At 38.5% G+C, this 72089-nt stretch overlaps 1 long non-coding RNA gene across 1 annotated transcript; it reads left to right on the top strand.

Moving 5' to 3' along the window:
* The first annotated feature begins 40905 nt into the window (after positions 1–40905).
* Positions 40906–48708, top strand: LOC120501405. Its single transcript, XR_005627273.1, has 4 exons — positions 40906–40959; positions 41289–41330; positions 44247–44321; positions 48115–48708. It is a non-coding gene; the product is annotated as an uncharacterized LOC120501405 (long non-coding RNA).
* The last annotated feature ends 23381 nt before the right edge of the window (positions 48709–72089 follow it).

Genomic DNA, 72089 nt, shown 5'->3' with positions numbered 1-72089 from the left:
AGAGGATGACTGCACACACATACACACATTCCCAAACTCTGAAGGCCAGATTTACTGTCTGGGTCTCACTGGAATTGCTCAGGGTTCAAAGGCTTGGAGCACTTGTTTTGGATTTACTGCTTGAATGAAGTCATTACTTGCTCTTTCCATTCCTGAATGATAAGTGAAGGCATGATTCATCTGACATATGAAGATCCCTGGAGTATTGGTAGCCTTGTAGTTTGGATGTTAGAATCTAATCTAAGCATAAATGATTACTGACTTCATGCATACTGGATTACAGCCTTCTGGGGGAATTTGTTCCCCTTCCGCAGTTCTTTGTATAAAGCTAATTCCTAAAGGCGGAAAATGGCATTATGACCATGTACCTGATAGATACCTTTCACTGCTAATGTTATTATAATATATGGACTTAATGGGGGAAAATCCAAGTGTTTGTAAATCAGTAATTTCTGGTGGGATATCTGGCCCAACACAAACAAATCAGGTTAGTGTTGTATCCCTGGGAGGGGTGTGGGGGGTGGGGGAAGCACATTGGTGGTGGGTCTAGCACCAATTCCTCCGGTTTTATCTTCCTGTTCTCCCCAAGGAAGTCACATGAAGGAAAGTCTCCTGAAAGGCTCATGGGATACACACTTCATCTCTGCATGTTATTTATGCTTTTCTCTTGAGCAGTAAGATGGTAAACCCTGCTGGCAAATGGAACTTTCTTATTTCTGTGTAGGTGTAACTGAAATTTACACCCATGCATGTTAACAACTGGCTGACAGATGAGAGAGTTTAAAAAATCCTGATGAATTTGTAACACTCACATAATCTTAATTCTCAATATGTCTGACATCCTGTTGCACAGCTCAAATCAAAATACCAGCCTTTTGCAACATGCAGAAGCATCTTCTCCCTCAAAATAACAATCAAAAACTCCTCTCCTTCTGCATGGTACAATGGGTCATGCAAAATTGCATTTTGAAGATAGTCTTACTTGACCATGAAGGCACATGAGTCTTTTAAACAGGCGTTTAGAAACATTTAAAAGAGTTGATTTATACAACTGTAATTTCAGGAAGCTCTATTACTTAGTTAAGTGGTTTGCCAAAAAAACATATAAGCATTGTAACTTACTCTAGTTAAACTCAGCTGTATCTATAGATTTATATTTAAAGTTGCACTTCTTCAGTGTGGAAAGGAACAGGAGTACACAGCTGTTCTGACTGCCCACTGCCTACTTCTATTAACTCTTGGTCACAGCTCACCTTCTCGTTGAGGGGTCTGTTTGTCTAAGAAACTGTCTTGACAAATGCACAAAGAAAGACTCTGCAAATACAGAGTCTTTCTCTCTTTCTCTTCTCATACACACAAACAGGAGGGCATAGATAATTTCAAAGACCAAATCATGTCCTGTTTGCTGGCTGTAGGGAGGATCACAGAAATTACCTTCTGGAACCCACTCCTGGTGCGATGAGGAAGAAAAGTGTAAAAGTGAGAAAACTCATGGATTGAGATAAAGACAGTTTAACAGGTAAAAGTAGAAGCTGTGCACCCAAGCAAAGCAAAACAAGGCATTCATTTAAAATGTCCCATGGGCAGGCAAGTGTTCAGCCATCTCCAGGAGAGAAGGGCTGCATCACACAGAACAGTGACTTGGGAAGAGAAGCATCGTCACTGTCAACATCCTGTGCTTTCATTCTTATTTACCCAATTTATATGTTGAGCATGTTGCCATATGGTCTGGAATATCCCTCTGGTCAATCTGGGTCAGCTGTCCCAGCTCTGTCCCCTCTCAACTTCTTGTGCATCCCAAGACTCCTTGCTGGTTGGGTAGTATAAGAAGTGGAAAAGGCCATGAAGCTGTGCAAGTGCTGCTTGGCATTAACAAAAACATTTCTACACTATCAACATCATTTTCAGAAATACAAAATATAGGACCATATGAACTACTATGAAAAAATAAACTCTACCTCAACCAAAACTAGCATTGGAAGGCATGATGTGTAACAAAGCCAGAATCATGCAACTCTAACTTTCCCCTGGTCATGTCTTTTTTTGTCTATAGGCTCTTCTCTCCCCTTGTGCAGAGGGGAAAATATGTTGTACCAGTGATTTTATGACTTAATGGTCATATGTAGTGCCAGTGCTGAGATAGAATTGCTGCAAAGGTACCTTTCTTCTTCCTCTCTGCCCTTGCACAAAAGAGTCACGCAATTTTCTTTCCACTCTGGCTGTGACTACTACCCTGACTTACTCTGCAACACAGGCTACATCATCTTGAAAACTGGGGTTTTTTTCCTTTTGGTTTACCATTCCAGTCTAATGAATTATATGGATCTTGAAAGAGAAAATCTGAGCTGAGAAATGTGGAATGCAATGTTGAAAAGAGCCTTTCTTACTTTTTTGTTTAGCTGTGGTTCGGAAAGGGACAGCAGCAAATGCTTGAGAGCCAGCCAAATGGAAATTACTTCAAGTACTATCTCAAGTGTAATGGAACTGAGGTACTTTTAGCATACCGTACTCATTAGGTACTTGTAACATCCAGCACTTCTAAGCCCTGTAGTCAGACAACACTTCTGCACAGTGCTCTGAAAAAATCTGCAGTGCATTCTGAGTCAATGAAGTTTTAGCAGTAATTAACTTGTGTTTTTTTAGACATTCATGATATTAGAATGGGAATGAAAGACTACTAAGTCACTAACTTAGATTGTAGAATAGAGGAATGCTTTTTTATAGCCACATTTTACCTCTGTAAGAATGTGTCTTGCACAGGTTTGCTTTCTCACAGTTAAATTAAATAAATAGAAAGGCATTTGTTTTGTATTGCAAACCAAGCCATATAATCCGCAAGGCTTTTGTGGCTTGTGGGACATACTAAACACCACACCTGTTGACAAGAGGCAGAAGTTGTCTACGTTTCAACATGAATATAAACAAGCTTTCTATATTTTGCCTGTGACTTGTACAGGTTATAAATGTGAATGACTATGTGCTGGAGCCCTTTAAAAAATATGGTGCATATCTGTGAGATAAGGAATTTTCATTCTGTGTATTCTTAGCTCAAAGTACCTGAAAACATCCACTTCACTGGGATGAGCTGGTCCCTGAACATCTATTCCCAAACAAAAAAATATATATATTAAACCTGTAATATCACATACAATTTATAGAAAATGCAGGGGAAAACTAGAAAATTGGAAGGAATTACAAGGAGACCAGTAAAAAAAAATTAAGTAAGGAAAAATTTAATTTGAGGGATCTAAATTTATAAATCACTATTTTGGAACCAATTTATTAAATCCAAGATAAAGTTAGGAAAGCAAAGGATATAGATCTCATTTAAGACCAGCACATAACTGGGAGAAAATACATACAACACAGAAACTAGCTGTAAGGCTCTTGAGAGGTAAGCAGCACAAAGATATGATTTGAGCATAAGTAAAATTAACAACACAAGCTACAAGAAAATACAATGATAGCACAAAACATTTGCTGATTCTATCTATGGAGAATTTTCTGGCTCTGGAAATAACCTACTGAGAAAACAATGAGTCCCCTATTGTCTAATTCCTTTAAACAAAACTGAGAAAAAGCACTGGAAAAACATCGCTCAGAGAACAATCGTTTACCAGGAGAGGAATGGAAAAATGAGTGTATTGTCTTAGATCATTTAATCAATCCATGAGTTTTATGATTTTGTGAAGCCTTACAGCTGCCTCAAAAAATGTTATTGGAGACCTAATTCATTGCATAATATACACTTATTAAGAAACATGCTGAAAAATACTTAGAGAGTCTTTTTCTCAGGAAAGAGCAACGCCCTCCCCTTTCCTAGATATCACTTTACCTCATAGTTCGTATAGAGGACACTTTTGGAAGGAAAGAGTTGATGGGGTTTTCCACACTATACAAATCTGCACTGATTGAGGAAATAAACATGGCTTTTAGAAAATATTATGTTTCACACTTCAGGAAAATATCTCTTGGGTATTTGTCAGATGAAAATTCAAGGGAAGGGACATTTCAAAATTTATCTTTTTGTAAGATACAAGACTAGGAAAGGAAGGCACAGTTCCTGTGGTGGCAGGGAAAAAGACTCATTATTTGAGCTCACATGCTAATCAGCCACTTGCTTTCAGGAGGCAGCTTGAAAGACAGCAAGTGGAAGACACTTATTACTTAGCTGGTACATCAGGCCAAAAGCCAGGAAGGAATTGCCTTTGCTGCCATCATAACATGGGCATAACCTTTTGCTGGCTGAAAACATCACATCTCCATTGGTGATAAAAAATAATATGTAAAAAAAGGTAAGACTGCATGATGCCCTAGGGTCATGAGTGAGACCGAAGTCCCAGAGAAACCAGAGGGTTCCAAGGCCTTGCAGGAAGATTCTGCAAAGCAGACTAGAGGGACGGGAAGGTGATGCACTGACCCCCAGGGCCCTGAGTTGGGTGAGCAACCTGTCCCTTGAAATACCAGGGCTAGACTGTAGACTCCCAGCCCCTGGCATTGTGAGTCTTCATTGTAACATGAGGGGAAGGTGCCAGCATGCCCACGAGCCTTCTTCCCTCTTCTGCTTCACCACTGCACATCTTTCACCCACCCTCCGGGACTGCTCGTGGCCCTTGGCCTGCACTGGCAAGCCAGGAGTTAGCTGGTGGTTAACCTCTCACTGCTACAGGGAGATCTAAGGTTGGACAGACTCTAAAATATGTCACACCTTGGCCTGGAGCCATGGGTAATAATCCAGAACAGTAAGAGACTATCACTTGTGTCCTGGTTTTCAGCCAGGACAGAGTTAATTTTATGGCAGCAGCTGTGAGGGGGAGGAGACTGGAGCCATATGGACATGTCTAGGTTGTTATTCTATACACCATTCCATTCACTGCTGTAAAGACTGTAAATACTTCCACAGCCTGGGTATTCGTGTGTATGTGTGTGTACACAGGTGTATGTATAGATATACATATAGTTGTATCCACAAAACCGTGTCTGGATATATAAATTCATTTATAATCTCTATAATAATATACCAATGCATATCATTAATACAGCAATAGTCACATTAACAGAGGAGTATTAGGATATTAATGTGTTGCTTATAATTAATAACAATATGCAACATACACATAGGGCTTTAGATGTAGGATATAATGCAATACTTTAGACTAGATTGTTGTAGTATAGTACAAAAGGAATACAGTATGATTGATATACATCAGATACCTATAATCTGGTACTGAGTAGTACAGCAGACTTTGAGTAAGGAAAGGTCTCTTTTTTGCAAAGCTGTTTTGGACAATCTCAGCAAGTCTTTGTGATGGAAAAATCTTTGTGTGACACTTTATAACCTGATGCTAGAAAATTATTTCAGGTGATCATGATGCTGTTCTAACATCATGACAGATGTAAGATACAATTCGAGGAGCAATTTTTAAACATAATAAGAAATTGACAGCTGTTCAGGCTCGTCCTCTCAAACTAGTCAAGGTGCCTACACATCCAGATATGAGAGGAAAATAGCAACTCAAAACTGGCATTCAGCAAAAGACAAGAATAGGCCGTGTAAGGAGCTGAAATAACATTTATCCCATGCTTCTCAGTATTTCTGATGGACATGACAGAGAACAATGCTGATGATTTATTGGTCCTATGGTTTTCAGTTTGTCTCATTAAAAAAAGTAAGCTGATTTACATAAAAAATAAAGGAGCTGATAGGAACTGATGGTCAGAGTTAAACCTACTTCAACAGAAGCAGAACCAGGCACTGAAAGAATAACAAATGCTGTGCAGTTTGCAAGCAATTTACTCTGAAGTTAAAGTACTTGCATCAGTGAAACAAAGTGAAGTAGGGAGTTAAGGAGTGTCATGATTTGGCAGCTGGTAAGGGAATGACCAGAAAATTAGCATGGACAAATCTCCACATTGATGCCTTAAGTTTTAGCTCTCATATTTTTCAGATTCTGTACTGCATTGGTATATAACTCTGAACTTCATAGAGAGTGTTAGCAAGTTCTGTTCACAGTCTGGTTAAACAAAACAATCCTTTTGTAGCCTGAGAACCAAGGTCACCATTGCATCTTCAAGCCCAAAAAAGTATAAACAGCAAATTGAGGAGAGCAAACTGGGAGGACGGGACTTCATTACCTGAAGCTGTAATTGGACAATTAACACCAATATGCAAATGGACCAAAACTTTAAAAAGTGTGAAAACTTGTGACCCAGTGTCCATCTTGGTTGTAGCTTTGTCCAGGCTCCTGTAGTGCCCAAGGTATATCCTTTGAAGGCCTTTTAATAAATACCCACTTTATTCATTTGACTCTGTCTAGCCTCTGTTCTAGGTAGCTTCTCAAGGCATCAACAGTGCTTTCACAAAACCTTTCTTTCTACATGTATGATGTCAAGGTAAAGGTTATTATTGGCAGTAAAATAATAAGCAAATGAATTATTATGATTGTTTCCATTTTTGGGTGACGCAGTACCTATGTGGATTCCACATATTTTCTGTTGAACCATCCTGCCTGAAAACTCCATGAAATATATGAATGTGGGCATGAATTATTCAGTGTTTCCAGCTATATAGCTGAAGCCATCAATTCTTGTGATGCGTGCTTAAAATGTCACATGTAATGGTGAGGTTTACAAAAAACAGGCCTGGGCAAAAAGTCAGCATTAATAGTGAATATTTCCACAAAACAGCAGGTTGCTATATATTTGCTAAACACAGAGAAGAATCCTCTCTGATTCTCATGGCCTACACAAATAGCTAATACCTATGAAGCAAAGCACATCTCATTCACCTTCATGCAATCACCATCATGATTTGCAATGATACAGAAATTGATATGGAGTGATATTTTATTAAATAATATTTTTACTCCCTTTTATGTACCACTGCTAAAAAAATGGTCAGATGAACCACACTGCAGTAGATTCTTGGTCTCTAAATTAATATTATACCTATTATAGATGATTCAGACAGTACATTTGATTTTGTAGCCTTAAAATATTGTCACATATTTATGTTCAAAAAAATTTCTTATCTGTACAAGTCAAAAACAGGTAAAATATTATGCTTCTTGGTTTTGGAAAATCCATTGCTCCAGAAGCAAAATGCAGCCTACAAATACATAGGCAGGGACCTGTTCCCTTTTTGGTCTACCTGTTAGAGTGCTCCCAAGGTAATACAGCCCATGCCCATTCATATAAGATGAAACAGCGCAGCACCTGATGGTAGTATGTTGCAGAAGATACATATATAAATTAAAAGATAAAAATACATGCTCAAAAGCCTGTAAACAGTAAGACTCAGACCTTGTGCCTTCATTTCAGAGTACTGGAATTTAACATGACTCTGTACAGCAAGATACTGTGTTAGGTCTCCAGCATCTGAAGTTGTGTCTAATCCCCTTCCTGTCGGACTTCTACCTGCCTTGTGAGAAGAGGCGAGCTCTGCCTGGAAAACTTGTTCTGTTTTTCCAGTTTTTGGTGCTGAATGTATTTGTTTCTCTGATGCTTAGGAAACACACACTCTGACTGAACTTCCTTTCTTATAAAAGACCTTAGTGTACAAGTTATCCTTTCCTTCCTGTTGAAAAATATTTTGACTTGTGACGATTAGGGTTGCTCAGAGAAAGCAACAAAATACTCGCCAATATTATATCTTTCTTCCTTCACCTCCCTTTTCTACCCTTTAACAAAAGGAGTTCACCTTTCATTTACTGTTGATGTTGAAAACGTGGAAATCTGGCAATATTTCCAAGGTATGCTGAAAACTCAAGATACTGTCAATCTCTTTTTAATCTTTGGAAAAGATCTCGTACACTAAATACTACCTTGAAGTGTATATATTATTTTCATGATTCACTACCTGTCCTGGTCTTCTTCTCAATTTAAGATGAAGCTTGACCTACGAAAGGCATAAATCCTCCCTTCTGAAAAGGATATGAATCCTCCCTTCTTCTGCTATTTACACAGCTGTGATCAGCAGAGTCTTTTGAACAGTAGATCCCTGTCTCTAAGGGAATGGTGCTGGCTACAGCAGCCTGCTGGAGTTCACTGACTTCCTGGGTGCCCCTGCTGATCTTCCAGGAGTAGCCCTCCTTAGTGCATTTGGAGACACTTTGTGACCTTCTGAAGTACAGAAATGTAGTCACACCTTAGGGACTTAATTTTCATCATTTCACTGTATTCCAGAAAGGTCAGACATCCTTGTTTATTTTGTTTACCTAGTTTGACTTTTCAGTGCCCACATGGGTGACAGGCAGTTTGGGACCCACTCAAGTGCCTGCTCAAGTCACTTGTGACATTTTATGTGCTCTGTGGTACCTGATATATGTCACAGCTCATATTTTTAGTAGGCCCATGTTATTCTGAAACAAGAGGTGGATACCAGATAGGACACCTTGGTACCAACCTGCATTTTAGATATTGAGGTTCCTCTCAGTCACAAAGACTTCTTTTCTTTTTCAGAATACAGTAGTTTTGATTAATCTTCTTTCTTTGGTGAGCTGATAATTTTTTACCTCTGCACCATGCTTCTGAGATCTCATGCCGCTTGGTCACCCTTGAGTTTAGTTCCAAGTTTTGCTGTTCAGCCCTCTCTACATGAACACCACAGACACTTTGGGACCTCTGCAATGTAGGTCCAGACTTCAGATATTTTCCTCTAACAGTTTTATTTTACATCTTTGCCTGTAAAACAATAGCTGCATCCCAGCACCCTCATCTATTTCATCCAGCATAGCTTCCCAGACTTATCCATGAGGAGATTGTCAAAATATCCCACAATGCCTGTCACTTTTCCATCTTAACTGAACACCCTAATCCATGCCATGGTGTGCCCCAACTGCATATATGAGTTACTGAATGGACATCTCAAGCTTCTGAACCCTAAAAGAAGACCTCTAAATAGCATCCTGTGCCAAACTTCCTACACCTCTGTAAAAGCAAGAGCTCACAGATGTTCCTAATGAGAGCTGTCAGACCAGCACAGCCCACTTGGAGACCACAGGGTGTTTAAAAGTGCAAGAAAGCTGGTTGCTACTTGGATCATATTTATCTTCTTTCACCTTGATCTTTTTCCCTTGAGGGGTTGGGCAACTGAGCAACTTCATCAATTCTTCTTCAGTCTCTGAAGTGATTTAAGGTTTTATATCTGAATGTATTGCATGGCTCTGCACACCCAGCTCTGGCCATGAGATCTAGTCTTGTATTCAGCACTCTGCAGAATATTACTTAGCTCTACAGCTCAGGTCTTCAGGGCACATTTGTTTTTGCTGGGAATTTAACTCTGTGACTGGCTGTTGTGTTTTTGTCTTTGTCAGGAGTGGTAAACTTGTTTATTTATCTAATACTGAATTCTTGGGCTCCAGCACTGTTCTTGACTTAGCTCTTTGTGAGCCAAAACACACATTACCACTGGCGGGCGAGGGTTATTCAGTGATTGTGTCGGCCTAGTGAGAGAAGGTCAAAATCTGTGTTATTTAGGGTGACTTCCTCTCCACTCCTCTGCTTCTCCCACCAGTGGGTCCACATGGGAATGGGTGTACATGCAGAAGCACACTGGCACATGGGACAATATCAGAGTGGGACTACCTGAGGGCAGCTGGATTTTCCATCTTTCATTCTGATTCATAGCAGTCTGGGCCAGGGAAATATGAAGTTGCTTGTAATGAAATATGTGCAACAGTATGCACCTCCTCAGATCTCCTCTGCTGCCCTCATGGCGAGCCCCAGGCAATGCCATCTAGTTGAGAAGAATAAACAAACCATTCAAGACCTTTGTTTGCCCGTGAGTCATGAGGGGGCTACTCACTAGAGTATTAAGAAAGATAAACATATGGCAAAACTCTAAAAACTATTTCTGGAAAACTTTACTGGAGGGAACAGCTAATCCATTGTTCAGAGCCTGCAGAGAATTACAAGGCTTGGGAGAGGAATGGGAGCAGGAAAGTAGCAAAAAAACAAAAAGAAAACAAAACAAAAAAAAAAAAGCCAAGAGATCAAAAATTCAGAATGGTTGTAATTACCACTGTAGGCACAAGGGTTTTGTGGGAAGAGGGGGGTGGCTGACACAGGGGACTCACAGGAGGGGTTGGATCTGTATGCAGTCATAACAGGAGGGAGTTGTTATTCGTCTCCTCAGGAAGTAAACAGGGAGTATCATGCATTATTTGATTGTTACTCCAAAGGGAAAGAATATTGGTTAGACATTATGAAGAGTTATTTGATGATTAAAGTTAGCACAAAACCAACAAGTCATTTCTCCCATATGCTTTAGCTGAAAGTCCAAAGGGAATATTAAACCTGAAAGTCCAAGTGTCTCTCTCCTCTTTTTGCCCCTCTGTGTGTTTTTTTTTAAATTTTTTTGATGAAAAGGCATCTATCTTTCCATTCCCAGTTTTATTTTCTGCTATTTTAGTAGTTTTATTTATTACTGTTAATGAAACCATCACAGATGTATGCAGAAACTTTCATGAGGTGTTGCTCAGGAGAAACCATGCAGCAACCTCAGTGTTTCCTGAGCTGCAGACATGCTCTCTCTCCTCAGGACAGTCCCTGAGAGTCTCTGTGAGGCACCTCTGGTGCAACTGAGTTTCTGTGCTTTTCTCTGTTACACTGCAGAATAATGTGCAGCTACAGGAATTTGATAAAGTAACTGCAGGTGTTCAGTGGAGAAATATAACTTCTACCTTTGTTTTAATGATATTGGCTAATCTATCTGGCATGAAACTTACCCATGGCACTGTTTGGCATGAAGACCTTAACAACATATTGCTTCAGACTTAGCTTCAGATAGCAGCTCATGCACACTGGACAATAGCTTTTCAGAGCTCTTGATATAGGCAGGCTCCTGTGAATTAGATTAGGATTAAAGCCAAAAGATAACACTGAATAAAATTCTGATTACTTCCTCTGAACAAATTTGAAAGAGTTGTAGTACAGGAAGATAAATAGCTTAAGGTATTGGTATAAATGTGGCTTGAGTTTGCATTGAGGATTGCATTGAGGATTGGTAAATAACAACACAAAAGATAAAGCTGAGTGTTTTGAGGGGTGCAGTTCACAGACTGATTTACTGGATTTAGTCTTAAGCCTAGCTCCAAACTGCCTAAGCACTACTGCTGACACTGTAGTTTTATGAACCCATGGGGTACAGGAAAATTAGTTACCTTTAATGTACACTAATGACAGAATGAGCTACATTTCACTCTTAACCGATTCAGTTCTATGTCAGAAAGAAAAGCAAGCTCTCAGGGCATCTAAGAAAGGTCCAAAATTTCAGGGTCAGTTGAGACAGAACCCTAACTAAGAGCAGACTGACTCCTAATGTGTCCCTTGCTCACACACACCTACTACCTCTATCACCACTTTAGAAAAAAAACCCAAACCCAAAACATGCCAATATAGTTGTAATCCACCCAGTGTCTGTAGTTAAAAGAAAACCACCCCCTGGGCCTAAGCCTCCTATTATTAGTTGTGGCCTTCCCCTACAGCCTTATACTTCGTGCAAAGTGCCTGCCATGCCAGGTCCCAGTCAGGCTCCAGGATTTCCACCCTTTGGAGCTTCCCTTGGCCTGCAGAAGTCACCTTTGATGGTGGCTCTGGCACTAAGCTCTTTGCTGACCTGCAGCCCTGCCATCCCTGAGCTGCCTTCTGACAGCACTGCCTGCCAGCTGTGGCCATTGTCCTGCCTGGAATCCTCCACATGAGCTGTACCTGTGGCAATGCAACCTCACCTAACTTTTGCTAGCCTGTGGTCACCACTTGGCCTGAAAACTAATGTTGGGCTGAGTACAGTCACAAGCTGCACTTTCAACCCTGCAAGACAGATTTGAGAAAAATCGGGTACAGTCTGTTGTCTCCAAGCTTTTTATTAGTGCAACACTTCCTAATGGCCTCTCCTCTTGTGCCAAAGAGAAATTGTTTCCCTGTTCCATGCACAGCACTGATTTGACTCAACCACAACAGTAACACAGAGCTCCTTAATTTACCAAACCTGTACGGTACACTGTGCATTGGATTCATCCTCTCTCCCATCCCAAAGTAATCCAGTAGCCAAAATCCTGAACCCAATCTGGCATGGTTTAGGATCTAGCCCAGCTTTAAACTGACTCTCACCTCTTTGCTTCCTTCTAGTTCTTATTTAACCTGAGAGTCATGGGCAGCAGGCATTTACTAAAACAAACCAAAACTATCATGTGATAACTCCCTACAGTTTAAAAACTGTCTTACATCTAATCTTAGGTTTCATACAAGTCATAACCTAAGATCTAATGGCTTACCAGTAGGTCACCTGTGGTTTGTCTCTTTGCTAGTCTGCCATCACCAAATGAGACACATCATAAACCTCAGCCACATACTGCTACTGCCAGAAAATTTACACAGAGACTGCCTACTGCCTTCAAAACCCAGGCCAAGGTTATTGTTTGACATAACTATATTCTAAATTCTTTGCTCTTTATTGGTCCCAATCCTATCTGCAGCTTCATCTGTTAACTACAAAATAAAGTTGCCATCTGCAGATTCCATACTCTGTCTTGACTCAACTTTTTGGCTTGTCAAAGTGTAATGTCACTCCAGCTCTCTGTGGAGCACAAGATTTTACAAGTGTCACTTGAATTATATTTTGATACAATTGCACAAGAAGGCAGTACACAAAGCTGAACAAAAATTTCTGTTCAAAATGGAATTTGAAGTAGGAATGCTTAGGGAAACCTTGCTACTATAATAATTTGGTTTTTTGTTCCTAGTCTGAAATAGAGTAGCCAGAGATTGAATATCTTCTCCCTATCTGCAAGAATGGTCTAGAAATATTTTTGTTTGTTTTCTTAAGGAAAATGGCATTTCATAATTTTGACATAGCCTATATATTTGACCAATTCTGGCATCTTTTGAATGCATTCACTAATTTCAACCTGACTTGGCACAAAGTTTAAATATTTAACGTTCTGTGAAAGCTCGTTAGATGCAAGGAAGCAGAACGAGGTGTTTCCAGGAGAAGGAAGAGGCAGAGATAAGCCTTAGGAGATTTTGCCTGGCAACAGTTGCCCGCTCACTCAGAAAAGGGACCAGACAAGAAACCATCCTTTATGTGTGTCTGGATGACCTGTTGTCTATGTGGTCTGAAGTCTGGTATGATTATCATAGATTACAGAAAAAAGTGATTGAAGAGTAACAGGGAAGAATGGTGGAGACATAGCAATGATTACTTAAGAAGCTTGATTTTGCTTGTGTTAAAGCTCACAATAACATCTTGGGAAAAAGGGAGAGCCGTTTCACTACATATAAATCGGGCCTTTTGAGTAATTGTGACTGCAGAGGCTAGGACTTTTTGGGGGAAAAGTAATTGAGATAATAATAGGAAAGACATCAATGAACAGGACAGCAAAACATCTGGGGTGAGAACTGGTTTTGGTTTATACAATTCTAGCACAGTGGCTAGTGTCCTTAGGGCTTTTATATCCAGGTGTTATTGTTAACCCTGCATCAGAAATGCAATAGCAGTAGGAAGGAACAAGCAGATCTCATTCACTCTCATTCTGTGATTACTAAAGTCTTTGGAAACACAGAGAAGTGAGCAGGGTATGTAGCTGCTTTTGCAGCTGAGGTTCTGGCAGGAAGCATTTCGTGGCGCAGGGTTCAGTATCCTGCCTGTGTGAGTGGTGTTCCTGACAAAAATAGACAGACCCTGCTGTCTGCACTTTGAAAAGAGCAGCTGAGGAAAGCAAAACAATCATCTAAGGTGGTCAGCCAGGAGTGGCCAAGGGCGGCTGGAGGTGGTGGAAGCGCTGAGTAAAATCTTTACAGACCTGGCAGAAAATTCAAGCTGTCAGCGTCCCCTTTACTGATGTTTAAGACGTTTACTTTCAGCTGCTTCCTCTCTGAGCAGGGCTGCAGGCAGGACTTGCCTTCCTCCCCCAGTGACGGTGGATGTTCCTGTGTTTCCATTGGGCTGCCTGTGCCTGCGTCCTTTTCCTGTGGAAACAGAAGATATGGGCAGGAGAAAAGACATATTTGGTAATGTTTCTCCTCAAAGCGTCTTTTTCACAAGGCTGCCTCAGCTGCAAAATGTTAAGGGGAAAAAAAAAAAGATCTTGGAACTAACTCCAGACAGACCCTAATGCCTACAAATTTGTCTGAGCAAGCCAAGTCCAGAAAGGCAAAACATGAAGAAGGCTCATTATTTGACTGCTAGGGACACTCAAATAACCAGACATGCCAGTACTTATGATCTTCATATTTCAGACAGCTCGTCTTTCATATCCTCCCTCACCCTGCACTCCCACCCTGCTCACTTCTTATATTTCCCTTCATCCCCACTAACTCCACTGCATTTGAAATTGTTTATAGAACATATAAAATATGAAAATATTATTTATAATACCTATGGGGAAAGACTCTGTTCCTCTAGCCATCTGTTTGATGGAGTCATTCACAGCTCCTCTAATTGCTTCAGCTTGCATGATCATTTTTCTTTCTCCCCAGAAAGTTCAAAGTACCTTGGCAGACTTCTTTTTATTTTATTTTAATAAGAAATCACTGAGGAGGTGCTGTGGTGCTTAGGGCATTGGGTGTCTGATTCGTGGTTCTGCTGGAGCTGGGGCTCAAGACAGGAGATGGAATGAGTGCATTCTGTTTTGAAGCCTCCTGGAAGGTTACTGCTCCTCGAGATGTTTTAGAGCATCACAAGAATGCTAAATTGTCAGTCACCATCCCTGGCCAGAAGGAGGGGCAATTTACATTCCCTACATTCAGTGCCTATCCAATATATCCCTGGAAATCTGTGCAGGGCAAAAGTATTCACGTTATAAATGAATTAATAAAATCAAGGTTGCCAAAAACCCTCACAGATTCAAGCAAAATCCCTGTTACTTCAGGCAGGTCAAGGATTGTATTTCAGCTACTCACAAATGTACAGGTATAAAAGTAAAGGGAATATTGATCTAACAATTTTTTTTTTTTTTGTCTGTGAGATGCAAACTGAGTATAGTAGTAAACAGAAACTAGTATTTGCTTTTGAATTTAAATCCAGAATTATAAAGATTTTTTCCACAGTTCCATCAAATCTAGTTTTGATGCTTATGGATTCTTATTAGAATGTGTTGATTATCATCCACAATCTTTTCCAGCCTCTAGGAAGCCTGAATTTGTCCCCAAACTATCAAGTATATTCAGTATGATGACTCTTTCCAATAAAATGCAAAAACTTAAAGGGTGCTTACAGACACTTTGAATTTATATTTAATAACATTACTTATGATACTGAAATAATAGTTTTTTTATAGCTTTTAGTGCCAAAACTTGCTATTTGAACATCTCGTCTGACATCTGTATAATCCCATCCCACAGACTTGGATTATTTGATTAACAAAAGGTAGACTTGTACAGCACAACCAAGTAGCTGTCTGCAGCTGCTAAATTACATAAAACATAGGGGTTTTTTTCCTTTCTTGTCCAGTGGACTGATGAAGAAACTGTAGTCCTGAAATTATTTTGTAAGAATACTGTTTATAGTATGAGTAGGACAGACAGAAATACAAGAAAAGCTCTGGGGCTGCCAAAAATCTCATTTTTTGGAAGAGCAGCCCTTAGGCCTTGAGAAAGTAATGTAGGAAAAATGTTATTTAAATGAGACAATTTCTGTCTCAGTACAAAATAATTATTCCCTGACATAAAAGTTATTTTGTGGAGCCCCTCCAGCACTCCTTGCTATGGGCAGGCAGTATGGCATTGCCTCTTCTTTCAGGCTCTGCAAATTCCTTTCTCCAAGAAAGATTCCAGAGTTGGGAGAGCAGCTGAAACTCGTAGGTTGTTCCAAAAAACTGGCAGGTTTTTTTGGGCTTAAAGCCTACCTTATTTCCTACCTGTATGCATTTTGCTCCCCAGGACAAGCAGAGTATATAGTAGTCCCCTCCAACACCCCTTATGTCCTGAAGTTGCAAAATGACTTTTTAATACATGCAGAGGATGGTCTGTGACCACTACACTAAGGGGTGTTAATGGCAGCTGTGCATTACACAGCAGTGGCTGTGACAAATTTTACTCCCTACTCATTGTATGGTTTGGCAAAAGATCTGTGGATTTACTACTGTTGAAGTCAGAGACAAAATTCTCCTCTCTTTCTGAGGTGAGAAGTCTGGACCAGCCCCTATTCCTCTTTGCAGCTAAATGTTCCCAAAACAGTGATACTTTATGAAAGGGAATTAGTCTAGTGGGAATAAATGTTGATACTTCTTACTTTGTTTCTTCATGAATCATCGTGTTACACATCAGTACTCTTCTGGTACTCTTCTTTGCATCTCTGTGTTTTTCAGAGAAGAGGATCCCCTGAACAAAAAGGGACCAGTCAGCACTTATAGGGGTGAAAACCACTTGATGTCTATTAATGATGTGTACAGAAAATAAACCAAAGTGTATAGGATGTGATCTGGTTCACATGTACCCACGTACTAACACCAGCACAGGAAGAAGTCATGAAAAGAAGGGGTGAGGGATCAGCAGAACCTGCTTTGGTAGCTGTTTAAGGTCAGAGCAGCAAGTTAATAGAATTATTTGCTTCTCCGTGGCACTTGTGTGACTGCACCTGGAGTCATTTTGGTCTCCACAGTACAAGACATGAATGTGCTGGAGAGTCTAGCACAGGTTCTTCAAACTGATCAGTGGCCTGGACCACTTAATGCACAAAGAGAGGCTGAAGGAGGTGCATTTGCTCAGCCTAAAAGATGAAGGGTTCAGAATTGCCTGACTGATGCCTACAGTTACTTAAAGGGTGGCTGGAGAGAAGATGGACCAAAACTGGACATGCACAGTGACAGAGTAAGAGTCAGCAGGCACAGGTAAAACAAAATAATCAGATTTACAACACTCATGGGATATTGTGAGTATTGACTGCCCATGTTCTGTTGAGCACTGCATTAATTTAGTGAACGTCAGAAGACTCATCCACTCAGATATCTCTTAAAAAGCATAAATGGTTAATTTACTTCTGCAAACAGCATCCATTAAATTTCAGTATGGAAATTTTTTGCTCAAAAACATATGTAATTTTAGGCATACCATTATACTTCTACAGTGTATGAATGGAGTGAGATGTAGTTCAGGGATTTCCCCAAGGAGAAGAGGGAAATCCATCTTTGAAGGAAGTGCAGAAGAGATACAAGCTGGAAGAAAAAAGAGTTCAGTGATTTTTTTTCCCTCAAGATCTAAGGATAAACAACAATGCAGGACAATCTTTCTTAAAAGAGTAGTGAATGGCAGATATGGGTGTTCTTTCAGTGCAATCAGTGGATACCACAGTGGAGCAGTTGACAGGACTGCATCTATGAAACTGATTAATATTTACAAGCATTATTAAAACACAGCTTTTCAGAGTCCTTATGACACACATTTCCTGAGACTGCATCAGAAACTGTGGTTCCTGAAAACAAGACCAGTATCTAGTGACTACTCCGTTAATGTTTTCATGCCAGTATGAGGATGGGATTGTTTCCTATTGTAAGTCCTACACTCCCTGTAGGGAGGAAATTGAGACTTGCACTCCAGACAAGAGTCACTGTCCAGGCTCCAAATTCAGCTGAGGGAGAAGCAGGATGGTGGGGAGCTGTGGAGTAAACCTTCCCATTAATCCAGTTATACATACAGCTTACCCAATTTTATCTCAGTGCATGTAGACATAATTAAAGCTTGCCATCAAATGATAAATCCTAATGTGGACTTTCCAAGTCACTGGAAAGTAATTTGAATCATTGAATTATGACTTCTCTGTGTTTAAAAAATATCTGTAGTGGTGAATATTTTTAAAAGTAATCAACTTGGGTCAAGCCACCTGTCTGATTAAAGCAGTGGGAGACAATAGCACATGAGGCTGGGGGTTTCCTTGAGGAATGTCTCAAGTTTCTGGGTATCATCCAGCATCATAAGATAATGTAGGGACACCAGGCAGCAGCTGTCAACCAAACAGAAAATACTCTCCCATCTGGTATTTGTTTAGTTGAATGAAGAAGTTTTGAAGGCTTTATACATTTATTCCACAGTTCGGCAACAGTGGGCATAACAAATGGAATAAGCTGACCTTCACAACTTTTATGAGACAAAGACAACCTCTGTGCCTTCCCTGCTCTCTCCTTGCCTCTGGCCCTTACTCCCTAGACCAAGATTTTTCCTTCCATTTTTTCCCTTCCTTCAGTTTGTTGCCCTTACTGTTCTGCACCTGCTTTTAAAATTCAAGTTACGAGTGAAGTTATTTCTTGCTGCCGGGAGAGACAGATGGACTCTGGGAACCAGAGTCATGGTACCCTCTTTGTGTAGGGTGACAGAAATAGCTCCCATGAAATAAGCTGTGTCACTAATAGTGTCTTCATAATAGGACATGAAAGATAAAAAAAGATGGGCAACACATATAAAGCAAGTAAACTGGAGAATAATAATTCTCCCGTTGGCCGTAACTACATGGAAGACAGCTTCCCTGCGAAAGCAAGCTGTGCAGGCAGCAGTCTCAGCAATGCAGTATAAGTGTGAATCATGTTTTTTTGCAAATTTCCATTAGGTAAATTTATAAGAAGCCACCTAACTTGTTGCAGACTTTGATCTGATGCTTTGACTTCCTTCAGGTGCTTTTTAAACTCTTTCTAGAACTTTCTATGTGTGAAATTGAAGCTGGGGTTATAATCTAGCATCATAAATGTCAATAATACCATGAAGAAATCTCTGTTGTGTTGTCTGCTAAAGTATGTAGTGCTTTAACAGTAGTATGCATAGCCCATCTACTGTCATACTTCTGCAAACATGGATTAAGAATTCAAATATACAAATATGTGGAGAGACATTGAAAGCTCCCTGATTAAAGGATACCTGGAAGTAGTTGGACATTATTTTAATTCCCTATCATCCAGTAGTCACTAAGACAGTAGCAATTTTCTCAGCTGCCAGATGAACTACTCTCACAAAAACATACGACTGGCTTTCATGAAATTTTTACCAAACCAATTGAAGCCTCCTTTTGTGTTTGCAGAATTTAAGCATATAACATTATTTGGAGTTTTTAGCTCTCACTCAGTTTCCTGACAGGAAAAGTTTAAGTTGCTGGGAAGGTTGTTCAGATCTTATCAGATGTTACCAAAAAGACAAATAGTGCAGCATCAGTTCATGGTTAATTAACTACTAGCCTTAAAAAGGATATTGGGCAACATAAAACACAATAGGCTGAAAATACTTTTTAATTGTTTTTCTGGGGTTTTTTTGATTATTATCTGCAAAAAACACATGGGGGGAGAGCAGGAACATCATTATATTTACAGGAGTAGTTTATGAACATCAGAGGCAGCCTGAAGAATTTGAGTTCCCAGTCCCACTATATTACATTGGCTCCAGTGTTACACTCCTCATTAAGCATTTTTGAACCAGCAGAAAATCTATTTATGCATGTAGTTTTTGATTCTGAGACTAGAAACCTATCACAAAGTTTTGGTTTAAATATTGTCAACACAATGATGCTTCCACATGCTCCTGAGAGTTATTAGAAATTCAATTGTCTTCATAGTTTTAAGATACTGCAAGAGCACATGATCACAGTGATAAAACGTATATTTTTTTCCTCTCCTTTTAGATATAATCTAAATTCAATCAGTCTGTTTTCCCATGTTGCTTGTGATCATTCAATAAGGAAAATAATACCTAAATTTTGTTTGTAGATAAATAAGACCACAGATAAATAAGGACCGCAGTTTGGATTTTTTTCAGAGGGAATATTCTCACATTCAGATTGCAAAAGATATATATCCGTCACTAGGCTGGTTCATCTGTCTATCTATCTATCTATCTATCTATCTATCACCTCTCATTTAAATATGTGAATTAAAAAGGCTTCAGATACTCACAAACACGCTACGAAAGGTAATGCAAGTTTAGAAAGTGTGTTGGGATCTACAAGTGAAAGGCATTAGAAAATCACAAAGTATTCTTTCATAGTACAATTCATTAATGTGGTTTCTTTTCCACCTGCCAGATTCAAATGCTATGGTATGCAACAATTCTGGTTCAAAAGAATAAAATTACTTCTACTTTATTATATTATAAAATGTATTTATTGTATTACTACAAAAATATGAAATATGGTGCAGCTCTCTCAAGTACAATCTAACAAGCACAGCTAACTGGAAAAGCTATTTGTTTTGTTGTCTCCAGAAAAGCCCTTTTTTATCAAATGGAGACAAATCTGATGATGTTTTCAGTGCAAATGTTATCTGACAGAGGGCACACACATCCTGAGGTAAAGGTCATTCTGTGGTGTAGCACATGAGTCTTTAATAAACACCTCTTGAACTTGAGGATAAATGCTTCTTTCATAATAAGGTAATCCTATTAAGCCATCCTGAGCATAGAAAAACAGTCTAAGTATCCTAAGAAGATATCAACAAAATGATTGTGAAACGATACATCCTTGTTGTTTGTATAAATAGAATAAGGTGTTAGTTCAGTCAGAGCATGGAATTATGGTCTTTAAGTAGCAATTAGAATATTAATAACCCTGGCTGTGTTTATCACACAAAGAAAACTGATGGAAATAAAGGTGTCAACACATTTGTTTGCACTCCTTGTACAGTTTTTCTGCAATACACTATAATTTGTCAGTGTTTAAACTTTTGACCTTTGGTCATCTTGAAAAGATAGCAATGGGCTTTGGAATATGCCAAAGCAATGGGGCAGAAGGAGACAGGTATGGAGGGAAAATCCTAGAGCAGATGGTGGCATGGCCTTGGAGCATTCCAGCTGTCAGAACTCTTGAGAACTCACTTGAGACTCAACAAGTGATGAAGAAATGGCAGGAGCAGCAGTTTCTGAAAGTAAAAATCAAATCCTCAAATTATTCTAAAGAGGAACTCACTAGAATCTTAGACCTAATTTGAATGAAGCCCTTAACTGGAGGGACTCATCTATGTTGAATACGCTGTCCCTGTGGAATGGGCAGTTGGTGCAGATGTGCTATTTACCACAATATTTCTTACAAAATCTACAGCATGACTTGTGAGGAAGAAGAGAGGAGAATTCATTGCTGGCTAGGCATGTGACTTCATTTCATTGCATGTAACAAGGTCCTGACCAGCCACTCCAGCTCACTGAAAAAATCAGGTCATGAGCAATATTTTCAGTACTCCTGTGATTAATCTTTTTTACAGTTTGCAAAAATTCTTTTATAACAATGGGACTGTAATAGAAAAGGAGTCTTGCTACTTGGTGTTCAATGCATATTTTATTCTTGCTATGAGGAAATCAAAGAGGACCAATGGAAAAAGTCTATAAGGCTTTCCACAAAATGTAATATGAGTCCCCACAAGACGGGCTTTAGTGTGTATTAAATTTTATTAATTAAGGTAAGGCACTGAAAGGCATTTCCACTATTTGGGAGTGACATCCCTGACTAGCCAAACTTACCCCTGCATTCATGTAGTGCTGGTAAACCTAACATGTACTTTAGAAAAATGAAAATATTAAAGGTTCTTAATTACTGAATTCAACACACATAATGGCCCCCTCACTTCAGACTAAACTACAGAGATCAGTGTTTGTATTCCTTGTCAGAATTACTGAATGCATCATTCCAGCCCTTGACTGTGCACCATGTATTGTTACTCACACATGTTATCTCCAGGAAACAGCTGACATCTTTAAATTCCTTCTACAAGGTGCCAAATTAGCTGGTGTGAGAACTCAAATCCACAACTCACCCACAGAAAAGACACAGTCTTTGTCTTGGCAGTCAGTACTTCCCATATTGCCTTCAGATGTATGCCATTCCTGGAAGGAGCAATTCCATAAAATACTCTAGCACATGTTTAAATCCCTAGCACATATTCACAGGCATCTCTTTTGAGGAAAGCACATGCTTAAAATTAAGCATGTGGCCTAAGTACTTCAATGAACACCAATGCTTTCCTAAACTGGTGACAGTAGGAAGGAGAGTCTGAGTTCTTTGTGCCCAAGCAGCAGCTGAGATGCTTTCAGTGATGTGGGTACCACTTGGCCCTGTACCAGTGCTAACAGGCTGTCTCCTGTAAATCACTAGGCAGCTGCCAATTAGTGTGCCAGTTGTTTAAAATACATTTACTTTCCTCACTGAAATTTTGCTTTTGGACTAGGTTCTTTTTTCTTGTGTTTTTTTCTTTATAGTACAGGGTTGGTCAAAAGCATGTGGAATGAAAGAAAGTCCTTGGCTTTTTGCAGGAGACTCAATAAGGTTATAGAACTTGCAGGGGAAGTTTTAGTTTGCTTTTTGTTTAATGTTGTTTTCCTAAATGTTTCTTAGACTCAGGAAAATGAACCTCAATCCTTTAATGAGTCTGGGCTTCCTGAGGTTTCCCCCTTCCTTGCATCTGAAATACCTTTGCCTACCTCTAGCCAAAAGGGGAACTGTTTTGCTTTTTGTGGTTTCACCATCATTTTAGGATTTTATTCATTGACTGATGTTTATAATGTTCCACCAAGGGCCCAAGGAATCTTTTCTGTCTGTCTTTTTTATTTTTTATTTTAGAAACACAACATAGGGAACTATCTTAACAGAAAAATGACTTCTTATGTTAATCAAACTATTATGATTAACCCTGATTGTTTGTTCATTAAAAAATGAAGCAGAACAATCAGTTTCTGCCAAATAAAACACTCTCAGCTATTTCAATTACTGTTTTAATTGGCTGGGCCTGCTTGTCAGATTATCCTCTAATCTGTACAAGAATGTTGTTTGGAAGACATGAGGCATGCCTGACTTGGAGACCTCAGTCATCATTGCAGCACATTCCGGTCCAAATATTGTTCTGTTAGCACAGTGGAGCTACATGACCAGTAAGTTCTGGGTCTGTTTCCTTCTAGAGATCCAATATAAGGCATTTTGGCTGCACCATTGGAAATGCCTGAAGACACTGATGCGAAGGGAAAAAAGTGAAAGTGAAAGCTCTAAAGCTACAAATGGGCACATTTGGTGTGTTTATATATTATCAGAACTGCTGTTAGGGTGGCTTTAATAACAGTTAAAAGAAAAAACTGTGGAAAAGCAGTCTTTGGACCTGTGAGCCCTTGCAGAGAAGCCTATCCATAATCTTGACTCAGGATTTACCATTTCAATGAATCTATGTTGTTTGTGGACATTAATATTTGTTAATAATCACCACATACCTGTCCCGCTCCTTGCATCCTTCCCCTAAGTTACTACCTTCTACTGAAGAGGACAGTGGTCTAGGCAGGTAATTTTTCTGAGACAAACCTATATCCATTTTAGAGCTCCACTGAACCAGGACTGTACTTTGGAGGTCAATATGACAGTCCTACTCACTTCCTGTGCTTTGGTTTGCATAATGGAACTGGTTTAGGATTAATTAACTTGGTTTTTCCCACCATACTATAAAGTCATCTGCATGGATAATAGAAAGGAGAAAAATAGAAAAATGCAGCTCATAGAGTACCAAGTGGAGTGAACCAAGAGTTTAGGAAGATTCTTTCTCCCTCTGCCTTTAAGAACAAAAAAATTCAAGAGGCAGTGAACATGCTATAATGTACTGGCCACATGTAAAGTAAATGCAGTCACTATTTTTGCAATAAGCAATTAGTGCAAGCTCACAGATAGGACAATGATGATGTTCAAGCACAGCTACTAACAGACCAGTAAATCAAGCCATCAAAAGTCCAAAGCTTCATGTTTAACTTTGACCTTGATAGTTTATATATTTAATTGCTAATATCAAACATGAAATTATATTTGCAACCCAGTAAACTATGGAAAGGCAGCTTTTTATTTTCTACAGTTTATATAACCTGGACAAACCAAATCTGAAATTTCTTTGAAGAGATATGCCTTTAAACCAAGCTTTCACCTGTATGGTTAAATTTTATGACTGCATTTCAAGACTTTCATTTTTTAAATTAAGTATTTGTATAATGGAGGAAACAGGAGAACCTTTCAGAAGCAAACAAACAATGTCCTACAGACTTAGGACAATCATGATCTATAGATTTATTTGTGATTGTCTTAAGTAATTTGTTGAAGACCATATTTTATCTGCCTAGGGTTATTCTACACTGTGTACTGATAACCATTATAGCTGGACAGAAGGGCCATTAACATCAAATCATGAGCATATGAGCCAGAACCCATATTGGGCATCCGAGACTTACCAGAGCTTTTTTGTCAGAAGAAAAACTTCTTGCAGAAGATTGTTCAGTTTATGCCTCAATTTTTAGGGCAGGGTGGAGGTGGATATTTTGTTTCATAATCTTTTATTTCTGTGTCTTTCCTGAAACACTAGTGACTTGGAGATCTTGTTGTTTGTATCTCTGTCTGTCAGATATTTCAGTAAATGTACATTTGAACCCATCAACAAATTTTAATCAAACTCAGTAACCTTGAAAAGAGAGGTGATATCCATGTAGAAGACAGATGAATGCTCACTATAGGGTGACTGTGGTGAGCTAAACATCAGGCAAAAAAATCACCAGAGGGAGACCTAATGAAAGCCCTGCTTCTGGCAGAACCATCAGTAACATTACCAAGTAACCTAGGTTTGTACCTGTGCCTAGTTTTGTATCGCAGACCTCACTTCTTAATTAAGGTTTCTCTTTTGTCTGGGGCTAGGACTGCAGAAGAGTGAATGCTGAAGCTCTAGTAATGTGAATTTCATACTCATTTCAGAGCAACTTCCATTATAAGAGAATGTAGCAATATTTCCCCCTGACTTTGTTTTGATATCCTTAGATAGAAAAAGTGTACTCAAAAAGTAACATGAAACTTAGTTTGCTTTAATTTCAAGAAAGGTTAGGTCCAAACTGAATTGTGGATTTTTCCTCTCAGGAAATGGGGACTTAGGAAAAAACCAAAAAACCCCAGATGAACTATGAAAAATAAAATTTCAGTGAGCTACATCCATGCCCTGACTCCCCTTGTTGTAACACAAGCCGCCGAGAGCAGGTTTGATCATACAACACGTTCTCAGCTGAACAGCCCTGGGGAGTCCCACAGGCAGATATTCTACAGCAAAGTCTATCAATCAGAGCCTACCATAGCTGCAGTTTCACCTTTTGACCTGTTCAATCTGACAATAAAAAAATCTATTTCTTTCATTTGTCCCTGCAACACATGTTTTAAAGCTGGTTCAAAAGGTGTTTATTTTCCCTCCAAAACAAAGAAGCATTATGAAGACAACAAAACTGTTCCCACAACAAGCACAGATCCTCTTGGCATGGAGACAGCTCCAAAGATGCTAACCACTGAAACCTGGCTGCCAAAGAGATTCATATATTTTTTGTATTTTCACGTGTGCACATATTGCCAAAACTTTGCTGAAAAACAAGAAAGGCAGTGTGCATGACTTGAAATTTCAGCAATTTTTATTTCTAAATACTTACTATGTGAAAAATGGTAATGAGGAAGAGAATGAAGATGGTAATAATAATAACATTGATAATAAAGTGAAATGTGTGAGGAGGATAATTAATTATGAAGAAGGGTTTGGAAATGCGATATAATTATGGCATAATAATAAATGCGATAATATTGATGGCTAAATAATTCTATATAATGATGACATTATTACAGTTGCTGTTATGGTAAAATTTTTTTAAGAGGACTTTTAATATAGAACTTTATGAATAATTTTACTTAAAGATAAGCTATTAAATTAACACAAGAGTAATGAGACACATTCAAAATATAAGCAGAACAGAGCCATGCACAATTTTGAATTTCAATAAATGATACTTGTACCCTTTGCAAATATAGATAAAATAATTTATGTGTGCCTATTTACTTATAGTCAGACTCTGAGGAGAGATATCAAAAGAAGAATCTGAGATTGTTTGGATTACTAGGAAAATATAATTTTGGCAGCCACAGAAAGTGTGAGCGGAAAGGGTTTTGGAAGTAAGATAAAAAGGATTGGTTTTAGTTAGACTACACTTAAGCTGACCTTAAGCCATTCAGGATGCAAAGTTGTGGAAAAAAATAAAATAAGAGGCTAAGCAGAAAGAAGCTGGAGAAGGAAAAAAAAAGAGCCATTTTTTGAAGCAGGGTTGTTGACTCAGAGTTAATAGCTAAATGTGTACCAATGGTGACATACAAGTGCTGAGGGATGGGTGAAGAAGAGATGAGCTACAAAGGCCATCTTCCACTGGGGCACAGAAATACTGTACAAATGCAGCAAACCATTTAATTTAGGAAGCAGTTGGATTTCAGACCTAGACTATCAAGTGGTGTGATGAAGCAAGTTCATGCAGTAAGAGCAAAGGTAGACTGCTTCTGAGACTATTTTGAGAAAATGTAGATTCAATCACTACAAATCTTCAAAGAAATGGGTAATTTGTACATCCTGTTAAGAATATTGAGAATTCAGGGTAAGTAGCTATTAATTTTAGAAGAATATTTAATGGCTTTGTGCACATACCCTTAAAACATATTTTTAGATCATCAACTGAAAGATGCTAAAGTAATGAGAAAGCTTTGTTAGCTGTATGTGTAATAATTTTAATAGAATGGTGACTTTTTCTTAGGGAAGAAAAATAAGAACATTATTAGCTTTAAGCATACCTTAAAATTCTATTTGATTGAAGTACCTCTTAAAATGGATCATTTTTGGTTATTATCAAGCCAGCTGAATTGTACTTGAGCTTTCCATGCCTAAGAGAACTAAGCATGTTTTCAAGAGCCATTCAAAGATCTTACATGTTATGCAAAACAGCAGTTAAAATTAGCTAATAAGAAAAACCAGATACGGATACTTAGCTAAAATACAACACTGTATTTATACCCTGTCTTGAAGACAAACCTGTTTATATGTTCATCGAAGTGCTTTCCTAAATCTAGGAAATCATACTAATTTCTAGGTATGAAATTGGTGATGAATTACCACATTGCATCAACCACACTCTCCCAAATACTGCTTTAATTAGCAAATGGTTGTATGACCTAACTGAGACCATTCTGGTCATATTTTTAAAGCAGTAGATGAGAAAGATATTTGGGGAATGGCTGGTTTATTAGTGCATTGTTTATAGTCTATACTACCTGTGCCTTGAGGGGAGTAAATGAATGTTTTTTCTTTTTTCTTTTTCTTTTTTTTTAACTAGAGTTGGATATTCTAACACTATTTATAAAGCCACATATTTTAGCATGCAGAGCAGTCAGAAACATTCCATAGGCATCTGCTGGGACACGGACTACTACTCTGCCAACTTTCTGTGGGCAATATTTTTTTACTGCAATGAAGAGAATTCCTTTGAAAGAGCAGGCAAATATATGTGTAGTTTACATACTTTTGTAGTTCACATATTTTGTGGCTAAAAATATCCAAAGTCCATACCCCACCTTCAGACTGAGACTTGGAAGCAGATCCAGCTGCAGAGTGCAGCTCTTGTGTGAGGCTGATTTTCTTGTGTGTGAAAATAATTTATTAAAAAAATAAAACAAAATGAAAAAAACTCCCACAGAAACTTTAAACCTTGGAATCTGTCATGGAATGAATATTTCTTTCATAATTTTATTTCAGAAGATGATTGGTCCAACTGTCTCTGTAAAAGGATAAACTTGCATTCTTGAACAGCAGCAGAAAAAATAAAATATGAAGACTTCCTAAAATCTGCTGTTTGGACTGACCAATCTGAGGGAAAATATATCACTTGGCTTTAAAGACTTGCAATATCACAGCAACAGACTGTCCTAGATTTCTGTCAGGTTCACTCACTTTTTTTGCAGTCACACAATGACTTTTTCATACAAAGCAAACAAAACTACTTTTACTACTGAATTTAAGTAGCATGTTTGTGCTCCTGCACTATTTCTACAAATGAAGATGAGCTGCACATGAAGGTCAAGACCCCAGTTGTATTTCTGCATCTGGACAAGTTGTGGAGAATGGGAACTTCTCCTACAAATTAAGAAAGTAAAGGTGGTCTTTTTGATCTTACTATGCTATATTATTCCATGCCAATTTAGCATCTAGATTTGCAAAAGCATAGCTGCAAAAATACTTAAGGTGAGAACATTTATTCTGAGCAGTTTTCTTTAAAAATAGTTAATTTATATCTAAAATAATAATGCAAAGGAAACTTAAGAATATGTGTTGTGGCAAGTTGACCTTGGCTAGATAGCAGGCGCCCACCAAGATGCTCTGTCACACCCCCTTTTCAGCTGGACAAGGGAGCGAAAATAAAATGGAAAACAGTTTGTAGTTTGAGATAAGGCAGTGTACTAAAGCAAAAGTGAAAGGTTGTGCATGCATAAGCAAAGGAAAAAACTGAAGGTTTTATTCCCTAGTTCCCATCCACAAGCATTGTCTGGCCACTTTCTGGGAAGCAGAGCTTTAGCACCTGTAGCAGTTGCTCCAGAAGGCCAATGTTGTAAAGAACAAATGGCCACCCTTCCTTCTTCTTTTCATATTTTTCTTTTCCTGCAGTGGGAAAAATGAACTCCATTTCAGCTAGACCCATTACATCTGGACGTTTGAGCAATGATGTGAACAGGGGGTTTTTGTGTGTTTTTTTCTGTGTTTACGGAAACTACTTATCTTTCTTCCTGTGTCATGTTCCCTCTTTCTAACCCCGCCCAAAATGTAATTCAGTTGGTAAATAGGGATGTGGTGGTTTTCCCAGAGGGTGGAAGGGGCGTCCTGCTGCCAGAGCAGACAGCAGCAGCAGCTATCAATGGTTGCTGCGTGTCCAGACATCTTGGACCAGCGCCCGGAGCACTGGTGCAAACTGACTCTCCAGACACACAGGGCTCACAGGACGTACTCACAGGAGTTAACCTTTGCATGTAGTCTGATGCACCTGAAAACATTCCTGATCACGTATGTTAGCCATCTGTGCAGTGCATGCATGCATCTGCTCCAGTCCAGGATTTCCCAGATGGAAACACGGGAGCACTTACTGTACACACACTGGGGTAGCCATCGTTAGGCGTGGCCCTGAGTCCATGGTTGCACTTCTTAGCACACAGACAGCACACCAAATGAGGTTTCATTCACATGAATGCAAGTTCTCATCCAAACACAGAGCAAAACTTTTAATTATTTCAATATTGCAGTAGCTTCCTGTCTTCCTCACAGGAACTTACTGTCAGCAAAGAAATTTATTGGTTATGAGAAAAGGGTAAAAAAAATCTCAACTTTTTTAAATCAGAAATGTCATTTAAGTTGTTCTTAATTTAATTTTTGTATTATTCTCTCTAAAGAAGTACTTGTTTGACCTGAGGTTCAATTTCCAGGGTACAACTCACATCTGTTGTTTTCATCATGGGAAATAACTTTCCTTTCCTTTGACAGATAAGTAACATCAGGAAACTGCTGTTTAACTGGCCACAGTTGCCACCAACAAATTCCAAAAAGCTGTAAAAAAGGGAAAAAATATGTTTCTTGTTCTCAATAAGGTACAAGATATCTCATTTATGAGATATCTTGTACCTTATTGTGGTATCCTTTGCCATTATTCATCTCTAGTTGGGAAAAATATGTTTGTATTTCACTGTGGGCTTTCCTCACTCACTTATTAAAGAGCAGCTCAGACTTCCTAAGCAAGTTAACACCCCAGGTTCATTGATCATATGCAAACAGCAAAATGTACTGCCTCTGGTCTTGCCAATTCCCTTGCTTTCACTAATTCAGAAAGGTGTTATTGTTCCTTCTGCTCTACATTAGTTAGATTAGAGGATATTTCTTCATGGGAATCTGGGCAGCATCAAGTCACAGAGCCTTTCACATGAATTTACAAGGGAATAGTCTTTTTTTGGGAACATCTGCATGCTTCAGCAGCACTTTCAGTGTGAGGACATCTCTTTCTGCTTCCCAGCTAGATTCTCCCTCTTTGTTCAGAGAAGTAGGTCAGCTTATCACGGAAATAGAAAATAAAGAGAAGAAAGCACAAGGATGTACTTGTGATCACAGATTTGTTTCTGGATGGCATTTGCTTGCAAAAGGATTATTTTCTCTTTTTTCTGTGTACTGGACCATGGAAAACTTGAAGGAGCCACTTAAGTAGATTCTGAGAGTCCTTGACTGTGAACTTCAATGCTGAACTTCAGTGCTGACCTTCAATGCTGAACTTCATTCTGGGCATCAGATCATTGATATGTATACCATCTAATGTCTTTCCTAAGGCTTGTTTTATCTTAAAGATACTCAAAAAAAGAGATCAGTTATGTTGACAGGAGAGCCTTTGGAAAGAGATAGACTTAGAGCTAGCAAATCATAGGGGTAGTCAAAGACTGGCTAGACAAATCTGCCTGGAGTATCACTTGCTGCCTTTCAAAAAATATGGAGCCCAATGAGCATCAAACAAAATTAAGCATATCCGAAATAGAACTAAGAATGATACACAGGGTTTACACCAAGGTAACAAGGGATAGAAAGGGACTTCCACACAAATTAATGAGCAGACTTACCTTCTGAAAGAACATTTGAACCCTACATGTATTGGAAGTGGAGGTAATTGAAATACAGCCACTGCACTGCTTAGATAATTCAGAGCTCATAGGCATCTGTGGCTCAGTATCAGCCTGATTTTGTATTGCTGAATTGTGTGCCTTAAGGCTGAGGCTGATGCAAGTCTGTCCATATCAAACCTATAGCAGAGAGTGCAAAACCAGCATAGACATGCCTGGCACCACAAATGCAGTGAGCTCTTTCAGTGTCCATTCATCATGGTTCCTTCTGTTTCAGCTCTCCTTCTCCAGAGTATCCCATTTATACTGAAGCCATTTATTTTGCTGATTCTAACATCTATTGCCAATAGCACTGTTGTAAACTAAAGTCTTCAAGCTACTTCTAAGGGTTGATTACTGCTGTTCTCAGTAAATGTGTGCATGTGTGTGTTTGGCTTGCTGGAGGCCTGAGCTCACCACTCCTCCAAGCAGCTCAATATGCACCAAGACCAGCAGAGCAGCACCTGCACTGACACAGTGAAATGCTGCTCAGTGAAGAATTGCAAATCACAAGCAGTGCCATTTGTGCATACCCATAAACTCTGCTGCCAGAGTAGGCATCAACTCAGTAGCACTGTGGCCACATTGATGAAAGGGTATGATCCAAGCTATGAGATTTTAATTTCATCCACAGAATCCCCCATTCGAGAACAGAAAAATTTCCAAAACCTTGGCAAATGTTTCAAAATCTGCCTCTATTCTTCATTTCTCAGAATAATAAGAATTAATGTGGTTAATACATAAATCAAATAAGCTTTGTATGTAAATAGGTTCCATCACACAAAGAGAACTAAATAAAAAATATCTGACAAAGGATCTTCACCATTTATAGCCTGCCAGACTTAAAGTTATGACAGTGAAGTTTCTTATTTTCTCTAGAATGGTCCTGTAGATTATTATCCAGCTAGAACTGCACCCCATTGAGGAATGCTTGCCTGGAAATCTCGCACAATAAAATGTCATATTTCTTGCCTGATCTATAACAAAAATGAGCACTTCAGCAGAGGGTCAAGGGAATGGCATGCCATTACTACAGAAATTTTCTCCTATGGCTACTCTTTATTCTCCCAGTGGGATTCTTCTCAGGATAATGACGGAAAGCTGTTTGCACATGAACTGCTTCCCTTTTAGATCCAGCAGGCTGACAGGAATCATTCCTGCTCTAAAGACCCTGAAGTCAAGTGAGCTGAACTCTTTTTGAGTGGGGCTCCAGTGCTTACAGATTTTCTATTGAAAAATGGCTCTCTATAGGGTGAAAGAACGGAATCTTCATAAAATCTGTTCATCTTAGATAAAGAAAAACTGAACTAGAAAGCAATTCACAAACATGGGAAAGAAAATGTAGGCACAAGGTGCTCTGTTTTTAAGGGACTATGAATAAGCAGCTTAATGATACTGGTATAATAGCAGACAGAAATAGATGCATGCACTATGCAGATCAGAAATGGAGGTACCATTCCTAGAAAGCAGCATGTGGACAGCCAAGCAACAATCATGTGCATTTCATGTAGCAGCTCTAATGCAAGTGTGGCCCAGATAAGATTGAAATGCAAGTTTGGGAAAACAACAAATTGGTGTAATGAATTTGTTGAAAAAATAAAAATCAGGAAGCTCCTGTTCTGTCACAGAGGTATGCTGAAGAGAGGAGTAGTTTTCTGAGTTCCCAGTGGCTTCACTCACCCAGAGGCACATGGGAGGAAAGACTGAGAATTGCAGAGTATGACACTCCCTAGCCGTGTTTTTCTTGTAGAAAGTTTTTGCTACTGAGCTCTGGAAGAGAAGGGTGGAAGGAGGAAGGCTTCCTAAATCTCTTGCTGAGCACCAAACTCTTGTCAGAGGGATCTGTGTGAAAGAAGAAAATTACACCCCATCAGTAAAATGTGCAGGCACTGCAGTTCAAGACAGCCTCTGCTTCAGGAGCCTTGTACTCCACCTACAACCCCTGCAGGACCAAACAGCCATTAAACATACCAGCTGCAAGAGGGGCTGCTGCTCTGCCAGTTCCTACTCACCCTGCTCTGTGCTGTACAAATACCTCCCCAAGGCCTCAAGACCATACCTATCTTCTTCACCTCACAGTCACAGCAGTTCTTCTTTCACCCATCCTGCCTACATCACTTCACCTAGCAAACACACTGCACCCACCTTGCATCAGTGTTAACAGCCACACTCCCTCTGTTGATGTGTCCCTGATCTCACAGCCTGAGCAAGAACTGTCAGGATTGAGGCATCCTTGCTGCAATCTCCAGCAGCAGAGGAGCTGGGCAGTTGGTTGGCTACAGGTGATCAGCAGAAGATTTCAAAGTGGAAAAATAAAGAAAAAGTTCCCATTATCTCAAATACAAGAAAACATTGATAGTTTTCTTCAATGACAAAATCTGTATGGCCACAAGAGAACTGCTTATCATATTATTTCTAATCTTTTATATCTCATTATATCACTATTATCTAATGAATCTCTGATTATTATACATGTGAAGAGGAATGAATCCGCCCTCTTCTTTAAAATATTCCTCACAATGTGGAAGACACAGAAGTTGTCAATGCTCTCTATTACCTACCCTGAGCTCTAATCCCCACCAAACTGAGCTCTGAGAACAGCTGCACAGTGACTCTGGCCCTGAGGGAAGAGGAGAGCTCAGGGAAGGGAGGGCTTTGGGCAGGGGGCTGCACTGGACCCAGCGAGCAGTGTTTGGCACAATGGACAATTGTCTTCCAGGTGTATTCATTTGTCTCCACCAAACAACATTCCCCAGAACACAAAAGCCTTCAGTGTGGGGACAGCTAAGCATAACAAATGACATACCAGACTTTTCTGAGGTCTTTGATGATTATAAGAGGTCTCTGTTCCACCGTTATTGACTTTGCTGTCTTTGTGTTATTCCTTTAGAATGGATTTAGTGTGTTGCATCATTACAAGTTCTGGTGCAGGGTTTGCACTGGAAGGTAGGGAAACCAGAGAAGGAAGAGGGATTGTGAAATAATTCTTAGACTGGCACTTTCTAAAGTAGTCTGTTAGTTTGTTGTCTTGCTGGCTACAGGTTTTGTTGTCTCCACTCTTTTTTTTTTTACAAGGCACACATTTTTACAGAGTGAACGATCTTCATGCAACTCCAAACAACCACTTATTTTGGTAAAATTTATAGCACCAGATTCTACTTTTAGCCAGGAAATGCAAACAAAGCTTGGAGACAGCTTGTTCCCTGACCCCAAATTCATTCCATGTTGCTATAGCATCACCCCCTGAGAAAATGGGACCAGCTCTTTTCCTCTCCTTAGACCTGCTCAATGGGCTTTTGTCAGCTGTTGAATTATAGCATTAAAATTCAAATACTAGGGATTTAATGGAGGATTATTATGACACCCTGGTGCATTCTTTGTGTTGCTCTTGGCAACAAACCCAAGGAATGAGTGAAAGAAATGAAAACGAAGAGCTGTCTTGTTAAAATCATGCTGGCGCTATGACATATTTAGGAGAGAGAAAAATGGTTCCCTAACCTTGACTATTATTGTTGTACCAAATTGACTGAAAACTCTTTTCAGCCAGTAAGCACTGCTTGCAGCTGAACTCTATTTCAAAGCTGTTATCATTTTCTGAAAGCAGGTTTCCTTCTACCTTGTGCACAAAATAAATGGGATCAACAGTTAGGAGAAGGGCATTGCATCTGCTTACTACTTTCTCTTGCTCACCAGAAAATAGCAATACTTTGTAATATTCTGGCATCTTAAGAGTTCCTGAGGGATTACTTTAAAGGAGAAAGTGTAATCTGTCTTTCGCAGAATATATGCAGTAGTGTTTTGTGCATACATACTGCATATGCATGACTGTCACATAAATGCCTAAATTGGTCACGTTTTTCACTTTTTCTTGGTTTTATTTGTATTAAATATACATAATCCCCAAATTTATCTGGAAAGATGGATATTATATTGATTTGAACAATCTATTACCACAGTAGCTTGAAACCTTGGAGAGCAGCTTAACGTGTCCCTGGTGAAGACTGTGAGTACAATATATTTAACATGGTGAAATTAAGATCGTGAGCTGAAGCAGAAAAACGTAGGCAGCTCTTGTTGGGTTGACTAAGGGGGTCAGTCATCCTGAGCTTCTTTTTCTGGGTAATGAGAACAGAGCAGGGCAAGCTTATTACACATGACCCTGCACACCTCTGATTGTGTTTGGCTGAGAAGACTCTGCTAACAGCGAGCATCTCACTGGTGAGCACAGCTGAGACAGAAGCAAATCGGACAGGAGTTACAAACAACATGAGGTCATAGTCCACTAATGACAACAGCAACAAAAACAATAAAATAATCTGATCTCACACATGTTCACCTTGGCAATTCAATCCAAAAAAACCTTTGAGTGAGGAAAGGCTGCTCCACTATTTTGTTTTTATTAATAGGAAAAAACCCCAAACTTGAAAGCGTTCTATCAAATTTTCTAGACTACATTCTGTGCCCCCCTTAAAAAAAAATAAATCTCATATAGGTAGCTGGATTGTGAGACCTGCCTAGCCAAAAACACAGAAGAAAATGGAGAAAAGTGTTTCTTGTACACTAGAGAAATCAGTGGTTGTGGTGATATGTTCCCAGGGTTTTGTGTGAGCTTGCCTTGCAAGAAAACTTGTTCTGTTTCAGAAGGGCTCAACAAACAGGGTATATCTGGTCCTAGGCTGAGGATCAGAGCAATTGACATCCTGAGGTAATTAATTAATGTGCTCTGTCCTCTTGAGGACTTCAAATAGGAAACTGATTAAGCCCCAGGTGCATCAGGAGCCACCGCAAGCTTAAATTCACTTGAGGCATGCCCACTATGTCTGCAACCAGAGTGCAGCTGTCGAGTGAAATCAGTGGCAGGAACTGTGCCAAAAAAAAAAAAAAAATCAGCTGCTGAGAACTTCTGGAGAAAAGTTACCTTGCTTACCAGAAGGACAAAGTGAGAAGAGGGGCCTCCAAGGAGGCTCAGGGAATGGTAAAAACATCTGAGAAGGAAGTGTAGGAAGTGCAAGGCAAATTTTTGAATGTGCTTTTCCAGCACATGGGTTATCTTTTGTTTTCACTGTGAAAACATGCCTTCCAAAGTACTGATCTTTACCAATGTCTTCCAATGTCTAACTGAAAGTCTGTCAAACATGTTAGTCTAAAATTCAGGATAATATGTCCCAAATAACACCTTGCCTGACCACCCTGGAAAAACAGTGTTGAAACAGTAATGAAAATTTTGACCGTGTAGAATGAAAGTAATGACCAGCATATTGTGTGGAAGAAAACATATGACCACCACATGCAGCAACCTAAAGAGTGGCTCTGTTTTTACAATTGATCTGTTGCTCTGGTGGAGGTGCCACCTCTGCTAGAGAAATATGCAAATGTTTTTAATTTCCATTATGCCCATTTTAGCACCTGGTGTTTTTTCTTTTTTGTTTCTGTGGAGTAAAGAGTCTCTACTCTCTGCTGCTCACTTTGCACAGTGCAAACTGGACATGTACAGTAAAGAGAACTAAAAAAACCCAAACAAACCACAAAACCCAGCAGCTATCCCATTATCTCATAAATACCTTCCTGCTTGTGTTTCCAGACTGTCAGAAATTATCTTCTCAGAGTATTGTGTGGCTGGAACACCTGAGAAACTTTCTTGACTTGTTCCCACTAAAAGGCTTTAAGATGTGACTGCAGCTTTTCTTATAAATGTTGCTGGTTACATAAACATCAAGGACAGACAGTAGTTGGCTGGCTCTGGATTATCATTGTTTTTCTACTCTAGAAATTATTAAGTCTTGATATATCCATTGGTAGAATTTTGTTCATTTTATTTGAACAGGATTCCTTACTGATATTTGTAGTATGTGTATTTTAAATATGCTTTTAGTTTATAGAGCCTATCATCAAAAACTAAACTAAGACTCTGTGCAAGGTTTTAAAAGTAGTATTTACTGTTAAAAAAGTACTGTAGGCTCTATACTATTACTGCAAATGTCATAACCACTGCACCCAATTAAAGAATTAGGTAAGAATTCCAAATTGTAGTAAATATGCTTTTCTCTGTAATTTTTTTCAGCCTTTTATTTCTGGGGTATTCCAAACTTTTGCTAATTTGAAAAAAAAATAAGACTTAGGACACTAGTTATATTACAACTTCCAAAGCAAATTATATTCCTACCACAAAAGTTAACATTTCCTATCAACAGGAAACAAATCACAATACTGTGGGAAAAACAAAAAGTCCCACATACCTGGCTGACCTCAGAGAAAATCACCTACTGAGAGGGAAAAAATATTATTTTCTTTCAGTAGAAGTCCTTTTTTTTTCTTTTTTTTTTTTCTGATGATGAGCCATGACCACACAGAGTCATACCTTTGGAACAAAGAAGGAATTCTATAAATAAGAAAGATTTTATTGATGAGAGAACTTTGCTCTTTTTTGATCTTTCATGTTCAAGAATCACAGATAGAAGTGCTGCTACATGTGGGCCTGTCTTTTCTGGACTGGCTTCAGAAAAACTTGGCAGAGAAGCCAAATGACAAAGTAAATGGAATTATTCTTCAGACAAGCATTAGACTACAAAAAATTCTCAAGGTTTCCTGTGTATTAACATTAAGTATTTCCAATAGCTTTTGGTTATTTTCTATTCTGTCACTGTCAATGAACACAGGAGTAGCCAACTTCTTGCCTCTTGCTGTCCAGAAGCTCATACTACTCTAAAAGCTACTTCTTCCCACGGTCTTGATAAATCCTGAAGAACTTCCTCTTCATGGCTAGGTGTGTGGTGTTATTATTCTAAAATGCCAGTTGTGAGAAACACATCTGTTTTTCACAAATGAATGAGTGTTTACACTGAGTTCCTTACTGGCTGTATTCTACATGTTCCACAGGGATTTCAGAAATTTGTTATGAGGACAACTGCAGTTGAAGATGCCAGCAAAAGGAAATATATTATTTCAATGTTTCTCATTGAACACCTGATATTTAGCTTATCTAAATATATTAAAATGTGTCTTTATCCCTCTTTATTGATCTGCTGCTTTTAGACTGCACTTGATTTTGGAGATTTTTTGTGACATGTCATATAAATTCATAAGGATCAAATCCTGTCTCAGACCATATAATCTCTCTTCAGAACAAAGAAAAAAGGTGAGAGAAGAAGTAACCACAGAATGATGATGTGACTTATTGAACTTTGGGAGCAAAGTAGTATTTTGGGAGCAGAATGCATCTCTTGTTTGTCTGCCCAGCAGTTTTAAAGTTGTCTCCAATTTCCTACTGCTTAAATGATCCCTTTTACTTTCCTGTAACTTTTGATGAAATATTTGTTTACATAGCTCCCAAAATCAGCTCCAAAATTCTTTTGCAATTTTCTTCCAGGCAAAAAATGATGAAAAAAAGAAAACTACCTTTCCAGTTACTAGTTTAATGTTCTAAAAATTATTAAAATTTTTAAAGGAAAAATGCAAATTATGTTTAAAGTGACATTAATTTTATGAAAAAAAGAAATAAAAAATTGATATGAAAAGTAGTTTTCTTGAAAATAGCCCACTGTTGGTCTCTTTTCATTCAAAACTGTGTAACCCATAGCCTATCATATTTATCAGTGTATCTTAGAAACTTCTCAATATCTTTGGTGTGTCCCATCTTTCTCAAAGACAATAATACAATGTTTGAAGTTCTTCAATTGTATTTTTGGGATATTTTTCTGTAAAAAATATCCCAAAAATCAAGTTGTAAATTTCCCTTTAATGTATTCAGATAATCATGTGTTTTTATTTCATCATGGCTTCTTTCTCTAAAATAGCATCTTTTTCTTTAAAATGTTGAAATATATTTGTCAAATGCAACCTTCTCATTCTCAGGCTTTGTGAATCATTTTGTGGTGCTCTTTAGTTTTTTCAATGTCTCTAAAAAGCTGCAAATTTTCATCTCTTTTCCTTTCAATAATGATGTTTCCTTTTTATTTACTTATTTTCAGTTTTCCAGCTCTTGCTCCAAGGTCGTCTCCAAATTTGGTAGCAAAGTCAATGGGATGCTTCCTGGCAAATACATTGCTTGCATTTTTGCTGTGTGATTGCGTTCACTGAGTCCCTGCTAATATCCCGAGACCTTGTGGGGGCAATAAAATCCTGTTTTCTGTTGCAATAATGTTTTTGTGCAATCCATTTCCTTCTGCTGAATTAGGAATGACTTTATCTGAAAAAGGTTCTCTATTATTTTTATAACTGGGGGCTGATGTAATGGTAGCAATTTAGAAATAGTTCTGGGCAATGTTTTCCTTCGTGTGAACATATGGTCTAATCTACAAACAACATGTAATGGTGATTTATCAAAAGAGCTTCTTTTTGCAGCATTTTATGTTGTACCAGGCATTCATTTAGACTGGAATAAAATTAATTCTTTAGCTCATATGTGGCTGTGCTTTCAGAAGGACAGCTGACTGTTCCACTGGCTGTGCGACAACTTCATACCACTGTTTCTTTGACTTGATGAAAGTCACAATATTTCTATATTTCAAAGCAATTTGCTGTATAGGGTTTTCTTCCCTTACAGTGTGTGTAATTTATTCAATTCCTCATTTGTCCTTGCTTTACAAACTATAATAACATTCTTCTATTTTCACAGGTTGGCAAATCTATTCCTGTACTCTTTGTTGGCTTTGTCATTTGACCTACAATGTGTCAAATGATTTTTCACAAACATGTTTTTGATCATTATTAATGAAAGGTTCATTACACTGCTCCTTTGGCTACAAGAGCATGCCATTAAAAAGAATACTTTCCCCCTAATCTTTTCTTGATTTTCTGTTTAAGGTACATTTATGTTTGCTTACATCATCACAATTTATTGGGAGATTTCATATCACCCTCTAATTTCTACTGAATAATATAAAGATTTTAATTTATTGAAGGGTATTTAATTGCACTTTCATGTACTGTGTACATCAAAAATTTGTTCTTTATCATATTAATGTGACTTTCTTGAATCAATCTGTTCCTCAATCTTAGCTAAGCGATGTATTCGACAGAAGTATCTGCACCAACTATCAGGATATTCAAAAAGGAAAATGGTGGGCAAAATATTTTCCTTATTTATATCCAGTTCAAACCATTTTCTGGAAGGGATGGCATGGGTACAACTGGTTTTAAAAAGTAGTTCCCAGAGAAAACAACAGCAGGGAAATTGGATTTTTGCTGGAATCATACTAAAGCTTTACTGGAATCAGATTCAGTACTCAAAGTAAATCCAGATTTTAAATTCTGTTCTTGCCCAGCTGGTTTTCAGCCAGACTTCATTATTTTTGGTGAGCTCATTTAAATTTTTACTTTTTTCCTCAACATGCAGACAGCTGGAACATTATACATAGATTTCAGTTCTTGTTTTTTCTTAAAATTTTAGCAAGTATCTGTGCAGTTAGCAAGTTTGTTAATCTAGCCTAATGTAAGACACAACAGAAGCATTGGTCCTCTACCTGAAATACAACAGCATTAAAATAAGGGCTACCCCTAGGAGATCAGAATAAAATTTATTATAGCTATTTCCAATGAATCTTTGATAGCAAAGTGCTGAAAATAGTCGTTGCAGAGAGTTTTTCAATTTTTATAACAATTTTTAAAGCAAGTTTTTAATCTTAATTGAAGATTCCATTCTGCAAACATTACCTTGTTTTACTTATATTGAGAGAAACTTCTTAATCAGTTTCCTCTCAAGTACCAAGTGAAATAGATGCACTCTGCAGAGCGGGGAATCCCTACAGCTAGACATGAGAGTAGCTGCCAAGGTTTTCACTTTTTTTCTTTACTTGCCTAGGTCTAAACTGTTGACCTCAGTGATGTCTAGTGTCATTGAGTTCCTAAAGTTAATCAGGATCTCTGAGAACATTTCCATTTGTTTCACATCTGCTACCTTTCAATTTCACTGGCACACCATATTTCTTGTATTATGAAAAAGGCCAAATATAAGAGTCCACATGCTTTCTCTATAACTTCACATATTTTTGGAAGCAACCATCACATCTGCTCATTATTCTTGCTCTTTTCACTGTTTCATGCAAAAGATGCTGGCTCTAACAAGTCTTGTCACGAGTTGTGGACTCCTTTCCATGTTTTTGTCTTTCCCAGAACTGCTGAGGTGCTTTGTGTGAGAAGGTGTTGACATGTCTCAAAAGGAACAACTTGCAATTTATAGAAGGAACAATTTGCAATTTACAGGTCTGTTCTACATGCTCTTGGCTCTCTCTTGGGCTGTTGATACAGATGGAGATTTCTGTGGCTGACCTCAGAGGAATTCTTCTGATGGGCAGGAAGGCTGGAATGTTTGCCTGGTGACTCATCCTTGTACCCTTTTTTCCTGCCCTTGCCTCTTATATTTGACTGATATCAGATAACATCTATTAAAAACAAGGCCAAAAAAAGGGCTCTCAAGGCTTACTGCTCTTCATAACTATGTCTTTTATTCTCAGTGTGACTTGTCACAGGGAGTTGGACCAAGGCAACTCTATATAGGCTTTACATCTTCTGCTTCTCTGGTGGGTCCATCTCCTAAAAGTCCTTGCTGTTCTGTACTGCAAAATCAAAGACAGCTCCCACTTAAGGTGGCTGAACCAAAACTATTTTAAGTCTAAACACAGTAAAATCAATTCTGGAAAAAATAGGTGACTGTCTCACCAGGAGAAAAAACCCAGTAATTCATATTTAGATCTTGATGTTGGGTTCTGAGAATTTTAAATGTCAAAACATTAATGCCAAAGAAAATAGAAAGAGCCGTATTGACAGTTCCAACAAGTGACAATATAAAGTTACATACTTGTGAGTTAATGAGTGATTAACAAGTCGTTCTTTTTAATTGCTTTTCCAGAAGGACTTCAAAGACTTCAGATGGAATTTCAGCTGAGTTTGGGTAAGTATTGGCAAGAGGTGGTCTGCAAAACTGGTTGGGCAATGGGCAGACACTTTGGTGAGATTTCTAGTTCTTCCATCTGGTCACTTGGAAATCTCAGAACTAGGTTCTAGCTTGGCCTTTTTCTGGCATTTTAAATGCAGCTTGAATCCAGGAAATGGAACAGCTAATGAAAACCAAAAGGAAGGCAGTTCAAGATGCTTATGAATTTAGATTCTTGATCCTTCTAAAAAATATTTTTGCTACCTCTAGAAAAAATAGATAATTTCAAAATTTTCCTAGATATCAAAGAAAATGCTGTTTCTATTTCTGTGGCTGAGCAAAGACTTGAGAGTGTGCCTGATTAAGGCCATGAAGCAGATGGAATAGGCTTAGATCACTTTTGTCAACAAAGTAGGTTTAAAAACACATGAAAATTCTTAATTTCTAAGACTGAAAGTCACAAAAACCACCAATACCACCACCAAATTTTAATTTGGTCAGGGCTATGTCAATAACTGCAACCAATGACATTTAATAGTAAGTTAACAAGACTCTAGTTCTGGCTTGCTTTTGACAGTCAGCAGTTTGAACCCATGCACACAGCTACAGATAAAGGTGGACTGAACAGAGCACTGACTATGTTCTCAGTTTTGGATCACGGATTAGGCTCTTTGGAAAACAAAAATATTAAATGTAGTGTGCCTGATAAATATTGACTTTCTGGAAGGTTTGAAACCTACAATTCTAAATAAAATGTGCAGTTTCTTAGTGACACTTGACTTTCTTAGTGACACTTGATCTATGAAGTCATCTCCAATTATATTATAATAATTGAAACAGGAACAAAAAACAACTTAGATGTCTCCTGGGGCCAAATGATTACAACAGCTTTTGACTAATTTTCTTAATTTTACTTCCCCATGCTGTTTGCCACCTAGAACTCAAAACTTGTTTCTTATATTATGAATGCCTGTTTTGTAAATTCAGAAAACATTAGGTGTAAACATGCACGTCAGTTAAATAGTTACAATAAGAATGAACTGATTAATAAAACATTTTGCAAAGGCATGGATAATACAAGACTATAACAGAATTATATTTACATAATGTAATCCTTCATAATGTTTTTTTGTTAAGATAATGGTTATAAATTTTTTCAACTCATATAAACCTGAAGCATCCATAATCTGATTTTGGATAACCTTCCAGCATCACATAATCTGCCCCCTTCAATGCTCAGTAGTCATGTTTACAAAGCTTATTTTGTTTTTAATAATTCTCAAGGACAAGAGCTAAAACTAGCCAATTAGCCATGTTAGCTCAGCTGAAACATTGTATGTGTGATTCTAAACTCTATTCTACAAAATCATCCTGGAAGAAGTACAACTAAACCTAATGAGGCTGTCTGAGAAAGGGCAAAAAAGTCCAACTTCTTTGTGTTAGGCTGATGAATTTTTGCATTTCCATGTGTTACAAGTGTTTTCCATGCAATTCCATAGATTAGCAAAAAAACAGGATTAATGAGTTATGTCTTTGGTTTCAGCTTTTTTTTGTCCAGGCTCATAGCTATTTTAAGAGTAGCACAAAGCACACTTCAACCTTTACCTAGACTACATCTGATCTTCTGAAATGGTGCAATGGGGGTAGGGATGAAAATTCAGCTTCTATATTTCCCACTGTGTTACACTGTCATAGACCTGTTACCACGAAATATGCGTTGTGTGCCCACAAGGCATGGCAGCCTTCACTTGGGGATGACCTGTGGAGCCCCACCCCAGTGATTCGCCCTGCAATCATGCAGCTTTGCCCAGGACCACAGGCCAGGCATAATCTGCCTGAATTTAGTGTTGTCTAATATATTCAGCTACGTGATCTTAATCAAACAAAGCTTCTCTTACATGCTACTTTACACAAGATTGCCATGTTCATGTTTTTACTCTTGAGTAAATGCCAATTATGTAAGCGATAAAATAAAAAGTAATTTATAAGAAGTATGTTTTTAATTGAGTTTGTCCTCAAATTAAGCCTTTCCATGTATTTTAGAATTTTTACAACAGGATGGCACTATAGCAAAAATCTCTAGGTAGATGACAATTACAAGTGGAAAATCTTATTGTGAAGTAATTGTTAACACTGCTAAGCAAATAACCTGAGTGGAAAATATACTGAAAAAGAAGAAAAAAAAGTAATTTGTCTTATGAAGCAAAGTAACTTCTTCAAATTTTCCACCATTAGGTATTGAGAACCAGAACTAATGTTTCAGATTAAAAATAAATAAATGGGATGTAAATTAAATGTATATTAAACAGAACAGTAGATGGACTGCAAAGGAAAAGGCTTCCAGTACAGTGAGTGACTTAATGATATATGAGACATAAACTGAACCCATGTGGAGACAGGAAAATACAAGCCTAAAACTATAAAACTCCTTTCACTGTTTTGAATTACCTTGGTCTAAATTAATGAAAATAGCTAAAATTATATAATATTTTTGTTGTTATCTAATTAATTTAAGCCTTTAAAGTGGAAAAAAATCATAGTGCCTATGCCAAACTTTGCCCTGCTGTGAATTGAAGTGTCTGGTTCTAAATTAGATGCAAAAAGAAGGTTTTAATGGCAATAGCAACTGACCCTTGGCAGTCACAGTGTTAAGAATTGCTGCTGTAGTATTAAGTTACATCTCTGTTCCCTGGGCACAGTTTTACAAGTTATATAACAACAACCATTGTAGGATTACTCAATCCCTTGACCTAATCCTAAATGCATGCTGAATTTGTGGTTCCTGTAATAGTTCTCCAGTGCCATGTTCATAGAAGATGTCAGTGACACCATCAAATCCAGATCCTGTTGCCTGCCCAGACCAATAATGTTCTGCTTACTAGTACCACCCAACCTAAGGGACATTATTTTGTTTTTCCTTCTCTCCTTTCTTAGTTGGCAACCAATTCCTGCCCAAAATTATCTACTCCCGGAAAACGTCTGCACATATAATGGACACACAAGCTGCAGGTACAGTACATACTGTAATTCGTTTCTTGGCATTTATGTGAGACAACCACCCAGCTGCAGAAGGAAAGAATAAGACATATTAAAATATGTGATACAAGTGATTTTTGTTGGTTTGGTTTTTCTGCTTGGATTTCCTGGAAATCATCTGTACAATAACACCACATCTTGAATGTTTTTGTATTTTACATATTCTTTAATAGGCATAACTTGACAATTTTCAAGACAACATTTTCAAACCTAGACAGGTTTTAAATTGTGTCAGTGCTGTGATTTTTCAGAGAGCAAGTCATCTGATAGATTCCTGTTAACAGCTGCATGGTACCACCTTCTAAAGATACAGGGAGGCTGATTTCATTGTCTTCATAGTCTGGAGATTATGTAATTACTGATTACTAGTAGTAGCCTCCAAAGTCCTTGATCTGTCACAGCATACCCTTTTACCAGCATGATGGCCAAGCAAGTATCAAGGAACAGTTTTCTTCTGAAGAAAAATAATTGTTTCTATTAAGGGAAATCTGCCTCATTCCTTTTAACTCTTCCTGTTCATCATGTAAAACTTGGGGGTAAAAAGTCATCTGCTACCAGACTGCCCACTGTGAAGTCAGATCATCAACACTGAAAAAACAAGGATTCAAGGGAGAACAGGCTCGCTGCCATTCCATGGACCTGTGTTCATCTAAAAGCAACTGCATTCAGTGGAAATATGTCTGCAGAAGAATTCCTGCCCACACATCTTGTCTGCAGAGTCATCTCACTGGCAAGTCAGACTGGATAAGGGCTTTAGCTACTTCATAGCATTCAGGATGTCATACAACAGATGGAGATTTCTCAGAAATCTCTCTGGCAAGATTTCAGCAGGCAAAACATCTGCGTGAAAGGCAATGGATACAGTAAGTAATAGAAAGGTCTCCTTAGTGGTGTGCTCTGACAGGATTTGGTTGCTAATGAGGCAAAAGGCAGAAAAAGGATGCAGTGTGCTGTGAGCATACTGTTACCTCTCCTATGTGAAAAGTTAGCCTAACTCAGATGTTCCTCCTAACATGCAGATGGGTCCCAGAGGAAGGAAAAATTTGTTGTTGAGATGGGCAAAAAAAGATAAAGAAATGTTTGCTCACTCAACAAAAGCTTCTTTCCCAAAAGCATTTTGCTTGAAAATGCACTTCCTTTCCCCCTCTTCTCAATTTTCTTCTGTCTTAATGTTACTACTAATTTTGCTACTCTACTCCATATATATTTGATCACCTTTATTGTTTTCTTCCTCCATATTACTCTCTTTTGGTAAAAAGTTATGCAAATGGAAAGACCCAGGAGGAGCAGCTGCATATATCGTTCAGTGTTTAGCCTGTGAGGCAATTCCAGAATTTAATCTTTTCTCTGGTGATTTGTAGGAAAGAGCTTCTTGTTTCTGTGTACTCAATACAACAAACAAAATGTTTGTACAGCACTGTGGTGGTAGCTGCCCAGTTCTACATTAATCAAAAGGTGATAAATTAAATTAACAAAGGAGTAGACTTTAGGAAGGTGAGGCTGATTGTACTGGAGTGATGTGGTAATTGGGAAACCTGAGTCAAGCAAGTATCCTCTGCTTTTTATTTGATTCCCAGTGTCAGCATTAGACATTCTAATGAATGATTCCACATTTCATCAAATTTTTGAAAAGCAAACTCTTGTAAAGCAGAGCTACAAGATCTTCATAGGTGCAGTTGTAAGAAAAACCTTACATCTTGGTCTCAACACTCACTATCTGTGTGAGGTCACTGACATGGGATGCAAATGCTGTCTTTAACTGTGACCTGTGGGTTTGCATCAGTAAGCATATTTAAGGGACAGCCTGTATTTGGAGCAAGAGGGTCTGCACTGTTTCTGCTTCCATGACCTGCTGGATGCACAAAAAATTCAAGATTATGCTTGCCTCACTAGTAAGATGGAACCAGAACAACACACTCTGTTCTATTTAAAGTCGAATAGTGGTATAGTGGTATAATTGCATAATATTTGTCTAAAAAAGTGTAGTGGTAGTATAATTGTCCAGTGACTTAGTTAGATAATTATAACCACTGAAAGCATAGCATTGTCCATTCACTTTGTCTCCAGTAATTTTTTGCAGTGGCTAGGCAAATTACTGATCTATTTGTTGCTAACATTGTTGCCTGCTCACAAGTTGCCAAGACAGGCTTCCATTTCATCAGCAAGCCCACTACTGAAATTATAAGACACATTCATAGGTTACAGAACATATTTCCTTGAAATACATTGGTTTCAGCATTTGTTATTCATAAACATCCTCCTGGTCAGCTGAATTCTGTGACATTAATTCAGTTTTTGTGCTGAGTAGCTTACTTTTAGAAACAATATGGAACTGGAATAAGTCAGAGAGCTTTAAAGTTTTTGCAAGCTGAAACACTAGCCTTTGCATGGAAATCATACCTTTGTTACAAGACTTTCCTTCTCTATAAAAAGTTATAGAAGTATACCTTTAGTGGTGTGGTGATAGTTTCCATCAGGCAAAGGTTTTTACCTCTTGAACTGCTCCAACACAAAGCAAAGGCATTAAGCTATTCAGCTGGTCACTGAAAAAAATACAGTGAGTGGAAATTTGGATAGTTATCACAAATTAATCTTTGTAGTGTAACGACTGGGGCCATGAGCCTTGCTGTATCACAGTGGGGCCTGGACCCCAGCTGAGATCTTCAGGAGCTACCAAAATACATGTCACACCCAGAGAATACAGAGCAATCTGGATTGGTACTAATGAGTGATGGTGCACCAGCAGTAAGTGATGTCTGCCTGAGGGCTGCTGATGTAAGTTGGGTGCTGCAAAGGTCACTGTACCTGCCCCCAGAGAGACATGGGTTTGCTCTGCCTCTGTTTGGAGGAAGAATTTGTAGTACAGAGCTCAGTAGGCTGATGAGAACAGGGGCTAATGGGAAAAGCAGTTGAGTTGAAAGGGGAGAAGGTTTTTGAACTTAAGCTGTCATTACAGTCAGTCACAGGTGTCAGTGGTGACAGCCCTCGGATAAGTACAGCAAGATGCTCAGATTCTTTGTTCTTGTTCAGACAAACTCATCCTGGCTCCAAAGGAAGTTTGAGTGGAAACTGGATAAGGTGCCTGGTATTCTGCTTAAAGCTATTAGAACTGGAAATAGCTCATCAAGGTGTTAGGGAACACTACAAGTCTATGAAGGTTATATCAAAACTACACAGAAGCAAAGGAGCTACAGGAAGATACTATCCTTCATGAAAGATTAATCACTAGCAAATATTTCCGAGCTTGCTTGTACTGTTGATTTCATGTCTGCTGTCTCTGACTAAGCTGCAAAAAGATTAGTAAACTCCTGTGAGACAGTACCAGTCTCCATGTCTATATGCTTCTCAGTAGCATTACTTCATAGCCTAGATATCTATTGTCAACCAGAAGCACTGGCCAGCCCATGAGACAAACACAGTAGTCAGTCAATAGCTGAGTGCAGACATCTGCCGTGCTCAGGAGCAGCGTTCAGCTGCAGTGTTTGTATTAAAAAGCTTTTGTGGCGAGACAGCAGGACTGACTCGCTCGGAGCTTGCTTATGGTAACAGTCCCCCAAGGCGATGACGCACGGCTTGAGAGAGGAAGCAGGTTCTCTGATGTACAAACCATGCTCCCCCTCTTCTCTGCCAAAGAACTACACTGCCTAATTGCACCTTAAAGAGGGGGTGAGTGGTTAGCAAAACCAAACTTGCTTATGAATATGTGTTGATTGTAGCTTACACAGTCCCTGTATTTTTCTTTATTCTGTCCTGTTTGCACTTTTAGCCACTGTTCCAGGCAGAGGAGTGTGTGTATCACCCCAGGACTGGTCCTAAAAGGCAGTGGGACTCAGGGAGGAAGTGATGTCCTCAGTCCTTCGCTGAACAAGAAGAGTATCATGGCGGCAGGATCCTCAAGCATTGTATCCTCCTTGACAGCACCATGAGCTCGGACGTGGAGGGGTTGATCTTTGGAGAATTGGTATTTCCCTAACACCACCTTCTTTCCCAAACAGCAGCATTATCAAATGACGCTTCCTCAAGACTCCAACAACTGAAGTGGTCCAAATTCCTAATATAAGTCTAATTCATGGAAATTTGAATATTTTCACCACCATCTTTGGCTTATTTTGCTTTTGAAGTGTAAAGAAACTCTGCATCTGATCCCTATCTTTCTGGGCTGGTGCAATTAAAGCTGAGAAGCTGTGGTTCAGTGCTTTTCCCCTGGTGTTTCTCTGAGGATTTGGTATGGTGATGTCAGAGAATGCCCTTCCTGGCATACAGGAAAACTGGAAGATTTAATCAATTCTCAAAAGATGAGTTTACTTTGAAAACCAAAAATAAAGTGGAAGGACAAAGAAGGTTTCTGCAATATGATCTAAAAGCTCAGGAAACTATGGCTTAAGGACAGTCACCATTTAAACTTCCATCATCAGCAACACCTGATTTGTTGTACTCTAAGTCTGAGAAGCACTAAAGTGGGTCTGAATTACTAAACAAGGCAAAAATATAAGAAAAGTAATCTGACATATTTAAACTTTTTGACCAAAAATTTTCTGAATCAAGCTTTCTTTCTCCATACCAAATGCTTGTAGTCTTGCCTGTATTATTTGGATTTTCATGAATACTAATTTTACCTCTTCAGCATTCATTGTTCAGGGGGTTCAGACCAAACATTTTGGTCTCTGACTGGACTGCTGAAAGTTTCTAAACAAAATAATTATTTGTTCTTAATACTCTTTTCCAGTTATAGACATAAGTGAAGAACTGACTTTTTTTAAAATAGTGGCATTACAAATAAAGATTCTCTGTGTGAAAATGGTTGAGACAGAGAATTACAGACAAATTGAATGCTGGAATGTGAACAAATATTCTCCAAGTCTGTGTTTGCAGCAATCAGGCATCTCTCACTACAAGAAGAGCAGTCATTCCAGCATGTAGTAAAAGGCTCTCAGGTTTAATCTTTCAGTGTTTCTGTGCCAAACAGGTTCACATAGTTTGGACAACATTTGAATAAGCATCAGTCTTCTGAATACTTATCTAAGACAAACTTCGGAAAACGTTCAACTGCCTCTATTGGAACTAATTAATCATTTGAGCTAAAGCCAGTGCAGCTGAGTTTATTCAATTTTCCAAAGAAGAAAATTATTACATTAAAAAAAACCAACAAATTTTTAGAGAAAAAAAAGAGGATGCCTTATATAAGAAACAAGTCCCTGATTTTGAAGTCATAGTCATAACAAATACTATATTTTATGGAGTTAATTATTAGCCTAGCAGATAACTGTCCATACGTGAACCTTACCTTTTTGAAATCAGAAGTGCAGGCTCCAGCTCTCAGTGCACCTTATCTAAAGTTTTACAACACTGGGAAAAATAATGTTTTTTTACTTTCTCTTGGAGCCTTTCCTCAGAAGAAATCCCATCTTTCTCACTGCCTAAGGAGCCAAAAGGAGGTGATCATATCAGCTTTTGAGAATGCCAGTGCTCCATTTACTTTTTTTCTGCTGGTGATAATTAATGGTGAAGGATTTCTCCTCAGAGACTCTGACTTTATGTTCACTTCTACATTCATCAAAAATCCCTTATTTTGCTTCTTTGTCAGAGCAACCTATCTCACTACAAAATGTTAAAGAAGTAATTTACTCAGTGCATGAATGAAATTCAGAGCTGCAGTGAAGTTGTTTATGTGGACTGGAGTGCTCCCTCCAAAAAAATCAATGTGTTTTCTTGTCAGCTTCCCCATATTTGCTTTGTTTGTAAAGCCAAGGAATGGTGGAGGTAAGGCAACATAACTGTGCAGAGTTGTTCACAAAGTGCCATGTCTTATTATATAGCAGATAATGCTTTTCATTCTGCAGTAGAAAAATAACAAATCTTCCCCCTATTTCTGACAAAGTGTGAGTTGTTGCAGTCTTTGATTTTCTTTGAATTAGATTTCAGCTTAGTTTATCATCCCAAATGCTTTTAGGTCAGGCAAAGAATGGACTTTAACCCCAACATATCTGGCTAATGCACTTTTTCACCAGGCTGTTTTTCTTCATTGGTCTTGTTTCCACAAAACATACTGATTTAATAATGTGTTCAACTGATCTTCACTGTCTCATTTTCCTTTGAACTGGTGATTATTGTATGTGCACTCATTTATGACATAGACAGTCTTCCAAATCTTTTTGCTCAGGTATGCTTACATAAATGCATATTCATGTCACTGCCTCCCTCCATTAAAAAAAAAATAAAATGAAATAACATGCTACTTGAAAAATGAATGATTTAGAAAAGAAAGTTTGAACTTTGTGAATTCTCCTCTGTTGTATGACCTTTCCTTATCAGTTGTCATGAAGTACACCATTGTCTATTACATTTCATTTCCCTGAGGAAAAATCCTCATACTCTTTTTTTAATCCATTTGCTTCATGCAGAACTGATTTTTTTTAACTTGTTCTGGGCAAGTGAACGTCCACCTTGATGAAAACATTTCCTCAAAGTTCCTGCTACTGTTGGTCAAAGCCAGAGCAGAGCTCAGATCTGTCTCAGATGTGGACACACAGACCCTCTTGGGGGAGAGAGAGGGTGTCAGCTGGCAGAACATCTATACTCTTGGCATCCCTGCACAGCCATATATCTCCCTTTTCACATGTAGGTGTCCTAGGTACTTCCCAGTGACCTCAGTGTGAAGAACTGCAGACAGGTGGTGATGAGTCACTCAAATTCACTCAGCTTGGGGCTCATCTCCTGAAACATCTCTGCTCTCCCTTCCCAGGCTCTGCTGCCTCCCACAGGCCAGTTCTTGTGCAATTCTATTTGTCTTTCACAGGTTTTTTTCAAACAATCAGAGGTAAGGGTTTTGTTTTAAAAACATGCAAGCATAGCCTTTGTGACTCCTCTGGGAACAGAATTTTCTAATGTTCCCTTCGCACTAGAAGTACTGGGTTGTTACTTTTTTTAGTAGTAAAGTCGGGGGATTTTGTTTGTTTGCTTTTCGGGGGCATCTATGGGAGTTTATTTGTTTGTTTGATCATGTACTAACTATTGTATTCAAAGTCAGATTTGAATTTCAAAACAGGAAGTTCATGGATGTTCATCTGGAGTACAAGGATATCTCTAATCCAGAATTATTAACATATCTCCATCGATCATGCCTCGTTTAATATGGAGATTTTATCATAAGATTGCTGAATGCTTCAGACAGGAAGATAGTTTGATACAGTCTGAAAAAAACTCGAAACTTCCAGATATTAATCTCATCCCAGCTCCAAACCTTTCACTCACCTCTGTTTTTATACGGTTTTCTTCCAGTGTTGCAGTGAGTATGTCTTCAGGATATGTTATGGAAAAGTGAAGGTAGGTCAGAAAAGTCAAATACAATTCTGGCTTTAGCAAAGACCTTTGATCACAGGCATAGGAAAAGTAGAAAGAGATTAATGGAAGTTACCCTTTCACTGGATACACCCTTTTGAAGCCGCATGACTTATGCAATATCTCATATAAACCTGCATCTTTGCTATGAGCTAATACGACATTCACATGACAGCAAAGCTCAAATTTCAAAAGCTGCTTGCTGAGGTCTGAGATGACGTGGGGGGAGTAAAACCTCTCTAATGCTTAAATCCTCCTGCTGCTTCAGAACAGTCAGCACCTCATTAGCCTTAGCTCTTTGTTTGATAGGAAATGTCAGCTCGCCACAGGAAATCTTCTGCACCCAGTGGCAGGAGCATCTGTCTCCATCTAGTGTTCATCCTTCTGCATTTGTAAGTGAGCTGCCCCATGGTGAAAACTGCAAACTGAGAAGGGGAGACATTTGCTCACTAAAGTGTCATCCTCTTACACCTGAGAAGTCAAATTACATGGTGGTCACACTCAGAGGTAGAAGATCACATATAAACCTGCTTGTGAGCTGCTGTGGCATTTTTAGGACACTTGCCTTGCCCTAAAAGACTATGAAGTGACAAATATGGTTGAAAAATCTGTCCTTTTACAGTATTCCTCTACCCATGACCAAAGTTACATTCAGTCTTTCTATTGATTAATGTTGAGGGAATTTCTTAGTAAGAGAGGTGAAATGTTTAATGAAGGAAAAATATAATGGAAACATTTATAGGAATACTTTTCACTGTCATTCTCAAGGAGTAAGAGTTACTGAATTTGCCTCACAATGTGACTGTGAAGAAGAGAGATGTCACACCCTTTGCTGGTTGTGAAATCAAGATAATTTTCCCCAAAAAACTTTTGCATAGTTTAAGGGCATTTGAATGAAACCAGGGACAGACTTCTACCAAGGCAACCCTTGGCTCCAGAGGCCCAGCTTTTTGATTAATATTTGCCCAAAGAAGAGGAGAAACCTGTCTACAAAGTGCAGGACAAACATTTTGTGCTGGTAGAAGAAGAACCTGAAGAGAATGGTGGGCCACATAGGCACTTTTGGGAAGAGAGTGAGTCCTTTCAAAATATTTTTAGAGTCCTGGAGGAGCCTTCAAGCTACCTAGCTGGAATGGGATCCAGCCTGGAACCACTACTGAAGAGGTAGCACTGAGCTGTCAGACACAGAGACAATATCCTGAGAAACCAAGAATGGGTACAAACACAAATTCTTAGTTTTAAAATGAGAGGCAGAAGACAGATTCTGCAAGCTTAATATGTAGTGGATTGCCTCTGCGGGAGTCATGGTCTTTATCAATCACTTTTTGTGAGATCTTTGTTAGTCCTATAATCACTAGCTGAAGGCAATTAAGCCCTAGCTCAAATTCTTAACCCTTCCATATTTTATTAAGTGGAACCAATTCCAAAATCTCAGAGAATAATCTAAATGTCAGTGGAGTGAACCCAAATGATTCTGATGAAAGCCAAGAGAGGCAAGCAAGGAAACCATGGAGCTCCATCATGTAGTTACTACTGGTACCAGCTTCCAATGCCTTAGATATTGTCTCAGGGCAAAACAGATTTACAGCAACTGTTACCATGCTTACACATCCCAGTTTTCCTGTCTCACATCTGAAAACCTCCCCAAAACATATTTGCCCACTGACAGTCAGAGAATGCTGAGGGCTGCAAAAATGTGAGGGGTCTACTGCCCTTCATGGAGGGAACCAGAGAAGAAGGAAACACAGAGGACTTAAGTGAAGAAGGAATTTAAGATGAACAGATTGGCTGGTCTGTGGAAACCTATTGGACCTTCAGGGAGCTCTTGAACTGCCAAGATATAGAGAAATGGCACATGGAATGCTCCTGGAAGAGGTGTGGGAATACAAGAAACTCCAATCCCAGCAACAATGTGAGACTCCAAGAAACCTTACAATTTCACATTCCTTGTTTTTTTGTGAAGTAGGTCTCTTTTTCCTTTCTCTCTTCTCTACTGCTTGATCACTTCTTCCATATTCTGAAGACTCATCTAAATTGTAATCTCCACCACTGAGTTCCTGCTGACCTCCAGTTAATGAGAACAAGACAAAGACCACCCATGAAAATACTGCAAGCATTACTGATGTTGGAACTGTCAGTGAATGAAAATAGGTTCAAGCTCTCTGTAAGAAGAGAGGCAGCAGCATGGCAATATTCAGCATTTGATGTAAATTTTATTTTTATATTCAACTCCTCCCACCTACCTTGCCATTCCTCAGGCTTAAAAAATAAGTATTTTTTGTTTAGATTTTGAAACAGATTTTGCTGGATCACTTTCATTTTGAACATCCCCGGTTAGCCTTATGGATGTCAGGAGGTATTGTTTCCCCTAGGTATTAGAGCTAAAGAAGAATAATGTGAAAATGAGTTTAACAATGTACAAGGGCTGAGATTAAACTTCATAATAAAACCAGATGAGTTTTCATACTTCTGAGTTTCACAAGAACAATTTCACATGGTATCAATCACAAATGGGCATACTGCAAATGAAGTTGTTTTGGTTAAGCATCCAAAAGCTTGGATGCATTTAGAAGCCTGGCTAGTTTGGAAATAGGCTAACATTTTCATCAGATTTGGATGTCCTGATCATATTCCAGGGATCTTCTGTCTCAGCCAGCTCAGAAATGGTACAGAAACTGTCACTGGAATGTTTCTATAGTAATGTAACTTGCTGGCAACAGGCAGATACAACATATGATGTCTTTTTTTTTATTATCTAATACTAATCCTTATTAGTATAACTATTACAGCTGGTGTTAGTTGTGTATTTATGTATGTCTTCAACATTTCAAAATGTTTGATCTCTGGAAAAGGTTTTTGCTGAACTACACTGCACCTTTGTAAACAGTAACAATAGTTCTGTTGACTAGGTAAGTACATATTTGTGAGTATATGTACAATTTAAAGTTAATGTAGTGCTCAGGAACAGGAATTAAGTCCTTCATGTTATTACCAGGATAGTAAAAGCACTTGTAGTGGCACTGCTGTCTCATACCACGAACATATATCTACAGCCTTTTCTTGTGGAAACAGCCTCAGCTATGACAAAAGAGACCAGTTTCTGTGGCAATTAAACTCTCAGCTTCTCTGCTGAAGCTGCCAAGAAAGTTTGCCTGATGTGGTTTTGGATGTGAACAATGATAATGGCAAAAATGGTAACGATGTTAGTTTTGAGCAGTTCGGGTACTGGAAATCTCACAATGCTTTTCCCCTCGGTTCCATCAACATTCAGTGTACCAATTTGATGTTGTGCCAATTCATGCAGACAAACTTCAAACAGCTTCTGTTTTGAATAAAATGAAGTTCCAATTGCTTGAGTAGCAAGGTACCAAGAAGCTGCCATGGGTTAACTAGGATTTTAGGACTTTAATAGGGAAACACCAAATTGCAAACCTCTCCACAAATCCCAGATTTTTCTTAATCAATATTAAAGCCACAAATCACTAATCTGTTTAGTGCTTAAGAATGTCACATATTGATTTTAATACTTTCCTGGTAACTCTTCTGCCCTGTAATGTAAGCATGAGGCCATGAGTAAGCTTATGTGTGATATAAGAAGGCAGACTGGCTCAAGAGCAGCTCATGAAATAATGACTGGAAAAAACAATGATCTGTGGGAATTCTGCCCAGATCTATGAGAACTACTAGGATCGCTTTTCCCAGACTAATGAGCCTTGGGCAGAAACAGTTTGAAATGTTGAAACCAAGAGCATTTTTGAGGGAGGACATTTTAGAAGAATGTCTTGAAACTGCATTTTGTAACTGTGGAGAATAAAGTGGAGACTGTGTGTGGGTTGAGACTGTTGGAATCAGGATGCATCTCACCTAACTTCAGATGTCCTCAAGGAACATATTTAGTCTAAACTGCTCATGTATGTTTCCTCTGTCAGCAGCAGAGAGAGACAAATCTATGTTTAACCCATATGAAAGACTTCTTGGTGGCACCTATTTTATGATATGGAGCATTGTCCTTGTAAGCGCCACTCATTCCCCACTTAATAGCATCTAGAAAACTGGATTAGACAGGACAATTATCTTGTAAGCATCTTGACTAAAGTTAGGAGATACAAAGTCTCCTTTTCCATCTTCCATGGGAGGATACTAACTCTTGCATGCTGTGTTCCTGGTGGTTGTAATCCAGCAGTACAGTCTTGCTTCTTGCTGGTATTTGGCCCTTGCCCCAGTGATGAGCTGAGGAGGTGGGATGGTGAACAGGCAGGCTGTATCCGTAAAAATGGTGCTGTGGTCTCTTCCACTCCTAGGAGATGTTGCCTGCTTCCTTTTCATGAGAGACCACAAGTCTTTAGTCCCCTGCACAATATCCCCATGGAATGAACCTCACAAAATGTCAGTGTTTATCAGTGTTGGGACCCCCATCATTGACACTTTAGTTAACTGTGTACAAGTCTTCTTTTTTTTCAAATTTCATTATCATTGTGCATATATTTCCCAAAGACCCATGCCTTCTTTGATACCTTAGGCGCAGATCTTCCTACCAATTACAATTATTTGTGCTAACTGCCTGGGCCATTCAAGGATTTAACCAAAGCATCTGAATAACATGGACAAAGAAGTTGGGTCCTATGGTTTAGGCCAAAGCAGCCATATTATTTTGATCATAGGAGGGGAATGGCAATATAACAGGAAAATATTAAGAATAGTGTTTTCTATCTTCACTAGACTTCAAATGTTTTGAGAGACTTGTATCTTCATTCTTTACCTGGACAGGCCATGACAGTCACACCCTTTGGCACTAACCCAAACCACTGCCTTTTTGAAGACTGCTATAGTTTTGGACTGGGAGCAGACTATCCTAGCCAGCTTTGGAAAGTGATGAATAAACATAGATCTTTGTCCAAAGACTCTTTTCTCTTAAATATAAAATAATTGCCTGTGCCAGTAAAAAAGGGGGATTAATCTCAGTAGTTTTGTAGTCAGTACAGAGAAACAGCCCCTCCCTGGACTCTTATCCTAGACAGCCATCTGGCCTAAAAAGCTGACTCTGAAAGTTGACTCAACTTTGAAGGTGTCAGTTTGTGCCAGGGTGATGAACTTAACTGGGATGAAATAATTTATATGAGATGATGTGACTAGCAAAACTGGGAATCAGACTTCCCAAGCCCTGACCAAGCGTTGATATCACAAACCCATCCTTTTTGCTGAATTATTATTTAGTTTTAGAAGAGTTGCCATTATCATCTATGGCTAATTAACTGTGTTTATTTTAGCAGTGAAGTCACTAAGCAGATTGTCTGAATTATTGTTTACAATCTGTCACGCATAATTGATTTTTCAATCCATTGGAATTAAATACAAGCAAAAATAATATTTTCAATGAAACCAAAATGACAAAGTATCAATGTCAAACATCTGACAAATAAAAAGCATAAATGAAGTCCATGTTAAGTCAAATTCAGTAGTTCAAATGTTTTGAAAAGAAAAAGAATACTCTGTTTTTAAGCATTTGAGTACTTTTAAGACTTGTTTAACTTTTTAATGACTTTTTTTTTTAAGAAACTTTTTCAGGAAGTCTTTTGTTTACTTAGCAAGTATAAATGGCCAAAAAAAAGGTAGTTGTGCAAAACAACAGAGCTGTGGCATCAAATCAACACTTTTTCCAAAGAAAAGAGATTCGATCAACTCTAGCATACTGGAGCTGGAGAAACTGAAAATTGCAGTTGTTGAACCCTAAAAAACTAAATTCAAAATGAATGTACATATGCAATGTTCAAACTAATATTCAGGTGAACCCTGTAACTTAGTGAGGATTATTTAATGCAGTGAAAAAACCACTTGCCCTAAAGGAAACATTGGACTTGCCACATGTTGGGGCAGGAAATCTTCCAAGCGAGTCTGCAACAGACTTGTCAATTTATTCTGACTACAGCAGGTGACTTAGACAAAGAGGAGGGAAGAAGGTTTAAAAAGGTGCTAAAACCCCTCAAAGATAGGAGCAAAGCCAACAAATTCCACTTGTATTTTTAATTTCAAATAATTCCTTTTAGTGTCAAGAATCCACCAAAAATGATAGGACCTATCCGGAGCTGTGTCTGAGCCCTTGGGACACCACTGTGTTCCTACAGCAACAAGTTGTCACTGTTTTTATTCTTTCCCTTTCTTGCCATCAGGTTCAGACCATTGATGCTCTTCTTTCTGTGCAGAAGTAGTGTAACAGCCTATCCCCAAAAGCCAAGTAGGATCCAGCTACTTATATAAATCTACATAAAGTGAGTGGTATGGTGGCCTGCAAAACTATCCCTGATTCTTGGACCAGGCTCCACCTGTGAGCTGTAAAACTAGCTTTTTTACAAGGTTGCTGTGTAACAATTCTGGATCTGCTCTGATGATCCCCTTGGAAAAAAAACCCCATGCCTGTGGAGTTGCAAATTTTCCAGGTTTTTTGATGTTTGGTTTTTTGGTTTTCTTTTCCTTTGAAATAAATTCACTATCTTTGGAATTGTGACAGCAAGTGTGAGTTTGATCATCTTTCCAGAAAAGTGCAAAGAGCATATGGATGAGTGTTTTGACATTATATACAAACTGGAAAAGAAGATTGCATATAATTATCTGGATGTCATCATCCTTAGGAAAACTTCTGGCATCCTTTCACTCAAAATATTTGCTTCAGCCCAACTTCCTCCAATGATTAGAACACATTTTGTGATGCCAACAGATTGTTTGTAGGAAGTTTGTAAAGAAAAATATAATTGATGGAAAAAAGGAAAAAATCCCTTTTAATCGGTTCCTCATGCCAAAGATTAGCAGTGATGTTGACGTGTGCAACATAATCAGTCATAATCAAATCCTATCTGGAATAGTACCTCAGATGTTGTTAATTGTATTCCTATTAGCCTAAATTTGGTTTACCCATTAAGTGCTGATGGAGGGGGCAGAAACTTGTTCAAGATACTGTGTATATTTTCTGTTAGCAGCCTAATCAAATTGATGGAAACACACTGAATTGTAGCACACTGTGGCAGATTGGCAATGCCCATAGGGATTGAATTTCTGCCATGGAGAGTTTGCCTTATCCTGCCTGCTTCTGGGCTTAAATACTTCAGAATGTAGCTGAAAATAATATCATCTCTACCAGATATTCGAACTATCCTTCCAGGATTTAACCATAAATTATGGAAATCCCTACATCATTCATTAAATTCTAAGGCTTTTCCCTAAAAAGGTACAGACTCCCTGATATTTCTCTTGGCTTTTCCACTGCTCTGAGATTTAAGTAGCCTGCTAGCATGTGCAGTTCAATATTGTTTCAACCTACAGGATTCAACATCTCTTTTTGAAGTGAAAATGTGCTTTCCTGCAACCTCCATCAAACATGCCATCTCTGAGACCTCCCACTGTGGCTAGGAAGAATTTTTGCTGAAGTTATCAGAAAATAATACTTTCATCATTTTGTCCTATACTCCACTTGCTCCTTCCCCATTTTAACCTTTTCTGCAATGTTCTATCAATACTACTTGAGCAATATTTATGAAATAATATATAGGGAAATTAAAAAAAAAATAAGCTAGCTGTGGTTTTAAGAAGGAAGAAAATTTGGCAAAAACTATTTTGAAAAGATAGTGTTAACAGGGAAGTTGCAATGGCTTCAAATGTACATTTTTTTTCAAGATTTGAGGCTTACAAACTTTAATACAATGTATGTTCATGATCATGTAACAATTGTAGCTGGCTTCACACTTGCATTTCTCCCTCCTTTTGTTCAAGAGAACTCCATGAAAAATTGACATAATTATTCAAGGAAGGGCAGTTTCAATGTTTTTGCTTCTCTTCCAAAGGTGGGATGCCCATAAACTACATTAAGATTATATCATGATGAAATAAAACTTTCACAATACGTAATGTTAAAATATATTTCTACACGCTTCCTTCCCAAATCCAAAATATAGGGTGATTGTGCATGCCCCTTCTTTTGCCAGATTCTGTCAAGAAATAGCACCTGCTTCACAAGATTGCTGGTTAACTAATAGCAATATCTCATTTTGATCAGCTTTATAAATGCAGATGCCCGCTGCTCTGGCCAGAAATGAACATTTATTGTTAAAGAGGTTAAACTTGTTAAATTTGACCATTTCTTCCAGCCTATCAATTTTATTTTGACCCTGTTTTCCATGGCTGTGATATACATTTTGCCTTTCTCTGAGGTTAGTAAATTAAAACAATGTTTTTCATCATGCTTCTTACTGCTGCACATCGTGTGATCTAGGACAGAACTTGTATGAATCCGACCGAAAGTCCCCATAGCCATTGCCCTTCTCCAGGAGTGGTCAGTGAGGATAAATAGAGAAAAGTATAGACAGAGATGAAGAGCACAGAAGTATTTTCCAATAAAATCTGCAGTTTGTGGTGAGGCATCTCTTGAATAAAAAATGCTGCCTTTGTATGTAATTCATCTCTTGATGGGTTTTTCTCGCAGATAGGTGCAGAAAACATCTGAGCTGGGAAGGAAAAGTTCTGTTAAATCTAATACCCTACCTCTCTCAAAAAATAGTTTGTGGAATTTTTGACCTTGCTCCTACTACCTATAGTAGATATTACACCATGCATCATGACAAGCACCATTCCAAATAGTGGTTAACAAAATTGATAACACTTTTCTCTCAGCTTGTTCTTGTGAACACGCTTTTTGGTTCTTACGCTTCAATTTTAAACATCATCTTGCATAAAAAGGAATCAGAAGAAAATTATTTGTAGCACATATTCTTTGTTTTGAAAAAAGTCTCTATACAGCAATCATTTGGAAACATAACTTGTCTCAGTTCCACTCTTGAAACATGGCTTGAATCTGGTTGCCAAGTTGCTCTTTCCTGTCACACATTTTACTGATTCTGCAGCAGGGCTGCTGAGTACTATCTTCAATTTACTGCTGTTGTGTCACTGTACAACAACAAAATCCACATAATTATAGTTTAGCACAATTCATTCTGGCTCAGCAAGCAGCCATTGTCCCTTTGGTGCTCTACAACAGCAGTTACCTGAAAAATCTCAATGTTCGCATCTTAAATCTTTTCCTTTTGGTTCCAAGTCCATGAGGTCTTTAAGACTGGTGACACCACACACTGGCCAAGAGCCTTCTATGCAATCATGCCAGAATGCCCAAGATTTTTTTTTGATTATCTCAGTATTTAGGAATTTAATTATTTATTTGTTTGCTTGTACTGTATGAACACAATCATTTCTAGTGGAGAAATGGAGATGCAGAGTAGAGGAACATTATTATTCTTAAATTTATATTATCTACATCAAGATACGTTTGGACTGCCATAGAACATGATGCTTTTTATCCATACAGATTAAAGAATTCAAGTTATCTTCCCAGTCCTCCATCCCCAAACACACTGAGCTGTGGCAAAATTCCAGCATTGTTTTAAAGTGTTTACATGTTTAAAAAGACAGTCCCTGCCTATCTGGTAATATTTTTTCTTGGTACAATCACTTCTACTCGCTACCAAAGTGCCACTTATGTGCTACAAGAAGGGAGTTGAATTATGGTGAGAATTTCTGATCTGGTTAGCAATCTGTCATTAGGTACTTTATCTCTCTTCTCCAGTTCTTTACTCTGCTGCCAGGCAATCTATGGGAGATTTACCTCAGCCAGTGTTGACCATAGGTAATTTATGGTCCGTGGAGCAGTAGGCAGTGTTTCTTAGGAAAGGCCAGTATATTCTGTTTTGTTCATCATAGAAAGCAGGAGTCATGAGCTCTTGAGTCATTCACCAAGGAAATGGGATATCATAATTATGTTAGTTACATCATCCTTTTCTTCTGCCACCACATACTACCCTATCTACCTCCTCTCCCAACTTCACAGACTCTCTCTGAGGACAGCAGCTGCGGTTCAAGATGCTAAGAAAGACTTAACATCTCTACTTTGTAACATTTTTTTGTCTCCTGTTTGTTAGTATGGGACACAGAATTTTGCAGACTTTACACTAAAGTGAATCTGACAAATGGATTTCCAGTCAGTAGGGCTTTTGTCAGTATGGCATTGTCAAAAATGGCTTTTTTTGTTGCATTTTACACAGCATAAAAATTTTTATGTGAAATTTTTGGATAGGTTGTGTTTTTCTCATTCAGGAATACAAATAGAATACAGAAAACTGGGAGAAAAAAATAACAATAAATCCTTTAAAAATGTTTATTTTGTGACATCAGTGAAACTCACACTGAAGGAAATTGAAAATTCAGTTTTTCCTTCATTAACTAAGATCAGATTTCAAAAGAATCTGGGGAAATTGAACCGTGAATCTCATTCTCTATACTCGGTTGCTGGAATGAGACAGATGCATTTGCAGGTATTAGGAGGAACTACACAGACTGCTTTAAATTGCTCCCCCTGTGCCCTGTTAAGTAAGCCCGTCTGCTTCCAGAAAGTGTCTACCACTTCCAAATGAAAATGGTAACTTCTTTTAAGCACCTGATATCCACTTATCCAGCTATGACTACTCCAAGATAATAGCACAAGGTCCTGGCTTCGATGGGTTGAATCTTAATTCAGTGGCTCCCAAAAAGCAATCAATAGAGATTTTAAACCTAATGAAACGGGTCAAGTGCTTAAGTATTTCCGAAAACCCAAGGAAAAGTCAGTTACACAACACCTTCTGAAATCAAGCCTCTGGTGTGCCAATGCTGGTAGTGGTGGCATGCAATATTGGGTGATATTTTTCCAGCAGCTCTTCAGGATCAGACACTTCCTACACTTTGTCAAGTCTGGCTTTGAGGCATTCCTAAAATGCAGGGGGATCATGAAAAAATCTCTGCAATGAGGAACTTGCAATGTGGTGAAAGGAGCTCAAACTAGGTCCCTCCCTGAACAAAAACAGATGGAAAAATACAGACAGACCACATCAGTGCTCCATGACCTACATCAAACCACCCTCCCAAACATCTCCTAAACCAGTACAAGAACCACATCAGAATAAACTTCCTATTGCTGGGATCTGTCAGACCAACAGCTTACAAGCATTGGGGCATGACCCAAAAGTGGGTCACCAGAGGACACCCAACTGGGTTTCATCCCACCAACTGAAAGGGCAGTAAATCCCTGTGGTTGCTAAAACCAAGTTGGAATTTTAAGCCCAGTGAGAAGGAGCAATTCTTTCCCTTACCCACACCTTCCCTTCCTGCTGTAGCTGTGCTTGCCCTGGATTCCATCTTCACTTGCCCACAGCAAAGCAGATGACTCTTTCTCTCTAGAGTAGTAGCTCTTCAATTTCCCTCTCAGCTCCCGTTGCTCCTGTTTAGCACTGACAAAGTGCCCATGTGATGCCACAGTACTGTGTCAGAGCAAAGTTGCCCAGGTGCTGAGGAGCACAGAAGCAGCCCAATTCCATCCCTATGGTTTGCCAGGAAAACAGCCTCCAGGCTGTTTGTAGTTGCAAACTACTACACTCAGGTGTAGTGGTTTCCGGTTTTTAGCCCATACTTAAGATTACCAAGCTCACTTGGTTACTTGTTTTTATTCCCCACATGAATGGTCAACTGCTCATAAAGTAGGACAATGTTTATATTAGATATGATTCTTATAATGCTTCTATTTTTGTTAAATGGGAGGAGGAAGATAGCAAATGTAGTCTCACATGAACACACCAAGAGCTTCCCAGACAACTCATTCCCTACGAGCACATGAGTAAAAATTTAATGGAAAAACTAAGAAAATTGCTAGGTCACCAATTAAACTGTGAAGTCCAGCATTAGAGGAACCTTAGTATTTAACAACTAGTGCTGATATTTCTCTAGCTGATAAAGGGCTCTCTCAATGGAACAGTGGGAGATTTGTCTTCCAGACTTTTCTGCATAGGGTCAAGTCAAATTGCAACCATTTATATTTTATAATAATTGTTTTAATAAATACCAACAAGAAAAATGGGGAAAAAAAAGTAGAAATAGTAAAAATATTTACTTGGCTGGGGCACTGTGTCCCTCTGGTAGTTGTAATGCAAAGAGAGAGTGAAAACAGTGTTCCTGCTTCTGTTCATATCCTAAAGAAATGGGCAGGTAATAGCACCTGAGGAAACAAGACAACAAAATCTGAAGCAGGAGTTACAACACATAAACTGTTATTATGTTTTTCTCTCAATATCACATTAGAAATTCCAAGGCAAATCCTGCTGTATCACAACTACTGGCACCCTACTGGATTTCAGTAGGGCAGGGACAGTTAATGGTATTTGTGTTAGAAGCACAGAAAGCTCCTTAAAGTGAGAATCATACCTAATATTGCATTAATATTGCCCTTTTCTCTATTAAAATGGCTTTAGGCTCTAGTCTCAAGTGTTTCATAGGTTTTATGGTGTTAACTTACTGTGACATCCCTCAGCAGCTGAAGCACAGATAATGCTATCTTGCAGATAACAAGCATGCATGTGGGTAATCCATTTAAGTTCTTTCCTAGATTAACTCCCAGTAGTAAAAGTGCTTAAAAATTAATCATTCTTTCTGTTGTGTTTTGCTCAGAAAATCCATGCTCTTCTTATCAGGAGTCAGTAAAAGCTTTCCCAAACATTAAGTATGGTAGGGAGTTTTGAAACATTGTCTTAAAGGAAAAAGTACGTCCTTTGCATGACTAAGCTTCTCTGTTTCACTACTGAGCTCTGGATGGCAACATTGATACCATATAACTGTGGCTTAAAACCCCCTGCCCCTTGTTTGACATCTCTCCTGCTGTGTACCCAGGCTTGATGTGGATTTTTTGGTGTTCACAAGATATTAATGAGGTCTTGATGTGTTTTGTTCCATCAGTGATACAGTTTGCTCAAGATTTATATGAATGTTTTCATTCTCAGGGAGAGATGTTTTGAGTTCCTGTCAGTTGAATGCATATATATTCATCATTGCTGGGAACAGTTTATGGTTTCCTGGGATCCTGAGAAAAGCGAGAAGAGAAAATCCAAAAAATATTCTGTCTTTGGAGAATAATCGAAAATTTATCCATATGATGTTTGGATTATTTTATGAAAGGCAATAGTTTTCTCAGAAGAGTTCTAGAGTAATGCACAAGCATAGTGACACATGCAGCTCAGTACAATACAGATCTGTATGCTACAGACTCACAAGAGGCAGACAGCTGCTATGAAGATTTGCCAGGTGCACCAATCATCTTCCTGTCATGGGATATATAAACAAAACAAAGAAATTCAGTGGAGCCCATTTCTCACGCTTTGGTAAACTCATTTCAGATCTCCCATTTTAAAAAATCCTGCTTTTTGGGGTGGCAGTAGTGATAAAAATAAAATCTCTGCTCCTCACCTTCTAACTCCCTAGAATAAGGGGAGAAATCACATTACTTTGTTCTCTACTCCTTTTCATTAGGTACTAGAAAATATTCCTACAGTGTCTTTTTGCTGCCCGATTAGACACCTTTCATCTGCTCAGTGTAGTCACTGAAGCTTAATTTGAGCTGATTTAAATTAAAACTACTGTTACATTATGCTCACTTGAGCAGATTTTTACCGAACTGTGTTGATGATATTTATTGATCTTCAACACTCAGGTCTGGTTACATATGACAGAGTTTAACCAGTACGAGGTTTATTATAGTGACTTTAAAGCCTAGAGGATGACAAAACTCTACCTTGTACTGACCATGCCATGCCACGCTGTCATGACATACAATCCTAATTCCTTTCACTCCCCTGAACTACATGTTCAGCAGTAGCTATGCATTTGGCTAAAACCAAGAGCTCCATCACCTCTCTTAGAAGTGGGATATAAATTAACCACAGACACTGTTCCATGGGATCTATCTCACCTCCCTTTGGTCTCAGTGTCTACTCTCATACCTCACCTCCCCTTGAACTTGTGCAGCATAACCTGGATGGAAGAACCAAATCTAGACACATAAGTATGATATACACAGTGTACTTTCAAAACTCTTTGGTGCAAAGCCAGCAGTGGGCTGTTGAAAAGCATGATAGAAGGCTGTTACTTACTATATTCCAGCTGCTGTCATAAAAAAAATCATGCTGCTTTAAGTAAATGCTAGTAAAATATCACATTCCTTCCTTCAGTAATAAATTAAACAGTTTGTGAAAATATTACAGAGTGAAAAATATTTGGGAGGGTCTGGTCTTTCATAAAACAGCTGGGCCTACAACTTTTGCAATGTACAGCACCATCTCCACATCTTTTTAAATAGAGCATAGTGGTTAATACCCAGTTGGCTGTTTTTACCCTTGCTCAGTCCTTGCCACAGGAGCCTATTGGATGGATAATCTTAAGAAGGAGAGAAATAGAAGGTATAGGTGTAATACAGTTGATAGAATTAGAAACTAATAGCTAGGAGATCAGTGATCTAATGCATATTCATAGAAAAAGACTCCCTTCATACATTTCAGATATCTGCACTAGTTTCTGTCCTGATCCAATGCTGTGGTATTAGATATCCCAAATGCATGAAATCCTGTTTTCTTCTGCCTTTGAAGTTGTGATATGACTTCAAGGGAAAAAGGAAAAGACTGGTAGAGCTTTTGAAAGGCTTACTGCAGGATCTGTAAAATTAGTAATTATTAATATTAATTAATAATTACATTTGCAAATACAAAACAAAAAAGAACTGAGGTCTATTGCAGAGGAAATGCTCACTAAAATTCTAGGTTAGGTGCAGCATTGGTCTTGCACTGTACATGTAGAGGTTAGGCTAGAAAAGAGATTAAGCAAAGATCTATTAATTCAGAGTCTGTCTTCCTGAAAAAACAAGAGATCAGGCCAAACTGAAATTGATGCCCGGTGACTTCAATGATTAGATCATAGTCTTATGATATGAGGCACATCACATAGTAAACTGAGCTAGGGCCAAGAATAATGAACAGAGATCTCATTAACTGAGATTCTGCAAGTTCTGAATTTTACTAAATCATTTTAATGTCACCTGTCACCACTAAGTGGCAAAAATAATACAGTGAAAGCACTCTGTGTTTGCAGCACCGGACATGCCTAGCGTACTCCCTATGAGTCCACAGAGATTATAAAAATACAAGCAAATGTTTTTTAATCAGACTCAATTAATTTATTCTTAATCCTTTCCAAGTTTTTTCCAGTAATAATACTGGTGTTGCCCCTGGAAATTTTTATCACACACAAGACATAATTATTTTTAAAGCTATGGGAATGCACATGCAAACATGTTTTGCAAATATGTAGAAAGTATGGGCAAGGTTATATTTTAATATGGACTAAAAGGAACAAATTCTACTCTTGCAGAATACTTAAGATAACTCACTGTTGTGTGTGACAAATGATTTTGGTGTGCCACAATCCTTCAGCAAATGATAGCTTAAAATATTGGGAGCAGCAGAGTTATGGTGATCAAAACTTAACTGTAATAGAAAATCTGTGGCTATGCCAAAAAACCTTTTTGCATTGTTTACCTCTATCTGCTGTCCACATTTGCTTTGCTGGTATCCTTCTAGTCTGATCCTTGTAAAAGCAGATGCACCAAGGAGAAAAGTCACACAGAGTTGGAGAATCCTTTCAGCAAGAAGGAGGATCATGGAAACATTTAACAGGAAAATGAAGTACATAATTCCAGTGCTAAAGAATAAAGTGAGAGCAAATTTATATAAATACAGTCCAAGTAACAAAATTTATAATTTCTGTCTCTGAAAACTGCATGAGGAATGAGCTGTAAACTGAATTATGACCTAGCTTAGCATCAACCACTTGGTGTGATAGGAAAAGGTACTAGTTATGCAAAACTGTAAATTCAGTCTGCTTTTAACCACATTTTATCAGGACATCTTTTACTTAAGGATATTACTTCTCACCTATCAGGCATTCCCATACATTAGATACTTTGTTGTATTTCAGGGAGAAGCTACATCAGTGATGACTGGGATGAAACTAAACCCAGCAATAGTAGCAACCATAACAATGAATGTTATCCTCCACAATCTGGACGAGTACCTGTTCAAAGATTATCTGATTTCTTAGACCAGGATTAGCACCATGCTAGACTTCCTGCAGAATGTCATTTTGTTTTAAGCATGTTGATCACTCTTACACAGACTTTTTTTTTTTGGAGGCCAGCAACGTCATCCTCTACAGCAAAGGAGAAAGTGGATTTCAATTGTTGGCTCCTTCCTCTTAGGCGACAAAGACCTGTGAAACTAAATGTAAGCATTTCCTTCTTTATTTGCAGATCATTGAACTTGAACTGAAGGAAAGGTAGAAATCTATCTGGAAAAACCAGTAAATTTTAATTTTGTCAGAATTTTCTTGCTAATGAACAGTATACTGAGCCACTGAGTAAGTGTGGAGCATCTACAGAAATCAGGAATAGCTTTTCAGCTCTTCTCCTTGAAGCTGGCATCTCCTCAATGACTGCAGGAGGAGAGATGAATTCTCATAAGGGGGGACTGTTGGAGGATGTTGGAGGACGATTTTGTGTTTGGTGTTTCAGGTGGTAAGTGATAAGTAATCTGTGATAAGTGATCTGTGATGATCAGGGGAGTTTATTCCAGACCCTTCCTGACTCTACCACCTTCTATAAAATTTCTGCTGGATCCTGTGACCGCAATCATATTCCACAAACACTTTGAGCAACTCTAGACCAGCTCTGCCAGGAAATTTATGAAGTGCCTTATAGGAAATAAATCTTTTCATGTTTGGAACAGTCTACCTCAGCTGTGAAAATCAGAAGAGTCTGGAAATCAGAAAGAACAGCAGAACCACAAGCAATTATGTTGGCTCTTTCATTAACTGAAACTGCAGAGTTAAGTAACAATTAGGCCTTTATCCTCTGTAGCAAAATGAGCAGATTTTCAAGTTTCCTGTGAAATTTCTGGTCTTTAGTGAAACTATACCCTTGAGATGGGGAGCACTGCTTTTTGGCTGTTGTGTTGTGAGCACATACATGACCCTCTGCCCTCACTGCATGTGGAGCAGGGAGGACAGGCACACACTCATCAACCAGCGCCCTAAGCCAACAAATCCCTCCCTGGCACACAGAGATCAGCCCCAGTTAAGGAAACTGAAAATGGGAGGTGCAAAGATACCTGATACCTTTATCTCCTTTTCAAGTCACTGAGATTCAGAGGAGAGCACGATGCCTGTGAAATGGAATACACTTTCTGTATCTCAGCATGTGCCAATCTATAATCTATTTTTCACCTGCTGATTCAAAATGTAGTGACTGCAAACAAGAAGGAAAGGCCACTTGTCCATTTATAGTGCATCAGGCTCACACACCAGGTCTGATAGAATTTCACCACAAAATAACTGCGTTATCAGCATGGAAGCATATGAAAATAAAGCACTTTTATGTATTTTTAAAGAATTGTCTTTTGTTCTTTGCAATTAACTGACTTTTGTGCATGCAAATTATGTATACAGTTATGGACATTAAAATCTGATTATATGTTTCAAACTCAATTCCTTTAAATCAGTGCAGCCACTGATACTAGCAAAAGAAATAAAAATTCCTTCTCTTGTGAGAAAAAAACACACACCAAATGCATGTATGTTTCATTTACACAGATATCTTACATTTGAACATGCTCACAACCCAGAGAAGTGGCAGTCATAATAGTCATGCAGATAATTGCATCATACTCAAAATAAAGATGTTACTTGGAAACAATTCAATTTTTTTTACAAAAGCATATGGCATTTATGATCTCATTATTCATAAATTAATGTCAAGTCTTTGATTCAGTATTGAAAGAGCCATATGTCCAGATTTGCCTCTTACACATCCGGTGATAATCAACATGGATAATCCCAGTAATAACATAAACATTTGAGTACATCAAATGTCATGAAATACTGTAAAATCTGGATGTTTATCCTAGCTCTGTAACAAAACCCTCTGAATGTCGTTCATCTGCAAAGTTGGTCTGGAAATACAAAGGAACCAATATCCACATAGAAGAAGCTAATTGTATTATCTTATGAGTTGTTTACTGCAGGATATCTTTCTCTTATTTTTCTCTCTTTGAACTATGAAGTGATGTTAAACCAACCAGTCTTTAATCAATGTGTTCATTACTCCTTACATAGTCACATAAAAATTAAAAGCAATCAATAACAACAGCAGAACAAGTAGATCCCCGGGGTCTTTAATCAATGTGTTCTTTACTCCTTACTGGAGTCACATAAAAATTAAAAGCAATCAATAACAACAGCAGAACAAGTAGATCCCCGGAGCTATTACTCTTCCATTCAACATTTTTTTTCTGTATAAAATTATGGTACTTCTTAATTAGCATCTGTTTCCATGATCTTGGAAATACCCATGTATAAAGTTTTGTTCATATGTTTGTTTTGTAAGTTGCTTCTGAGTTAGTTTTTTTTCAGTTTGAAAGAAAAGCTAGGTTTATGCATACAAGAAGAAACATCACCATATGATTTACAGGTATACCTACAAATTTTTTAAATGAGATCATATAATAACAGTAAATACAATATTGTAAACATTACTGAATAACTTCATTCCTGTCAAAGAATCAAGATGTTTTCTTTTTTAAAAAATCCTTAGGGAGTTGAAGTATTCAGTTGGGAGAGTTTTAGGTACTTTGCCTGTGTTTTGTGCCCTCTGTAAATCCTCAGCTAACAAGGCAGCCTCTCCCCAGCATGCTCCTTGCCTAGCCATGTACCTCCACCTGCTCCCCAAGGACATTGATCAGCTTCCAGCTTCCACTTTGCAAATCAGAACTGCCAGTTATTTGTTGCTAATCAAACACACATTTTCTTATGACAACAGCTGTTCCAATGGACCTCAAAAGAGCTCAGGTTGTTCTCAGGCCACAGTTTGGATAATTCCCAGAGGGCTTTAATTTTCAAGGCAAACTGTTCATGTAGAGGTGCAATCAGTGAGCAATTGACAGGACGCATGTGCATTGTCTCTGCAAGTACCCCACAGCATGACCCAGACCCAGTCATGCTGCACCCAAACTACATGACCCAGACATCAATTTCCTTTAAAACCACGGCTCTTTCAGAGTGCTGCCTGTCTCTTAGCATCATTACTTATCTGTTGGGATCTTGACTCCCTGTACAAACAGAGCAGCTGACAGCAACACAGAGGATCACAGTCAAATTCACAGGTACCTGTTATTTTTAGTCAACTTCAACAACACTAGACCTTTTGTAATAAAGCTGGGCACCAAATTCAGATTGTGCCCAGTAAACGTTCCTGCAAGTGAAACAACCATGGTCTGGGGAAATCAGCCTTGTCAGTAACTTATTGTATGACACATCTTTATTGGAGAAGCCATTTTCACAATAAAAATGAGCCTAAATTCTGGCCAGGTTTGGGCTGAAAGGTCTGCTGGTCATCATTTGGTCAGCAGGTCAGGAATGCTTTGAGACAGTCTGTTCTGCTTCTCCTTTGCAAAGCAGATTGTGTGTTGTGAGACACAGATTGTCATACCATGAACCAAGTCTCCTATCAAATTACAGCCCTTAGTCCACAGAGCGAGTGTGCCACTCTCAGTGTGTTTTCCATGAAAACTGTGGTATTTAAATTTGGGTCCACCCTGAGGATCCTAACGGGACATAATTAAAAGGGCTGTGTCTTGCTCGAGGTCCCACCACCATGAGCAGGCCTTTCAGGGTAGTGTTTCCAGGAATCTCTTTGATGTGATTTGCACTCACAGAGGCACATAGTGTGAGTGCAGAGGTTCAGACCATCTGCAGTGTTTGTGCAAGTGGGCACAAGGATAAAAAGTCTCTTTGTTTTCTGCCCTCATCTGCTCCCACACTCGGCTTTCAAATGTGGGTGCTGGATTCTGATGGCACTTTTCAGCACCTACAATGACGTGACTGATGCACTTCAAGATTAAACTGTGTAGCCTGTTTGCCAGACTGAGATATTTTGTGTAGAGCCTCATGTTTAAAAATTCCTCAGATGTTAAAAGTTCAAAGTGGTTTCAAATTATCTACATCTTGAGAAGGAGTCTGTAAGTGAGCACGTTAGTTTCATTTCTTCCTATGCCATCACCAATGAAAGTTTCTTGTTTAAGTTTCCTTATCTAGGAAAAGGCAATAACAACTTAATTATTCATTGTATCAAGTGTGCCATGCATAGCATCATGGTGCTGGGTAGTCTGAAGCCATTATTTTGTTATGATGCTATATTTCATTCCAGCATTTCTCTCTGCTGCCTCATGAACCAAGTTTCACCTGAAGATCAAAACTTTTTTTTATTTGAGTGTTAGTAGTCTGGAGTGAATGGTAATTTGTTTTCCTTTCACAGTAAGGTCAGGGAGTGCATATCTGCCCCATCAGATTAAGAATTAACTGCTAAGGCGTGTGATGCTCACAGGAAACAATATATTCGTGCAAAAATCACAAAAGCCATTGTCCTCACTCTCCAACTTCCAAATATTTACTCTTAATAATCTCTTCATC

This window comes from Passer montanus, unplaced genomic scaffold (genome assembly GCF_014805655.1).
Source record: "Passer montanus isolate IOZ18808 unplaced genomic scaffold, ASM1480565v1 scaffold2, whole genome shotgun sequence".
NCBI classification, from domain to species: Eukaryota; Metazoa; Chordata; class Aves; order Passeriformes; family Passeridae; genus Passer; species Passer montanus.
This window is presented reverse-complemented; position numbering and strand designations above follow the sequence as displayed.